This window comes from Nicotiana tomentosiformis, chromosome 4 (genome assembly GCF_000390325.3).
Source record: "Nicotiana tomentosiformis chromosome 4, ASM39032v3, whole genome shotgun sequence".
In the NCBI taxonomy this organism is placed as follows: domain Eukaryota; kingdom Viridiplantae; phylum Streptophyta; class Magnoliopsida; order Solanales; family Solanaceae; genus Nicotiana; species Nicotiana tomentosiformis.
The window spans coordinates 69,427,582-69,499,670 of NC_090815.1; positions in this window are offsets into that span (position 1 = coordinate 69,427,582).

Genomic DNA, 72,089 nt, shown 5'->3' on the forward strand with positions numbered 1-72,089 from the left:
GTAATAAACTAATAAGTAACGAAATCTAAATACAGATCTCGGATCTGGTGTCACGAGTACATGAGCGTCTAGAAAACTAAAAATAATGGTCTGAAATAAACATAACTGTCTGAATCAAAATAACAGCTAAAATGAAGTAGAAGGAGTCTTCAAGGTTGCGGACGTCGTGCAGCTATACTTCAAGTCTCCACTGATAGCTAGATCCGAGCAAGTCTACTGAACGCCGTTGGTACCCACTCCGAAATCTGCACAAGAAGTGCAGAGTGTAGTATGAGTACAACCGACCCCATGTAATCTGTAAGTGCCGAGCCTAACCTCGACGAAATAGTGACGAGGCTAAGGCGGGCCACTTACAATAATCTGTACACAGAATAATAATAATAATAATAATAATAATAATAATAATAATAATAATAATAATAATAATAATAATAATAATAATAATAATAATAATAATAATAATAATAATAATAATAATAATAATAATAATAATAATAATAATAATAATAATAATAATAATAATAATAATAATAATAATAATAATAATAATAATAATAATAATAATAATAATAATAATAATAATAATAATAATAATAATAATAATAATAATAATAATAATAATAATAATAATAATAATAATAATAATAATAATAATAATAATAATAATAATAATAATAATAATAATAATAATAATAATAATAATAATAATAATAATAATAATAATAATAATAATAATAATAATAATAATAATAATAATAATAATAATAATAATAATAATAATAATAATAATAATAATAATAATAATAATAATAATAATAATAATAATAATAATAATAATAATAATAATAATAATAATAATAATAATAATAATAATAATAATAATAATAATAATAATAATAATAATAATAATAATAATAATAATAATAATAATAATAATAATAATAACAAGGGAGGGGAAACATGAAATGAAAGTAAGGCAGTTAATTTATGGAAAAAAACTCAATCCTTGCAATCAGAGAACCCAAAATAACCAATCTCATAATTCCATGTAACAATGCTGGAAACCAGCACAATAACAACAACGAAAATAATATACACAATCAGTTGCGGCGCGTAACCCGATCCCACTTGTCACGACCCCAATTTTTCTTCGTAGGATGTCGTCATGGCACCTAGTTTTTAAGACTAGATAATCCTAATAATTATATAATTAATGGAAAAATTCAACTAACGAATATGAAACATAGATTTCTATACAAAGCCAACAATCCCAAAATCGATAGTACAAGTCATAAGCTCTACTGAGTTCACTAAAAAATTTTTAATTACAACTGTTCCGGAATAGAAATAAACTATACAAAAATAACTTCTGAAGGTGACTCTGAGGCCTGCGAACGTGACGTCAGGTATACTTGAAGTCTCCAAGGCAATATCTGATCTGCTATCTAACAATCAACAGACTCTGAAGTACCTGGATCTGTACAAAAATGTACACAAGTGTAGTATGAGTACACCACGGTCGATACCCAGTAAGTATCAAGACTAACCTCGATGGAGTAGTGACGAGATACAAGTCAATACACTCACTAGACAAAATAACATGTGCAGTATAGAAGCATAAAACTAATAATGAAAAGCGAAAATCAGTAAATGGCAACAAGAACCAACAAGTGATATAAACAGTAAAGCAATAAGAACACCGTGAAGTATCATTAAAACAAAATAAGGAACACAAAGGACAATCAATTAATCAAGCCATTCTAACACAAGTTCCAAAACGAAATCACTCCGTGGTACTTCATCTCATAGTCACAAGTTGTGGGTTTCAACCCACCATCATATACTCACGGCACCTCGTGCCAACATCTCGTATCACAACCACACAGACAACTCACATACTAAAATTTCAACCCGCCCGGCATGATCACAAGCTCACATTCACAATTCGCCCGGCATAGTCACCGGCTCACAATCACAATTCGTCCGGCATGATCACATGCTCAGTATCAACATGGAACCAGATAACACAAGAACATATGGGCATGATCAATAAATGTCGAGTTTCATAATCCTGAGCTAGTATAAGTGGCATGCTACGGTGTATGCTCGTGCGAGTGTACTACTGCAACCCAAGTCAACAAGCAATATTAAAGACATCGAATAGCTCATCGAAAAAACAAAGCAAGTCACGCAAGGTGTATGAAAAACACAAGAAAAAGCACATCATCACATGAAAATCACTAACACAATGTGTCCAAACCATCACACATCATTCCTGATATTGCCACCCTTATCTCTCCGATAGCCACCAGCATCACTCCGCTCTGACATTATCATTAGCCACCCTTATCTCTCATATAGCCACCTGTATCACTCCGTATAATAGCCACCCTTATCACTCTGCCCGGACAATAACATAATAGCCACATGTATCACTCCGTACATTCAACAACGGTGAGATGCCACCTTTATGCCCCGTATAACAACAACGGTGAAATGCCACCCTTATACTCTGCATAACAACAACGGTGAAATAGCCACTCTTATATTCAGCATAACAAAAATCAAACCACACAAAAATTCACATGTGCTATCATCACAAAAACTCAACATATCAACTAATTTCACAAGTGCCTGTAGGCCACAACCTTTCCAAAGATTCAACGATATCAATATTTTCACAACAAATAGCCCATGGCTCAACACAACATATAAAGAATCTCAATAACAACAAAATAAACAGAAAAGTAACTCAACAAAGAACAATACCCCCTTTAAACACAACTTCAATTAGCATAGATTAATGACGCTCGATAACATCAATTCCAATTAATTGTTTAAGGATAACCTCGATAGTGAAAGTACTTCCATGAAATGGCAAACTTCAGACCCTAGTGTATTAATTAGGCTAACAATGAAGGAGATGGCACGAACTAGTACTACGTCTAATTGCATGAGAACAACTCGGCAACAAAGGATATCATATGACGATAATTTCAACTAAGAGTAGCTCCACAACAAAAGAAATCACATAATGATAAAAGTGATAACAACTCCAAATAAAGCATATAAGAGCAAACTCGACAAGTAAAGAATGTGACATGTAATGACAACTTCAAATAAAGCATGTGATAGTACACATGACAAATAAAAGATATAACATGTGCTAACAATTCCAAATAAGTACATAAAAGATGCCTAAGAGTCTAGACCGGTCAATTTCCACATATATGCCCGAGTACGTACTCGTCACCTTGCGTATATGACTTTCACATAACACAAATAGGACAAAGTACTCAAGTCCTAAGGGGTAGTCCCCCCTCCCCCCCCCCACTAAGTTAGGTAAGATACTTACCTCAAAGAAGCTAGACCGGTACTCTAAAATGACCTTCTCGTGTGAAACAATCTCTGGGCGGCTCAAATCTAGCAAAAATAACTTAATATCATTAAATTAGTGAATTGAATGAGAGAAAGTGGGAATTTTTGTAAAATCTTTCCAAATGTAAAATGAGGATTTGAAGGCTGATTTAATGTCGGAATTGGATAATTTTGGTATAGTTGGACTCGTATCGGAATGGGTGTTCGGAGTTTGTAAATTTTGTCAGGTTTCGAGATGTGGGCCAAGGGTTGACTCCGGGTAAATAATACTTATCCCAAACCAACATGTGGAAATCCCCTCCAAAATCGCCCAAATCCGAGCTCTCTAACTCAAAAAGTGATAAAATATCAAAATCACTCAAAATAGAGTTCTTATAATCTGCCCTGTCATTCCTCTTACGCGATCGCGGAACAATCCTCGCGATCGCGAAGAACTAAATGCTGCCCAACAAAAATAAAGCTTCGCGTTCGCGGCACATACCTCGCGAATGCGATAAACAATGACAACGGGCTATGTGAATGCACATAGAGACACGCGAACGCAATGAGTAAAAGACCACCAGCTCCCAGCTCCACTACGCGAACGCGGAGAGACAGGTGCAAACACGGACAACTGACTGCATAAGCTTCACGAATGCATGCCCACGATCGCGTTCGCGATGAACAAAATCCCTGAGCTCCAAGAAACCTTTCGCGATCTCGTCTTCATCTTCATGATCGCGAAGAACAATAGGCACACCAGCAATCAACAGTCCAAAAACATGGAGAAATGGCCCGAAGCCCATCCGAAATGCACCCGGGGTCCCTGGGACCCCGTCTGAAACATACCAACAAGTTTCATAACATTTCAACTGAATATTGTTCCTCCCACCCACACTGATAAACCTTAGAACCAAATTTTTCACCAATCGATCATTTCCCAAAGACCGGTTCCCACACTAACACATAGTAACAACCTCAACCAGCTGTAATAGCTTCTGCATACACTCACAAAGTGCAACCACACGACATAACACATCACACACATGCCCATAACAACATCTCTGAACACCATAGTTGCCCATAATCAACTCCAGCACCGACAATTAACGTCATACCAGCTAGAACCCTGTTCCAAACCCTCACAACACTGACAATGATGAAAGAAACATGAAGATCCCATAGCCATTCACTCAAATCAACAAGTCACATCTAATGCCACCTGGGCACACACCTCGCAAGCTAAAACCCAAAAAGCATAATGCGAATATGATTGAATATACAAGGAGAAACACATGAGAGAACTATCAAACAAGCCTGACAGGCACAACTACCTATCAGTACCATACTACGAATCAATTCCACAAGGGAGAATCAAAATATATGAACTAATCACAAGGATCTAATACTAATATAACTCAACTGCGGCACGCAGCCCGGTCCAAACATAACAAACCGCATGAAAGCGCGAGGGTCTTACCCTCAACTCTGGATCACAAGTAGAATACACCTTACACCAACTGAAAACTTCCACTAACTCAATTCCTCAAAACAAAATCACAACACGTAACAAAACTCCCCATACTGATAGAGCATCTAAATCATAAATTGTAACCAAACCATCCAGAAATCACATCAAAACCTACCGTAATGAGTAATAGAAAGTCACTTCTAGTCTCATAGCTCTCAATAATGAACAAAATGAAATGATAGACATGGGCTATCACTATAGAATCTATCAACGGGGGTAAACACATAAGCAGAGTACAAAATCACAAAACTCACCCATATGTGAAGCAAGATAGGAGGAATCACCCCGATAAGCATAGCCGGATCAAAATATGAATGATTCTCCTCTATAACAAATTGAAACCATACATGTAACGACATCATCTGGTGTAGCGGCCTCAACCATACAACGAAAAGCATATCAACGGGCCAGGCCTTCCCTTCTAGGGCGCCCTCTACTCGCCTATCCTCCACCCCTAACTGGCTGTGCAGGTAGAGTAGCAACTGGAATGAAGCCCGTAGCCTGAGTGCTCTGATGAAATCCGCCCCTCCCGAGTCTGGGACAATCTCTCATGATGTGCCTAGTATCACCACACTCATAACAACCCCTCTATGGGCATGTATGCTCGTACTAAGTCTGTGCCGGATAACTGGAATAACCACTTATGAACCTAGGGCTCTGATATTAACTTGTCACTGCCTCAATTTTCCTCCGTAGGATGCCGTGATGGCACCTAGTCTGTAAGACTAGGTAAGCCTAACAATTACACAATTAATGGCAAAATTCAACTATGAACTATTAAATATGAAACAGAAATTTCAATATAAAGCCAACAATCCCAAAACCAGTAGTATACGTCATAAGCTCTACTGAGTTCACTAGAAAATCTCTAAGTACAACTGTTCCGGAATAGAAATAAACCGTACAAAAATAACTTTCGAAGGCGACCGCGAGGCCTGCGAACGAGACGGAAGATATACCTTGAAGTCTCCAAGGCGATATTTGATCCGCTATCTACCAATCAACAGATTCTGAAGTACCTGGATCTGCACAAAAATGTGCAGAAGTGTAGTATGAGTATACCACGGTCGTTACTCAGTGAGTATCAAGACTAACCTCGCTGGAGTGGTGACGAGGTACAAGTCAAGACACTCACTAGACAAAATAACCTGTGCAGTATAGAAGTATAAAACTAATAACGAAAAGCAAAAATCAGTAAATGGCAACAAGAACCAATAAGTGATATAAACAGTAAAGCAATAAGAACACCATGAAGTATCATTGAAACCAAATAAGGAACACAAAGGATAATAAATTAATCAAGCCGTCCTAACACAAGTTTCACAACGAAATCACTCCATGGTACTTCATCTCATAGTCACAAGTCGCGGGTCTAAATCCACCATCATTTACTCATGACACCTCGTGCCCACATCTCGCATCACAACCGCACAGACAACTCACGTGCCAAAATCTCAATCCGCCCAGCATGATCACAGGCTTACATTCACAATCCGCCCGGCATGGTCATAGGCTCACAATCACAATCCGCCCGGCATGATCACATGCTCAATATCAACATGGAAACAAATAATACAGGAACAAATGGGCATGATCAATAAATGTCAAGTTTCATACTCCTGAGCTAGTATAAGTGGCATGCTATGGTGTATGCTTGTGCGAGTGTACTACTGCAACCCAAGTCAACAAGTAATATCAAAGACATCGAATAACTTCTCAAAACAATAAAGCAAGTCAAGCAAGGTGTATGACAAACACAAGGAAAAGCACACCATCACATGAAAATCACCAACACAATGTCTCCAAACCATCAGACATCATCCTGACATTGCCACCCTTATCTCTCCGATAGCCACCCGTATCACTTCGCCCTGACATTATCATTAGCCACCCTTATCTCTCCTATAGACACCCGTATCACTCTGTATAATAGCCACCCTTATCGCTCCGCCCGGACAATAACACAATAGCCACCCGTATCACTCTGTACCTTCAACAACAGTGAGATGCCACCCTTATACCTACATAATAACAACGGTGAAATGCTACCTTATAATATGCATAACAACAACGGTGAAATGCCACCCTTATACTCCATATAACAACAACGATGAAATGCCACTTTTATACTCCGCATAACAACAACGGTGAAATGCCACCCTTATACTCCGCATAACAACAACCAAACCACACAACAATTCACATGTGCTATCATTACAACAACACAACATATCAACTCGTATCACAAGTGCTCGTAGGCCACAACCTTTCCAAAGATTCAACGATATCAATATTTTCACAACAAATAGCCCATGGCTCAACACAACATACAAAGAATCTCAATAACAACAAAATGAACTGAAAAGTAACTCAACAAAGAACAACACCCCTTTAAACACAACTTTTATTAGCATAGATTAATGACTCTCGATAACTTCAATTCCAATTAATTGTTTAAGGATAACCTCGATAGTGAAAGTACTTCTATAAAATGGCAAAATTCAGACCCTAATGTATCAATTAGGCTAACAATGAAGGAGATGGCACGAACTAGTACTACGTCTAATTGCATGAGAACAACCCGGCAACAAAGGATATCATATGACAACAATTTCAACTAAGAGTAGCTCCACAATGAAAGAAATCACATAATGATAAAAGTGATAACAACTCCAAATAAAGCATATAAGATCAAACTCATCAAGTAAAAAATGTGACATGTAATGACAACTTCAAATAAAGCATGTGATAGTAGACATGACAAATAAAAGATATAACATGTGCTAACAATTTCAAATAAGTACATAAAGATGCCAAAGAGTCTAGACCGGTCAATTTCCTAATATAAGCCCGAGTACGTACTCGTCACCTCGCGTATACGGCTTTCACATTACACAAATAGCACAAACGACTCAAGTCCTCAGGGGTAGTTTCCCCCACACCAAGTTAGGCAAGATACTTACCTTAAAGAAGCTAGACCGATACTCTAAAATGACCTTCTCGTGTGAAACAACCTTCGGACGGCTCAAATATAGCCAAAATAACTTAATATCATAAATAAAAGCCAAAGAAAATAATTTCGGATAATAATGTTTCGATCTTTAATTAATACTGAAAAGTCAACCCAAAATGTCAACCCTAGCACCGCACCTTGGAATCCAAAAAAAATACACAAAATTCGAACACCCATTCCGATAAGAGCCCAACCATACCAAAATTATCCAATTCCGACATCAAATCGGCCTTCAAATCCTTATTTTATATTTTTGAAAGAGTTTACAAAAATTCCCATTCTCTCTCATTCAATTCACTAATTTAATGATAAAAATAATTATGAAATTATGAAATATAATCAAATACAGGTAAAGAACACTTACCCCAAACCAACACGTAAAAATTCCCTCCAAAATCGCCCAAATCCAAGCTCTCTAACTAAAAAAGTGAAAAAGTATCAAAAGCCTCCGAAATAAAGTTCTTATAATTTGCCTAGTGATTCCTCTTACGCGATCGCGAAACAATCCTCGCGATCGCAAAGAACTAAATGTTGCCCGGAAAAAATAAAGCTTTGCATTCGCTGCACACACCTCGCTAATACAATGAACAATGACAATAGGCTAAGTGAACGCACATAGAGACACGCGAATGCGATGAGTAAAAGACCACCAGCTCCTAGCTCCACTACGCGAATGCGGAGAGACAGGTGCGAATGCGGGATAAGCTTAGCGAACGCGTTCCCACGATGAAAATAATCTCTGAGCTCCAAGAAAGCTTTCGCGATCGCATCTTTATCTTCATGATTGTGAAGAGCAATCATCAGTCCAAAAACATGGAGAAATGTCCCCAAGTCCATCCGAAACACACCTGGGGTCCCCGAGACCCCGTCCGAAACATACCAACAAGATCCATAACATAACGTGGTGCCTCAATCACATCAAACAACATCAAAATAATGAATCGCACCTCGAATCGAACTTAATGAACTTTCAACTTCTACAACTCGCGCCGAATCATATCAAATCAACCCGGAATGTCGTCAAATTTTGCATGCAAGTTTCAAATGACACAACGGAGCTATACAATCTTTCGGAATAGAAATCCGAACCCAATATCAACAAAGCTAACTCCCGGTCAAACCACTCAACCTTTCAAACCTTCAACTTGTTAATTTTCGCCAAAATGTCTTAAATTAACCCACAGACCTCCAAATCTAAATCCGGACACACACATAAGTCTAAAATCACCATACAAAGCTATTGGAATCATCAAAACACTATTATGGAGTCGTCTAGATAAAAGTCAAACTCCGGTCAACTCTTTTGACTTAAGCTTCTAAAACAAGAATCAGTTTTTCAAATTAATCCCGAATTATCTGAAATCCGAACTCGACCACAAACGCAAGTCATAATACATAATACGAAGTTGCTTGAGAACTTAAGCTACCGAATAGGATGCTAATTCTCAAAATGACCGGTCGGATCATTACATCCTCCCCATCTTAAATAAACGTTCGTCCTCGAACGTGCCAAGAACCATTCTGAAGTCATCAAATCATTGAATGTACTCATCATACATATACTCGCGGGTGACCCCACGTCACCCCAATCCACATAATCTTGACAACACTATCTCAACTGAATATTGTTCCTCCCACCCACACTAATAAATGTTAGAACCAGAATTTTCATCATCCGATCATTTCCCAAAAACCTGGTTCCCACACTAACACATGGTATCAACCTCAACTAGCTGCAACAGCTCCTGCATACACTCACAAGGTGCAACCTATAAGGCCCCGTAAATGTTTGCCAAGAAATTTAAGGTTTTGTGGTGCCGAGGTAGGCTAATGGGTTTGAGGATTGTAGAAAACGAGCCACGGTACAGACTTTTTGGATAGAAGAATGCACTAAAGTGTTGATGGGAATTTTTGGCAGAAGAAGGCGATTCTGCTGTCAATTGCGCGACCGCAGAACGGTTCCGCAGACCGCATAAGCATTGCAAAGTGGAGCAGAGAATGGGAAAAGTTTGAAAAACAGTTCTGCTGGCCGCTTAATCATTTTGCTGTCCACAGACAAATTCTGCTGCCCACAAAATGATTCTGCTGCCCACAAAATGATTCTGCTGCCCACATAACGATTCTGCTGCCACATAATTGACTTCGGAGATCATTTTTGGAAAATTTCTTATCCGACCCTATTTTGATATAAGGCCTTTGGGGGTCATTTTACAAGGTAAATTCTGATTTTTTCAGAGAGAGGGTTGAGCTATTTTAGAGAGAGAAGAAGAAGACCTAGCATACTAATCATCCATTCTTGCCCCAATCTTCAAGAATCAAGGAAAACAATCATAAGATCTTCATCTAAGAGGTAAGGTTTTACTCCCTAACCCAAAATTTCAGGATTTGGATAAAAAATAGGTCATAAGAAGTATGATTCTTAGGTGTGGGAGGTACTCTTTGTGCATGAATATACCCATAAGGGTGGTAGGGAGGTTGTCGAATTAAATTGGGTGAGTGATTTGTTGTGGGATGAAAGGATTCCACCATAGAAACCTTGTTGTGTAATTTGTACACCTAGTGCTTGATGAAATGCCTAAGTGAGCTAAAACCATAAATCTCTCCCTAATTATAGTTCACTTTTGTTATGTTTCTAAATAGATCGAAGTTTCTAGGATTTTTGGAACATTGTAGTAATGTAAGGAAAGCTCAAGAAAGGTATGTTGTCTAAACTTCTCTCTTAGAATTAAATCCCACGATGTTCTTGTAAGTCCCGAGTTATTCATTATAAATTGACTATTCCGAATAAGCTTTGTGCCGGAAGAGATATGGTCAATATGTGTTCCGAATGCTCTTATCATGTTATGTTATCCTTTGGGAATGTGTTCAAAGTATGGGTTGTGTATTAAAATGTTATGGCTTTGAGTCGTGTTTGAAATGAAAGTTATGATACCAAATTGTGTGAGAAAAACTCGATGTTCTTAAGACTCTTAATTATTCATATGTGTACATAAGGTCTTGATTAGAAGTTCCTTATTTTTGATAACACATAAAGATGACGGAAAGTGAAAGAAGTGGGTTGGAGATGTAAAGTGTGGCTACCGTGCCAATAATGAAAATTATATTTGTGGTCAATGGTGCCAATGAAATGAAATGATTCAACTGCTCCAAATTGACTTCGAAAATGGATTTGCCTAAAAGCTTATGTACTCTAGTCATGCCCAAATGTGGATGTTTTAACTAATGATATGCTTTGTAAGTATTTCCAATGTGGTTTGAGCTCTTACATAATCATGAGTTGAAAATGTGTATTGCCCTTTTGAGAAAAAGTATTTTAAGAATAAATGGTGTGTTACTCGTTTATGATTTTAACTTGTACTTCGATTGCCAATCATTTTACTCCACTTCTTGGAAACAAATCTATTGTGTTTAAAGCCTTCATTACTAATGAACCTTAAGTTGTGATTTCCGGAATATTCTATATGTTGATATTTATGATGACGATCCATGAAAGGAAAGATATGAAAGTGTGGAATATGAAATACGACCATTATGCCACGAAATAAGAATCATATGTATGGCCAAGAGAGCCAATGAAATAATGATGTAGTAGGTGGTTGAAAGTACGAATGAAGTGATATATGGTGTAAAAGGTTATGAGATAAACGTATTTGTACTTTTGTTTCCAATGTGTTATAAGCTCCTCATGAGTAAAGGCTATGGTGTTCCTAAATGTTTTAAATGCTCTTAATGTTCTATGATCACCCATGGCAAGTACAAGTAAGTGATAGTATGAATATGAAATGTGGCCGCTTGCCAAGATGAGAATTATGAGTCATTGTATATTTCAATGGTTTCAATCATTGTATATATGCTTCTAAAATAACAAATGCAAATGACTTCGATGTTAAGTCCCCAAGAATCATGGACTTAGCTAATGACCTTAAGATGACAAGCGAGTGAATAATGAGATGAAAGGGAGATGCCCTATGCTAAATGATGATGAATCTTATGGAAAACGAATTTGGGACATGTGCCATTGAAATCGACTTATTGATTCACCATGCATGTGCTAGTGTACTGAGTTGTGTTTCTCCATGATAAGCATGAACATGAAGTATTCTAATGATCCGGGAACTCACGACCTTAAATGTAATGTTAATCATGCCGCTTTGAGTTTATATATGGTTATGTGCATAATGATGTGTTATGAACCCTATGGACGGTATATGAAACACATATGTGTATAATATGAATGAACCCTATGGACGGTCTATGAAACGCATAGGTGTATAATACGAATGAATCCTATGGATGGTCTATGAAATGCATAGGTGTATAATATGAATGAATCCTATGGACGGTCTATGAAACACATAGATATATAATATAATATGAATGAATCCTATGGACGGTCTATGAAACACATAGGTGTATTGTATATGTGATCCTATGGACGGGCTATGAAATACATAGGTGTATTGTATATGTGATCCTATGGACGGGCTATGAAACTCATAGGTGTATTGTATATGTGATCCTATGGACGGGCTATGAAATGCGTAGGTGTATAATATAATATGTGAATCCCATAGACAGGCTATGAAACGCATAGGTGCATAGTAAGAGAGGGCTATGGACGGTCTAGTAAGACGCATAGCAAACACGAACCATAGGTGCCACTTTCATTGCCCTTGTTTGTACATGTTGTTACATTTATATTATATTTTTTATCCCACACATCATTCAAATGTCTCAATTGATCCCAAAAGGAGTTCAGAATGGTGTAAGTAAAATAAGACTTGAAATGTGATTCTATGGGACGTTTCGTAGTTTCTTGATGTACTTTATTTGCCTCTTATTTGAGTTAACATATTTTCATATGTTGTTCTGTCTGCTTTACATACGAGTACTATTCCACATGTACTCACGTCCATTTTGCCGGTGGCGCTACATCTTTTAATAGATGCAGGTATACTTCTATTGGATGATATGGTTCTTTGATGGGGATCTGCTTCATTACTCACCTTATGGTGAGCCCGCTACAGTTCTAGCGGGTGTTTGAGTCTAGTTCGTTTTATTACTTAGGTATCTATTGTCATAGAAGCTCCATGTACACTGTGGATCATGTACTTAAAGTTTTGAATTTTGTCATGTATTTATGTTCACAGTATTTACAGTTATTTATAAAGCTATGTATCCATTATGAAGAGAATTTTGGGCCATTGAGCCAAATGTATTCAATTTGAAAGTCAAGATCTAATTATGTTATGGTAAATCATGCATGAGTAATGAGGAGAGGTTGATGTAAATTAGGCTTGCTCGATTGAATGTACTCGGTTGAGCGTTGGTCGCACTCCTCGAGGTCGGGGCATGACAAACTTTGTATCAGAGCATGGTTTAGGAGTTCTAAGGTGTCATGGAGATGAGTCAGTAGAGTCCCTCTTATCGGTGTGTTGCCGACCACACTTATAATATGGAGCATCTAAATCACAAATTATAACCAAACCATCCAAAAATCACATCAAACCTACCGTAATAAGTAACAGAAAGTCACTTCTAGTCTCATAGCTCTCAATAGTGAACAAAATGAAATGATAGACACGAGCTATTACTATAGAATCTCCCAACACGGGTAAACACATAAGCAGAGTACAAAATCACAAAACTCACCCATATGTGAAGCAAGATAGGAGGACTCACCTCGATAAGAAAAGCCGAATCAAAATAAGAATGATGCTCCTCTATAACAAATCGAAACCATACCTGTAGCGACACCATCTGGTGCAGCGGCCTCAGCCATACCACGAAAAGCATATCAACGAGCCAGGCTTCCTCCTCTAGGGTGCCTCTACCCGCATGTCCTCCACCCCTAACTGGTTGTGCAGGCGGAGTAGCAACTGGAATGGAGCCCGTTGCCTGAGTGCTTTGATGAAATCAGCCCCTCCAAGTCTGGGACAATCTCTCATAATGTGCCTAGTATCACCACACTCATAACAACCCCTTTGCGGGCATGGCCGCTCGCACTGAGTCTATGCTGGATAACTGGAATAACAGCTATAGGAACCCCGTGCCGGTGGTGCACTAAAAGATGACTGCTTCACATGAGTACCCTGACTAACTAGAGCTCTATGAGTAGTCTGAAGTGCGGACTGAACTGGCCGACTTCCCGAGCCTCCGCCAAGATGGGTCATAGCTGAAGAGTAGAATCCACTTAACCCTCCAGAACCTCGAGACCTCTTGGTCTCCTCAGCCTCCATCTCCTTACCCCGAATACGCTCTAATATCCTGGCAATCTCCACCACCTGCTAAAATGGAGTATCAGTCTGTAACTCCCGAGCCATGCAAAATCTAAGACCATACTGAGCCCCTCAATGAATCTGCGGACTCGCTCTCTGACTGTAGGAACCAAAGTAGGTGCATGACGGGATAACTCACTGAACCTGATGGCATACTCTGACACCGTCATGGTGCCTTGATGCAACTTCTCAAACTCTACGCGTCATGCATCCCGAAGGGTCTGGTGAACAAACTCTCTCAAGAATAATAGGTTGTACCGGAACCACACCCAGAACCTGACCAATGTGAGCTCGCTGCTTTGGAGTACGGGAGGTGGGAGTCTAATCTCTACCCCCAATCTGCGAAGTATCTGGTGCAACAGAGATCAATCCTGCTTGAGCCAATGTACCAAACATGCTCAGGAACTGCCCTAAAGACTCCTGAAGTCCGGGGGTAACAATAGGCGCCTACGGTGCCTGTCCCCCAACCGGAGCTACGGGCGGTTCCTCAACTGCTGCTCTGACAGGTGCTCTAGCCGCGACACGTGCCCCTCCTCGGCCTCTACCTTGACCCCGGCCACTCACGGCTCTAGCAGGGGGCGCGTGTGTCTGCTCAGTAGATCCCGTGAAGCGTGTCCTTACCATCTATGAGAGAATACAGATACAAAGGCTCAAACTTCAAAATCAACAAATCCGCATGATAGGAATGAAAGAAGTGGAGATTTCTTTCCTAATAGTTATGTAGCCTCTCGAAGATAAGTATAGACGTCTCCGTACCGATCCGCAAAACTCTACTAAACTCGTTTATGACTCGTAGCACCTATGAACCAAGGGCTCTGATACCAAATTATCACGACCCCAATTTTCCTCCGTAGGATGACGTGATGACACCTAGTCTTTAAGACTGGGTAATCCTAAAAAGTACATAATTAATGAAAAAAAATTCAACTAACGACTATTAAATATGAAACATAAATTTCTATACAAAGCCAACAATCCTAAAATCGATAGTACAAGTCATAAGCTCTACTGAGTTTAGTAGAAAATCTCTAAGTACTACTGTTCCAGAATTGAAAGAAACTGTACAAAAATAACTTTTGAAGGTGACTCTGAGGCCTACGAACGCGACGACAGGTATACCTTGAAGTCTCCACATTAATATCCGATACACTATCTAACAATCAACAGACTCTGAAGTACCTGGATCTACACAAAAATGTGCAAAAGTGTAGCATGAGTACACCACGGTCGGTACCCAGTAAGTATCAAGACTAACCTCGGTGGAGTAGTGACGAGGTACAAGTCAAGACACTCACTAGACAAAATAACTTATGCAGTATAGAAGTATAAAACTATTAACGGAAAGCAGAAATCAGTAAATGGCATCAAGAACCAACAAGTGATATAAACAGTAAAGCAATAATAACACCGTGAAGTATCATTAAAACCAAATAAGGAACACAAAGGACAATCAATTTATCAAGCCGTTCTAACAGAAGTTTCACAACGAAATCACTCCGTGGTACTTCATCTCATAGTCACAAGTCGCGGGTCTCAACCCACCATCATATACTCACGGCACCTCGTCCCCACATCTCGCATCACAACCGTAGGACAACTCACGTGCCAAAATCTCAACCCGCACGGCATGATCACAGGCTCATATTGACAATCCGGCCGGCATGGTCACAGGATCACAATCACAATCCGTCCGATATGATCACAGGCTCAATATCAACATGGAAACAGATAATACAAGAACACTTGAACATGATCAATAAATGTCATGTTTCATACTCCTAAACTAGTATAAGTGGCATGCTGCGGTGTATGCTTTTGCGAGTGTACTACTGCAGCCCAAGTCAACAAGTAATATCAAAGATATCGAATAACTGATCGAAACAACAAAGCAAGTCACGCAAGGTGTATGAAAAACACAAGTAAAAGCACACGATCACACAAAAATCACAACCACAACATCTCCAAACCATCACACATAATCCCTAACATTGCCACCCTTATCTCTCCGATAGCCACCCGTATCACTCCGCCCTGACATTATCATTAGCCATCCTTATCTCTCTTATAGCCACCCGTATCACTACGTATAATAGCCACTCTAATCGCTCCGCCCGGACAATAACACAATAGCCGCCTGTATCACTCCGTACATTCGACAGCAGTGAGATGCCACCCTTATGCCCCGCATAACAACAACGGTGAAATGCCACCCTTATACTCCGCATAACAACAACGGTGAAATGCCACCATTATACTCCGCATAACAACAACGGTGAAATGCTACCCTTATACTCCGCATAACAACAACCAAACCACACAACAATTCACATGTGCTATCATCTCAACACCACAACAAATCAACTTGTATCACAAGTGCCCATAGGCCATAACCTTTCCAAAGATTCAACGATATCAATATATTCACAACAAATAGCCCATGATTCAACAAAACGTATAAAGAATCTCAATAACAACAAAATGAACTGAAAAGTAACTCAACAAAGAACAACACCCCCTTTAAACACAACTTCAATTAGCATAGATTAGTGACTCTCGATAACTTCAATTCCAATTAATTGTTTAAGGATAACCTCGATAGTGAAAGTACTTCTATGAAATGGCAAACTTCAGACCCTAGTGTATGAATTAGGCTAACAATGAAGGAGATGGCATGAACTAGTACTACATCTATTTGCACGAGAACAACCCGACAATAAAGGATATCATGTGACGACAATTTCAACTAAGAGTAGCTCCATAATGAAAGAAATCACATAATGATAAAAGTGATAACAACTCCAAATAAAGCATATAAGAGCAAACTCGACAAGTAAAGAATGTGACATGTAACGACAACTTCAAGTAAAGCATGTGATAGTAGACATGACAAATAAAAGATATAACATGTGCGAACAATTCCAAATAAGTACATAAAAGATGCCTAAGAGTCTAGGCCGGTCAATGTTCACATATAAGCCCGAGTACGTACTCTTCACCTCGCATACACGGCTTTCACATGACACAAATATCACAAATGACTCAAGTCCTAAGGGGTAGTTTCCCCCACACAAAGTTAGGCAAGATACTTACTTCAAAGAAGCTAGACCGATACTCTAAAATGACCTTCTCATGTGAAACAACCTCCAGACGGCTCAAATCTAGCCAAAATAACTTAATATCTTAAATAAAAGCCATATAAAATAATTCCGGATAATAAAGCTTCGGTCTTTAATTAATATTGAAAAGTCAACCCAAAAACTCAACCCTGGACTTGCACCTCGGAAGCCGACAAAATTCACAAAATGCAAACACACATTCCGATACGAGTCTAACCATACAAAAATAATCCAATTCCGACATCAAATCGGCCTTCAAATCCTCATTTTACATTTTTGAAAGATTTTTAAAAAAATTCCATTTTCTCTCATTCATTTCACTAATTTAATGATAAAAATAATTATGAAATCATGAAATATCATCAAATCCGGGTAAAGAACACTTACCCCAAACCAACACGTGGAAATCCCCTCCAAAATTGCCCAAATTCGAGCTCTCTAACTCAAGTGATAAAATATCAAAAGCATTTGAAATAGAGTTCTTATAATCTGCCTAGTGATTCCTCTTACGTGATCGCGAAGAACTAAATGTTGCCCAGCAAAAATAAAGCTTCGCGTTCGCAGCACACACCTCGCGAACGCGATGACCAATGACAACAGGCTACGTGAACGCACATATAGACATGCGAATGCGATGAGTAAAAGACCACCAACTCCTAGCTCCACTACGCGCATGCGGAGAGATAGGTGCGAATGCGGACAATTGACTGCATAAGTTTCGCAAACGCGTGCCCACGATCGCGTTCACGATGAACAAAATCCCTGAGCTCCAAGAAACCTTTCGCGATCACGAAGAACAACTGGCACACCAGCAATCAACAGTCCAAAAATATGGAAAAATGGCCCAAGCCCATCCGAAACACACCCGGGGTCCCCGGGACCCCGTCCGAAACATATCAACAAGTTCCATAACAAAACGCGGACCTGCTCGAGGTCTCAAACCACATCAAACAATATCAAAACTATGAATCACACCTCGAATCGAACTTAATGAACTTTCAACTTCTATAACGTGCGCCGAATCATATCAAATCAACCCGAAATGACGTCATATTTTGCATGCAAGTTCCAAATGACACAACGGAGCTACACCAACTTCTGGAATCGAAATCCGAATCCGATATCAATAAAGTCAAATCCCGGTCAAAACTCTCAACCTTTTAAACCTTCAACTTTCCAATTCTTGCCAAATGCCTCAAATTAACCTACGGACCTCCAAATCACTATATGAAGCTATTGGAATCATCAAAATACCATTCTGGAGTTGTCTACACAAAATTCAAACTCCGGTCAACTCTTTTCACTTAAGCTTCTAAAACAAAAATCATCCTTTCAAATCAATCCCGAATCATCCGAAATCTGAACTATCAATATCAAAATCCTTCCTTATTTCACCATATCACAACCATTGCGGCGTGCAACTCGATCTATAACCATTGTCAATAAAAGTAATCAATTCAATAGATCAATTTACAAAATCTCTACAATTAAGGAATATGAAAGCAAAGCAATAAAGAAATCACGTGCCAATCAAAGAAATGTTACAAATAATACAAAAGCAACAAAATGAGTCAAGTATGTGATATATTATATGTGCAAGTAAGACAAATAAGGGAAGTAGCAGTTAATCACGGAGTCATGGATGGAACGAACAATTCAATACAAGAATAAGTAATGACAAGTAACAAATTACGGAATAGAAAACAATTAAAGCATGTAACAATTAAGGCATAGAGTGAGATAATTCATGAAATACAAGAAAGGCATAGAAAAAATTATTTTTGACGGTGTATATACACTCGTCACCTTGCATATACGATGTTACACATGTAATTCACATAACATATAGTTCAAGGGCTCCTAATTCCCTCAAATTAAGGTTAGACCCAACGCTTACCTTGCTCCGCAACCAAATCAAAGCTCAACCGAGGCTTTTCCTCTAAAATTCGCCTCCAAACTAATCGAATCTAACCAAAATTGACTTAATATCATCAATAATTTCTAGGAAAATCAATTACAATAGATAAAGAAAAGATCTTTACATTTTTCCCTAAAAAGTCAACAAAAGTCAACCCCAAGCCCGCTTGGTCAAAACTCGATATTCGGATCAAAACCCAATTACCCATTCACCCCCGAGCCCGATTATGTAATTAGTTTTGAAATCCGATCTCAATTTGAGGTCTAAATCTCAATTTTACAAAAAATCTCAATTCTACACAAATCCCTAATTGCTACTATGAAAGAGCATTGACTAAAGGTTAGAAATCAACGGGTGTTGATGAAAATGAAAGAAAACGAGTTAAAATATACTAACCTATGAAGTGGGGAAGAAATTCTTCTTCAAAATTGCTTCTAGGCCGAGCTCTAATGTGAAGATGGTGAAAATGAAGAAAATCCCATCTTTGGGATATTTTAAATCACTGGCATCAAGTCTTCATTGCATTCGCGAAGGACCTGACACGATCGCAAAGCACGGGGCCCAAGTGACCTTCACGTTCGCGATGGCTCTTCCCCCCTAGCCATCGCGTTCGCGACCCCTTGATTGCATTCACATAGAACATTGCCAAGCTTCCCAGTCCCCCTCATAACACTATGCGTTCGCGAAGGAAAGGTCGCGTTCGCGAATGGTAGACCCCCTACTACTCCACGTTTGCGACCAACTCCTCGCGTTCGTGATTAGTAAATTCCTCCCCAGTCCCCAGTTACCCTTTGCAATCGTGAGAGTAGCTTCGCGATCGCGAAGAAGGATACACCAGATATCCGTAGTTGTGAAAAACAAGCAATCCTTTAAGTCCAAAATGGTCCGTAGCCTATCCGAAACTCACTCGAGCCCCTTGAGCTCCAAATCAAACATACACACAAGTATAATAATATCATACAAACTCGCTCGCGAGATCAAAAAGCCCAAATAATACCTAGAACTATGAATCGGGCATCAAACGAATGAAATCTTTAAAGAAACTTAAGAACTTTCAATTTTACAACCGGACGTCCGAATCACGTCAAATGAACTCCGTTTTGCACCAAATTTTGCAGATAAGTCATAAATAGTTAAATGAACCTATTCCAAGTTCGGAAATTGAAATCCAAACCTGATAGCAACAAAGTCAACCTACGGTCAAACTTAGAAATTCTTTAAGCGTTCCCATTGCTAGTTTTCAACAAATCACGTTAAATCAAGTTAGGGACTTCTAAATTCGATTCCGGGCAAACTCCCAAGTCCCAAATCACGATACAGATCTACTGGGACCTTCAGGATACTGATCCGGGTCCGTTTACACAAAATGTTGACCGTAGTCAACTCAAATCATTTTAAGGTTAAAATTCTTTCTTAAATTTTTCACATTAAAATTTTCGGAAAAAGACACTAAATGCGTACGCAAATCGAGAAAGGCTAACAGATCTATTCGAGGTCTCGAAATACAGAAATAAAGGCTAAAACTCAAAGTGACCTATCGGGTCATCACACTATAATGCTATGAAATAAAGAAAGCAAATAGAGAATTCCCTTGTCACATAGGTAATTGTTTGGTACATATATGTGACGACCCGTTAGGTCATTTTGAGTTCTAGACCTTATTTCCATGTTTTGTGAACTTAATTAGCTCCATTTTGTATTTTTTTGATCTGCGTGCACAATCCGTATCTTTTTTTCAGAAATATTTTATGTGAAAATTTGAAGAAAACATGATTTTTAGCTTTAAAAATGACTTGATTTGACTACGGTTAACATTTTATGTAAACGGCCCCGGATCGGTAACTTGACGATTATGGTGGGTCCGTATCGTAATTTTGGACTTGGACGTATGTCCGGAATTGAATCCGGAAGTCCCTAACTTGATTTGACTTGATTTGTTGAAAACTAGTAACTTGAAGGTTTAAAGATTTCCTAGGTTTAACCGTAGGTTGACTTTATGGCTACTGAGTTCGGATTTCTGTTTCGCAATTTGGTATAGTCTATTTTACTAATTCAAACTTGTCTGCAAAATTTGGTGCAAAACGGAGTTGATTTGATAGGATTCAGACGCTCGGTTGTGAATTTGGAAGTTCTTGAGTTTTTTTTGAAAATTTCATGCACTTTGATATCTGATTCGTAGTTCTAGGTATTATTTTAGTATTTTGATCGTGCAAGTGAGTTCATATGATATTATTATACTTGTGTGCATATTTAATTTGGAGCCCGAGGGGCTCGCGTGAGTTTCGGATACGATACAACCATTTTAACTTAGAAACAATTTCTGTTTTTTGTTTATTGTTGATGTCTGATGCAATGTGCTTCGCGATCACAAAGGGGAAACTAGGATAGGGGTGGAGTTCTTCTAAGCGAACGCAGAGAACTGGTTGCAAACGTGAAGCAGTGGAGGGCTTATCCTTCGCGAACGCGAAGGTTTAAGGGGATTCTAGGGAGGCAGGTGGCTACCCTACGCGAACGGCAGCTTTGGTTCATGAACTCAAAGGCAAGGGGAGCAAGCCTCTGTGAATGTGAAGTGTTTCTGCGAGCAGGAAGGCCTTCTAGCCGCTAATGCTTCACGATCATGTCAGCTGTCTCGCGAACGCGAACACCTGACGCCCAATGATTTAAAGTTTCAAAAATCGGGATTCTTCTCATTCTTTCACCATTTTCAAGTTTGAGCTCGGCCTAGAGGCAATGTTGAAGAGGTTTTTCATCCCAACTTCATAGATTTAATTGGTTTGGAGGTTAATTCTAAAGAAAAAGTCGCTGTTGAGTATTGATTTAGTTACAGAGTGAGGTAAGTATTGTGGTTAACCTTGACTTGAGGGATTGGGACTTGTTAGTCTATTTTCTACGTGTTTTAAGTGTGGGGACCACGTATATGTGAGGTGACGAGTATCTATCCATTGGCATTGGATTAAACCATGCGGGTGAAAATTATTTCTTTGTATTATATTGTTTCATTATGTTTTCCATTCTTAGGTTAGATTATTACTTCTTTTAATTAATCGTTTCGTATTTATTATTTATTTCAAAGATGTTGAATATTTTAAAAGTTGAGTTTGATATCATGACACCATAATTGAAGTCAAATTATTTCCCGCCTTACTTTTATTATTCGGATTTGTATTGTTGCTTGGTGAGGAAGAAAGAAAAGAATGAAGGGTGTTGTCGTGCCGGTGAGTAAAAATACTAAGGGTGATGCCGTGCCATTTTATTTATGATATTACATGATGAGGACGAGAGTAAAAGTACGATTGGTGATGCCGTGCCATCTTCATTTCATTGCTTTTATTGATTTCCAGATTGGTGATTTACTTGGTTATATTGTTGTTTATTTCAGAAAATGCAATTAGGTGATTTCATACTTATCATTTTTGTGATATCTCCCCTTGCGCATGTCCCCTCCCAGTTAATATTTTATCGTTTTATCTGTCATTTTGTTGCTCTTTATATATATATATATATATATATATATATATATATATATATATATATATATATATTCGGGGATTTTCGTAGGTGTCTTGTCATAGCCTCGTCACTACCTCGTCGAGGTTAGGCTCGACACTTACGGAGTATATTGGGTCGGTTGTACTCATGCTACCCTTCTGCACTTCTCGTGTAGATACCGGTGCTGATCCTAGCGATGTTTAGTGGTTTTTTTGCTCGGATCCAGTCACAGTTGGAGACTTGAGGTATAGCTGCACGACGTTCGCAGCCCTGAAGTCCTCTTCTTTATCTATTCTACTATTTATCTAGCTTCGAACAATTGTATTTATTTCAGACCATGTATGTAGTATTCTAGTAGTTATGTACTTGTAACTCCGGATTTCTGGGAGTAATTAGTATCACGTAGCTTATATTCACTACTTTATTTTAACTGTAAAAAATTGGTTAATTACTTTATTCACACCGGCTTGCCTAGCAGGTGGATATTAGGCGCTATCACAGCCCCATGATTGAAAATTCCGGGTCGTGACAATACAATTCCCTTGTCACAGAGGTTGCCTACTCTTTTTTGTATTTATGTGATTTGGCATTTCTGAGACATGTGAAACTGTGGCCCCATGAGAAATGTTTAAAAAAAAAAAAAAACTTAGAAGGTTATGAGTCAGCAGGAGGAATCAGCATAAATATGGATAAATTGTATAGTTTTGATTATTATCATCATTATTGTTTGTCATTATCACTACCATTGATTTTGTTATTACAAAATTAGAGACCGCAAGATTATCATAATTTATGACACCTACCTTCCAAATCACAATTTTAAAAAAAACAATTATACTCACTTCCCGGATATTCTCTAGTTCAAATATTTCATTTGGAAGATCTCTTGTTTCGGCTAAAACCTTATCTATATCGAATATTTACATCAAATTATATCAACTCAATAATCGGCACTCAGTTAATTTTTGAATGCTCATGTTTTTCTTTTGAGAATATGTACTTTTACGCAAATAATTTCATTCTCAGTTCTTTATGGGTAGTTGTCAACATAAATAATAGTAGAAAGTAACATGTATGAAATTAAAAGCTAATTGGTTAATTTAAGAATTGGCGCATGTTAGAGTTACAATCAAGTCGGCTGGAGTTCAAGAATTAATTACAGATCCCGCCGAGTCCCGCCAATTAGTCATCCTCGCAAACAAACTTTTAGAGTTCCCATATAAATATTTCAACTTGTACATTTGTGAAATAATAAATACCTCTATCACGACCCAAAATCAAACTAGTCGTGATGACATCTAACCCCAACCCGCTAGGTAATCCAATTAAACAATAATCCAATTTCAAATGAGATTTACTTAGAAAATAAATAATGATAATATATCTGAACTTTTATACAAAGAATCCCCAAGGACTGGTAGTACAAATTATGAGCTTCTAAGATTTAGAATTTACAAAACTGGCATGAAATAAATAAATCATATGATCGAAATATACATAAACAGATTTATAAATCTAAAACTACCGGGAACAAGAGGCAGTTATTACCGGAACGCACGTACATCTTCAATGCCAGCTTCCACCATGTACAGCAACATCAACTCCAAAATCTGCACGCAAGGTGCAGAAGTGTAGTATGAGTACAATCGACCCCATGTACTCAATAAGTAACAAACCTTACCTTAGATTGAAAGTAGTGACGAGCTTAGACAACGCTCAGAGTCTGACACCAACAGCCAAGAACAACTCGTAACAGTATAATAAAAACAATACAAGTAATACTCATCTCGTTCATAGTTACGAAAAATAGGCATGCTTTTCATGTATAACAGTAAAACCCAAATATTTCGCCGAAAACACCAAAATGTGAGTATATCAGAAAAACATAGATTTTTTCCTAAACTTTCAACAACAAATAAGATGTTTCATTATCAGATGGCATTAGGAAAGTACATCTCTATGCCTACATGTCAATGTGCATGTGAAGTCATGAATGTCACAATACCGTACCATGAGGAAATGCATCTCTATGCCTACATGCCAAGTATGCATGTCAAGTGTAATGCACCACAGTGATAAACTCATGTGCTCATGCTCTCTGAGCAGTCAACCTCACTCTGTCATCCTAGTCACTCAGTCCGCTCAACCATTCGGCACTCGCGCTCGGCACTCGCGTTCAGTAGGTACCTGCATTCACTGCTGGTATGTCAGACTCCAAAGGGGTGGATCCTGCCCAAGCGCTAATATATGCCAATCATGGAATGAATCAATAAAGCTTGATGCGACGTGCAACCCGATCCCATAAATATCACTCACAATCAGGCCCTCGGCCTCACTCAGTCATCATCCTCTCCAGTCTCTCGGCCTCACAAATCTCATGCCAATCAGTCCAATAATGATAACATTATGTGACAACGAATGATAACAGAGACTAAGATATGATGTGCAAATGAATGAATATGACTGAGTATGTAATTGCAATTTAAGCAAATAACTCAACAGCAGAAATGACCTCAATGGGTCCCAACAGGATAAACATATAGACTAACATGGTTTCTAGCATGGCTCGCAACTCAATTACTCTAGCACGTAGAAATTTCATGGATAGAAATAAGATTAGGTCACTACATAGTACCACAGAATCAACCGAGTCATAATTTACACAGTGCACGCCCACACGCCCGTCACCTAGCATGTGCATCACCTCAACACCAAACACATAACACGTATATTCAGGAGTTCATACCCTCAGTACCAAATTTAGAAGTGTTACTTACCTTCAACAAGCCGAATCCAATACCGAGCAAGCCAAACAATACTCTAGAAATGCCACCACGCACGTATCGACCTCCGAACAGCTCAAAACTAGCGAAAAGCAAGTCAAGAACATCAAATAATGCCAAAGAAACAAACCCAATCGATAAAGGTTGAATCTTTAATCAAAAGCCCAAAGTCAACCAAAAAGTCAAACCTGGCCTCGCACCTCGGAACCCGATAAAATTTATAAAATCTGACAACCCATTCAATTACAAGTCCAACCATACTAGTTTCACTCAAATCCGACTCCGAATCGATGTTCAAAACTCAAAAATTCACTTTATGAAAATTTAGACAAAAACCCCAATTTCTCTTTCAAAATCATCAATCAAATGCCAAAATCGAAGATAGATTCATGAAATATATTTAAAATCGAGTATAAAACACTTACCCCAATCCATGTAGTGAAAATCGCCTAAACGATCGCCTCAATCCGAACTCCATAGCTCAAAATATGCTAAAATATCTGAAACCTTCAAAATAAAGTACTTTATACACTGTACCAGGGGTACCTTTCATGATCGCGATCACAAACCTCACGATCGGGATTTTCCAGGATAATGTTTACCCTATGCGATCGCGGTCATTTCCCGCGATCGCGTTGAACAAACTTCCATTAACCCTTCCCAAACTCTTTTCAAATAGCCTGTAGTATATCAGTCATAAAATTTTATACAAAACTCCAAATGCCAAATGGTTTAATTTTTCAAAAACTAGACACAAAGGGCTACAACTTTCATTTTTAGATTATCTCCAAATTTCTTATCGATTGCAAGATATAGGTTTCCGAAGTCGGGTGTGTGACGGCATAATTTTCTTCTATGCGATCGCGAAAAGGCTTCCGCGATCGCGAATAACAGGTCCATTTTTCCTATTTTACTCTTCGCGATCGCGACCAATTCAACACAATCGCAATGTACACCCCTATAGCCAAAAATCAGTAACTAAAAATGACCTAGAAATGGTCCGAAACCACCCCGAAACTCACCCGAGCCCCTCGAATCTCTGTCCGAACATACCAACAAGTGCCAAAACATAACACAAACCTATTTGAGGCCTCAAATCACACATAACAACATCAAAACCATGAATCGTCGATCAAAATCAATATCTTAAGTTCATAAACTTCAAACTTCGAACCAAGTATCCGATTCAAGCCTAACCAATCCAGGATGAACCAAAATTTTGCATACAAGTTCCAAATGACATATCGAACCTATTCCAACTCCCAGAACTACAATCCGAACCCGATAACATCGAAGTCAACTCTCTGTCAAACTTTTGAACATTCCAAACCTTCAAATTTCCAACTTTCGCCAATAAGTGCCGAAACCTTCTAGAAATATCCAAATGCAAATTCGGGCATACACCTAAGTATAAAATCACCATCCGGACCTAACGGAACCATCAAAACTCCGATCCGAGGTCAAATACTCAAAAGTCAAACTTGGTCAACTCTTCCAACTTAAAATTTCCTAGTTGAGAAAAATTCTTCCAAACTAATTCTTAATCACCCGAAAACCGAAACCGACGATAAACACAAGTCATACTACATCATACGGAGCTACGCATGCCCTCAAACCACCGAGCAAAGTACAAATGCTCAAAATGATCGATCGGGTCATTACATCCTCCCTTACTTAAACATACGTTCGTCCTCGCACGTGCCAAGAGTCATTTCAAAGCTATCAAATCGCCACGTAATCTTACCATACACGTACCCGAGGGTGATCCCACGTCACCCCTATTTATAATAGCCTGACAACACAAAATAACTAAAGATCCTTAATTCAACCTTAGTCCGTAAGCCTTAGAGCCCAATTTCCAACATCCGTAATCCTTACAAGTCCCGAATCTCGTACATACACACTGTATAAGTATAAACAAGCTATATCAAGCCATAACCATGATACGGAGCTACGCATTCCCTCAAACCACCGAGCGAAGTGCAAATGCTCAAAACGATCAGTCGGGTCGTTACATCCTCCCTTACTTAAACATACGTTCGTCCTCGAACGTGCCAAGAGTCATTTCAAAGCTATCAAATCGCCAATTAATCTTACCATACACATACCCGGGGGTGACCCACGTCACCCCTATTTATAATAGCCTGACAACCCAAAATAACTAAAGATCCTTAATTCAACCTTAGTCCGTAAGCCTTAGAACCCAATTTCCAACATCCGCAATCCTTACAAGTCCCGAATCTCGTACATATACACTGTATAAGTATGAACAAGCTATATCAAGCCATAACCATGACCTAAGATGAAATCACATGATATACCATACATCTCGCATACTCGTAGCAATAATTTCCGATCACAGTAACTGCTCGAAACAAACCTGGTACCGATAATAAACCTCATATCAAATAAAACCTCATTCCAAAACCTTCGTTCACTGCCGATGATGAAAGAAACACACAAAAACTCATAAACACTTATCATATCAACAAGTCTTGGAGCCCTCTCTCGTCCGACAAGAACCAAGGTCAAATCTGACTTTCGATATTATTCTTCCATACATACTGTAATCTAGTCCGATAGTACCCATTCTAGGTCCAATGACCTCATCTCATCAAAAACAATTATTTTATCGACATGCCACACCAATACAACCTAAAGCCACAAACCATGCAATCCGTGCACCAATAAGCAACAATTGAGATGCACCGAAAAATGAAAATTGACTCAAATGAGAGAACCGTCCCGCAAGCTCAACAAGTACCACCACAACTGCAGTGCTATGAACCCATCAAACATAGTAGAGCCAAGACACATGAATCTAACACAAAGGATCATATCCCAATATAACTCCGCTGCAATGCGTGACCCCATCCAAACACCAATCATATGAAATACCTCAAGCCACAATGCTCAAAATCAACAACCACACGCAATTGACATCAAGTACATGAAGTGCATGACCATAACCATGGAGAAGCAAATAACACAATATACCACATCCCAAAAAGACCATAACCAAGGTGCAATCAACTATTCCATACCCCAATCACCATCTCGCTCGAATTCCGCCACAAGGCCCAAATAGAACCACACCATGTGTGCATATAATCAACGAGTCACAACCCCTCGTAGCATAGAAATTTAACACATAGAGCATATCAGAACACGAACAAGCTCAAATCCAACTGAATGACATACCCCTCAACACTAACAGTTCTGTGCCAACAAATCCGACCCGGTGTAGGATACACATCCTTATTTGGCCTACCATTGGGCCCCCAAATCCACTCCGGTCATCCTCAAATGGATAAATAGCCCTCCAAAAGTCCACAATGATCTAACCATAACACATACCACCATTTAGCTAACTTTGGCCACGTCTTCACAGTCCGCAATACACGAAACAATCTGCTTCTGAGAACTCCGAGTTTCCAAATCCATAAAATACATGAATCACTATAGCCGTTCCCAACTCCCCCACTCGAATGACTAACACATCTCTCATAAATAATCATCCCCACAAGAAATACTTCTATAATTCTTCCATGACACATAGCAAAATCTGAATATCAACAGTCGATCAATCAGGCGAGTACCGCAATACCAATGAAGCATCCGTAAGCGCCTTTTGAAATGTGCACCCTTCTCAGGCAATACCTAGTAGTACTAGCATTTATCTAGTCATCTGAAACCGTCCATGTTGTCTAAGAATTCATGACCTTCCCTTCAAAATTGAACCGTGACCTTGCAAATGCAAATCTCAATGCCACACAACACACCACATCTATCATGCCAACATATGAAAAGTACAAGAATCTCATAATTAACTCTGAATCACCAACATAATATATACCCGATCAGTCAAAAACCCTCCATTTGATCTCATCCAAGAGAAAATCACAATATGCAACATGCTCCTCGCACCGGTAGGAAAATATCCATCTCTAACCGTGGTAGAAACTATCGAGAACTCTTCGAAACCCAATTGCACATAGCTGATCCATCAGAACGGAATCTGTCTAACTCAACCAAGCCACCAGGTTGCCAAACCCAAGAGTATTGACACAAAACACCTATAGAGACTCACCACATCATAAGTACCCAAAGAACCGATCATATCCATTACCATGCTGATCCAACCTACTATCAAGCTGTCCTATTTCTCCGAGTTCCTTCTGAATTACCCTCAAGTTGACACTTCTCCTTGCCAAAACACCACGATCCTTATTCAAAGCTCACCACAAGAGATCCTAGCATAAACACCACACCACCCTAAGGCCCATAAGCCGTTGTATTCTCTGAAGAGACCTCCTGCAAAGCTAATGTTGTTCTTTTTACCTTTCTGATACCGAAATGTAGAATCCGTAGTGATATAGAAATACCCCAAGTCTCGACACCATCCAATGTAAATCTCAGGTTTTAGTCATATACATATACGAAAAATTTGCAATTGCTACATATAAATTTTGAATCCATTATAACCTTCTCGAGAGTCATCCACTCTGCTCAAATCTTAATTGCACCGCCCAAATGGGTTAGACGTCCTGTGCCCCATTAGCACGACAACACCCAAAGAAGTAATCCACACATCTAAGCAACCGAGTGAATCCCTAGTCCATGCACACTACATTCATCATGAATAACAAACTCAAATCATCCCATGATTTCCATATACCCATAAAGTGTAATATATCCTGTATCCAGAAATCTCCTCACTTGAGTCATCCTCGATCTCAGCCTTTACAAGTCATAACTAATTCACAAGTATGCTTCACACCAAAACCAATACAACACATAACCATGAAATCAAATTGCCAATGGTAGACTCCCCCACTTGGCTCAAAGCCACATAACAAAATATCCGGTAACTCACAATATGCATACTCTATTACCGCCCTAATCCCGCAGTGAGATTCAACTAAATTCTTTGCAAGTTCATGCAACACAACCATAAAATACTTCAAATCATCCACTAAGCACGCATTCATCCTCGCGACAGTCAGGTCAACTTTCTCAATCGATCCAAACTCAATTCGTAACACCTATACCCACTGGTAGAAAAGAAATCCTCCACACAACATCATAAGAATCACACATCCATAGATTACCCCACAGGTGATAACCCACCTTCTTAGACTCAAACTGACATCTCTCTATACCCTTTCACAACCCCCATTACTACGCAATCACTTAATGTTCCTGAGTCTGAACTCATCCAGAAGACATGCGAATCTACTTCATTCCACAAATAACTCAAGACTGTATGACACATCCACAGAAATCGAGCATTCAATAGTCTTTTTCACATCTCAAGAAAACTCTTCCTGTCATATTCAAACCATTTGAACACATCCCGCAGTCACATCCTACACATCATATATCCATCCAATCACTCATCGAGCTATCAGTCACATTCATAGGGACACCACTGTATATAGAAGTCCAAAAGCATATGCTCACACAACTGAAACTATCGAGCCTAAGCTACAGTCCAAATCGGGCCTCAAGTCCTCCAGACTGGCCCATCACCAAAACAAGAAAATACATCTCGCACCTCATCCATGGAATCCATAAGTCGTTAATGTGCAGCTGATACCGAGCACTCACATACGCATACGAGTAAGTGGAAGGAATTCAAAGAGATACGCTTCAAGATGAATCAATGACGCATGATAATGATAGAAAGATGGGAAGTTTATCCTAAATGCCCTGTAGCCTCTCGAAGATAGGTATGGATGTCATCATACAGATCCGCAAGACTCTACAAGATATTTGCTCATGAATCATAGAACCTAGGAACCTAGAGCTCTGATACCAACTTGTCACAACCCAAAATCCAACTAGTCGTGATGGGACCTAACCCCAACCCGCTAGGTAATCCAATTAAACAATAATCCAATTTCAAATGAGATTTACTTAGAAAATAAATAATGATAATATATCTGAACTTTTATACAAAGAATCCCCAAGGACTGGTAGTACAAATTATGAGCTTCTAAGATTTAGAATTTACAAAACTGGCATGAAATAAATACATCATATGATCGAAATATACATAAACAGATTTATAAATCTAAAACTACCGGGAACAAGAGGCAGTTATTACCGGAACGCACGTACATCTTCAATGCCAGCTTCCACCATGTACAGCAACATCAACTCCAAAATCTGCACGCAAGGTGCAGAAGTGTAGTATGAGTACAATCGACCCCATGTACTCAATAAGTAACAAACCTTACCTTAGATTGAAAGTAGTGACGAGCTTGGACAACGCTCAGAGTCCGACACCAACAGCCAAGAACAACTCGTAACAGTATAATAAAAACAATACAAGTAATACTCATCTCGTTCATAGTTACGAAAAATAGGCATGCTTTTCAGGTATAACAGTAAAACCCAAATATTTTGCCGAAAACACCAAAATGTGAGTATATCAGAAAAACGTAGATTTTTTCCAAAACTTTCAACAACAAATAAGATGTTTCATTATCAGATGGCATGAGTAAAGTACATCTCTATGCCTACATGTCAATGTGCATGTGAAGTCATGAATGTCACAATACCGTACAATATGAGGAAATACATCTCTATTGCTACATGCCAAGTATGCATGTCAAGTGTAATGTACCACAGTGATAAACTCATGTGCTCATGCTCTTAGAGAAGTCAACCTCACTCAGCCCTCCCAGTCACTCAGTCCTCCCAATCACTCGGTCCTCCCAATCACTCGACAATCGCGCTCGGCACTCGCACTCAGTAGGTACCTGCGTTCACTGCTAGTATGTCAGACTCCAGAAGGGCGGATCCTACCCATAAATATAACTCACAATCAGGCCCTCGACCTCACTCAGTCTCTCTACCTCACAAATCTCATGCGAATCAGCCCAGCAATGATAACATGATGTGACAAAGAATGATAACAGATACTAAGATATGATGTGTAAATGAATGAATATGACTGAGTATGTAATTGCAATTTAAGTAAATAACTCAACAAGAGAAATGACCTCAATGGGTCCCAACAGGATAAGCATATAGCATGACATGATTTCTAGCATGGCTCACAGCTCAATTACTCTAGCACGTAGAAATTTCATGGATAGAAACAAGATTAGGTCACTACATAGTACCACACAATCAACCGAGTCATAATTCACACAGTGCATGCCCATACGCCCATCACCTAGCATGTGCGTCACCTCAATACCAAACACATAACACGTATATTCAGGGGTTCATACCCTCAACACCAAGTTTAGAAGTGTTACTTACCTCGAATAAGCCGTATCCAATACCGAGCAAGCCAAATAATACTCTAGAAATGCCATCACGCACGTATCAACCTCTAAACGTCTGAAAACTAGCGAAAAGCAAGTCAAGAACATCAAATAATGCCAAAGGAACAAACTCAATCGATAAAGGTTGAATCTTTAATCAAAATTCCAAAGTCAACCAAAAAGTCAAACTCGGGTTGAATCTTTAATCAAAATTCCAAAATCGAAGATGGATTCATGAAATATATTCAAAACCGAGTAGGAAACACTTACCCCAATCCGTGCAGTGAAAATCGCCTCAATCCGAACTCCATGGCTCAAAATATGCTAAAATGTCTGAAACCTTCGAAATAGAGTACTTTATACCCTTCGCGATCGTGGTCACATACCTCGCAATCGTGATTACAAAATTTTCCAGGATAATGCTTACCCTATGGGATCGCGGCCATTTCCCCGCGCTCGCGTTGAACAAACTTCCATTAACCTTTCCCAAACTCTTCTCAAATAACATGTAGTTTATCAGTCATAACCTTTTCTACTAAACTCCAAATGACAAGTAGTTTGATTTTCTGAAAACTAGACACAAAGAGCTATAACTCTCATTTTTAGATTATCTCCAAATTCCTTATATATATATATATATATATATATATATATATATATATATATATATAAGATTCCAAAAAGTCGGGTCAGTGACAATAGAAGTTTCTTTTATGTGATCACAAAAAGGCTTCGGTGATCGCGATTCACAGGTCTATTTTTCCTATTTTACTCTTCGCGATCGCGAGCAATTGAATGCGGTCGCAATGTACACTCGAGCCCCTCGGAACCAACATCTAAAAATGGCCTAGAAATGGTCCGAAACCACCCCGAAACTCACCCGAGCCCCTCAGAACCCTGTCCGAACATACCAGCAGGTCTCAAAACATAACACGAACCTATTCGAGGCCTCAAATCACACTTAACAATATCAAAACCATGAATCATCGATCAAGATCAATATGTTAAGTTCAAACACTTCAAACTTCGAATTAAGCGTCCGATTCAAGCCTAACCAATCCAGAATGAACTCAAATTTTGCATACAAGTTCCAAATGACATATCGAACCTATTCCAACTGCCGAAACAACAATCCGAACCCGATAACATCAAAGTCAACTCTCAGTCAAACTTATGGATATTCCAAACTTTTAAATTTCTCATTTTCGCCAATGAGTGCCGAAACCTTCTAGAAATATCAAAATGTAAATCCGGGCATACGGCTAAGTCCAAAATCACCATTCGGACCTAACAAAACTATCAAAACTCCAATCCGAGGTTAAATACTCAAATGTCAAACGTGGTCAACTCTTCCAACATAAATCTTCGTAATTAAGAATCATTCTTCCAAACTAATTCCGAATCACTCGAAAACCAAAACCGACGATACACACAAGTCATACTACATCACATGGAGCTACACATGCCCTCAAAGTACCGAGCAAAGTACAAATGCTCAAAATAATTGGTCGGATCGTTACAACCTTTGATCGTTGACCATACATATGTGGCATAAGTTATTCTTAGTCAGCTGTTGTGCGTGTATGTCACACCTGCTTGGGATGTGAAGCTCCTTTTTCCAATGCCCAACAGTAATAAACCCATCTATTTAAAGGGCTTCTTCCTTATTTACCATAAAAGACGCAGGTCTCTATTATTGAGGCACTGAAGCTCTGTAGCAGCTTTTTTCTTCATATCTTTCACAGATTCAAGTCAATTTTTTTCTTCACTAGATTGAAATTTTATTCTTCAGGTCAAGAATTCAATGGGAAGTCGTGTATTTTGTCGTTGTGGAGTTGATGTTGTTCTGTGTATTACCTAGAAGCCCACCAATCCGGGTAGAAATTTCTTAGGGTACTCAAATTATGGTACAAGCAATTTTTGTGAATTTTTCAGGTAGATTGACCTACCTCTTCCAGATCATTACAAACAAGTAATATCGGGACTGCTATCTAGAATTCGTGTAAATGAGCAGTGAAGGAATAGAGTAAGGAACATTGTAATTGAGTTTGTTGTTGTGCATTGCTCTTTGTAGTGTTATTCTTAGCTCAGGTAGTATCATAAGTTCTAGACGGTTGTACGTTGTATATTTATTCTTAACAATAAATATAATGACAATGTCAAGTGTATGATATATTTTGTTACAATGAAAAGTAATGCTTGACATAAACATCTGAACATATATTAGACAAGTTCAAACAACCATCTTGATTGTCAAAAGTAGGCACTTAAATCTGCATACAAGGGAAAACTAGTTTATTATTGTGCCAAAACCAAAACAACATTCAGTAATTAAGCTCTTGATATTTCATACTAAATATTCCAATAGACAACCTACAATATAACTTCTGATACTAACATCCTTAAACATTCACAAAACACATATTGTTTCAAGTCATTATGGTTGAGACTGATTGAAGTTGGAATGAGATTGGCTCAGGTTTGGTTGAGTGGGAAAAAAAGCTTCAGATTGGCTTAGGGTTGCCTAAGTTTAAAGTTGCCTTTGTGTTACTGCATTTCTTCCTTGCTATCTTAGTCTAGGTGCATTGTGTTCAAGATCAATATTAGCCTATCTAGCATCAATGAATTGCCTAGGAATATGGGTGACTCTGTCCCTTATCCACACTATATTCAAATAGAAATAATCACACAACTTAGTAAAGTATTTAGACACAATAGTTGGACATAATTTCACACACTTACACTCTCTATCATTGTCCCTGAATCACCAAACAGTATTCTAAATTCAGCAGTCTTGACCCTTCCACTAAAACTTCTAAGAATTTCATGAGGAGTCCTTGATCTTTCTTCTGTAGTTTCGGATTGTTGTGTTGTAGATCCACCAGTAGCAGCAGCAAATTGTTGATTTCTACCTCCTTCTGCATCTGCAGTAGCCTGGGCATTAGGAGTACTACTCCTAGTACTAGCAGTTGAACTTTGCACTTTCTAAAATACCCAAATATAAAAATTTCAGCAATAAACTAAAAATATTTAAAACATAAAGAAGTATTTGTTCCTTACTAGGATTGCACAACCTTTCTTGTTAGGGCCTATTGTCTTGCAATGAGAACATGTCATTGGTGTCCCCTTCCTTGATCTCTTACCAAATTGATTTGTAGGTTAATCTTAAGCCTTTCTTCTATTATTCTTAGGTCTACCAGGCATCTTAATAATTACAGGAGGCTCAACTGTGGCATTTTGAGTTGGAGGCCACATCTCCATGTTAGTCATAGACTGAATGTAACAATTGAATGTCTTGATGTATGTTTCCTTCTTGTACCAATGCTCAACGTAGTCATGTGTCATACCTTTTAAAAAGAGTTGCACAAAATGTATGGGTGCAGAGTATACCTTTCAGCTGCCACATTCTATATGTGCACTCTTTCTTTATAAAATCAACAATGTGTTTGTAAATCTTATATTGGATCTCAAATTCAATGTCCCCATTCCATTTATATTCATTCTTGGTGGCTCTTACAGATTGCTCTTCAATATACCTCATTCCCATAAGAGATATATTAGAATTTTTACTTTTTAGCAAATTCTATCATATTAGTCATCTTCTCCATTATGTTCACTCTAATATCTTCCAACATTGTTATGATTGAATTGTTCCTAGAAGTAGTATGGACGAGTGCCTATGAGCGAGCCTGCTATGGCCGAGCAGTTATACGTACCAAGTATTATAGGGTCGGACAACTATTTTACTTACTATATTGAAAGAGTTGAGTCAGTATCAGCAGGTAAGTATATCTTCATATCATCTTTGACTCCCAGTTACTTTCAGGTTTTATATTATCAGTTTAGTTTCAGCTTTTAGTTATTCTATTATCTTACATACTCGGTACGTTATTTCGTATTGACGTCCCATTTGTCGGGGATGCTGCATTTCATGCCTGCAGGTCCGGATAGATAATTGAATAGACCTTCCCAGTAGAGAGAGCCAAACATCAGCTTGAATGATAAGGTCCAGTTTCCCGGAATTACAAGGTCTAGACCTTGGACTCCATTTTATATATACAGGTTTGATGGGTAGGTCGAGGCCCTGTCCAAACCATGATACAATTTAGTTATCTCTAGAAGCTTGTAGACGAGTCCTATATATTTTGTGTATCAGTATTGTGGCCTTGACAGACCTCTGTAGATGTTCAGTTTGGTATTGCTGGTTGTAGAAGTTCACGGCGGCCTCGTCGGCCTGTACAGTAATATATATGAGCTTTTGGGTATGTTTACCCTCAGATGAGAGAGACATTATATTCAGATGATTCAGAATATGTTCTCGTCGGCCTTGATTGGTATTGTCATCTTGTAGGTAGGCCAATGAGGCCTAAGTTGAGGGCTACCCCTCCCGAGTTCACAATTACATAGTGGTATGCTCGGGTCGAGTATGTCACCGGGTTCGGCCATGCCTCCCCAGGTTTGGGGCGTGACAAACTTGGTATCATAGTAGTTTTGTCCTAGGGAGTCTACAAGCCCTGTCTAGTAGAATCTTGTTTATAGATGTGTTGTGTACCACATTATATAAAAAGGAAGCTATAAGGCATTTTGGAGTCTGTTACCCTTCTTTCAAATCCAAATAGTGCTATAGAGCTGAGTCATAAGATTTTGAGCCAGGACTTATGTTTGCTAATGTTACAGAGATACTTGCAATTAGAAAGATTACAGCTAGCCAGAGGGCTAATATAACAGCAGGTAAGTGCACTAGTAGAGGGAGAGTTTTTGACGACGTGACCCAATTTGAGGCCCTATCATATCGTGCATACCAGATGTACAAATTTACTGCTTAAGACCCTAGGATGGGAATATCTAACACACTCTGCGAATAGCAACCATGGGTGTATCAGAAGGTAAAAGTATAAGCTTCAATAGGTAACAGAAGTAAGGTGAAGAAGGGTACGAGGTTCTCAGTTTGTGAAGATCATCAATATTTACAATTTAGGCAAAGAAATATAAGCATTCTCAGTTACCTTCAATAGTAACAAAGGTATGTACAATTGGCCACACCCATCTCAGTTATACCCTATGGGAGCTAACATATATAGTTTAAGAGAAGGATGTGATATCAGGATCCAGCTAGGGTTAGAGTAACCCAATATGGTGGAATAATTGTTAGCGTTAGCTGATATTTCTGAAGGATATTGCAAACGTGGTAATAGTTCTCATTGTGAGACACCCAGGTGGTGCACTATAGAATAGTACAGTCATATATGAATACTAAGATGTTCAAAAATTTCTGAAGATAGGCACCAGAATCCTAGAAGGGATAAATATTTACCTTAGTATGACTCCCGCCTCTAGTAAAAAGAGAATGTTAGGCGACCCATAGAGTAAGTGAGATGGAGAAAGGGGATCTAAAAGCGAAAGAATATTTTGTTGAAGTTTATAGAATAAAGTGATAGACATAAATATTAGCAGGAGAATAAGAAGAGATTAAATGAAGCATTCTGAGTAAGATGTGATAAATGGGTGATAATGGTAAATCAAAATATGGCAGGATGACAGAGTCTATAGTCAAGTGAAGGAAAAGACAAGAGGAGACATGCGTTGAGACAATAAAAGAGTATAAGCTATAAAGTCATATCCTCATTTCTAGAAATGAGTTGGTGAATCCAACGTGATTACCAGAAGGCTAAGTTAGCCCCTCCAGAGTAATATAAATTAGTATGGGCTAGTAAACAAGATAAAAATTGAACATGAGTTAGGGATCAAAGGATTTGATAATAGTCGACATCGTGAGAATTTCAGAGATCGCGATCCAGCAATAATAGAATGGACAATGGAAGAATAACCTTTTAAGGTCATTCAGGAAGACGCTTCCCTAAAGCAAGCACTGTGAGCAGAGTTAAGCTTAAGGGACTAAGTGTGCCAGTTACACTAGGTGTCACTCTCGTTCGTAATAAATTCAGTTATCCCTGGCGAGTAAGAGTCAGTGAAGATTTTAAAAGACATCGAAGATGAAGAGGTAAAACATTTCTAAGTAAATCTTCATCACATTAAATGTTAGCACTCCCCTAAAGGGGGATGATAGAGTGATGTGGTATTATGTCGGAGTTAAGTGGTTCAGGTAACTATGGAATAGTAAAGGAAGAATGTGGTAAAAAGGTGAAAGGAATGAGATAGCATTTATTCAAATCCTACAGATATGTTACGACTCCAGAAGCTTATGCAAGCACGACGCGGGGGAGAGGAAGTAAGGATTCCCCTACAGGATGTTATTGATAAATAAGTGTGAATGGACACTTGATACATAAGGAGCCAGTGCGAGAGGTAAGTTAAGACAAAGGACATAACCCAAGAGAGATTACGCGGAATATAGATTTGAGAATGGACCAATGAATAGTTAGTAGTTGATTCAGGAAGAACCTAGTTATGGATAAACAAGAGGTCACATATAAATCAGCAGATTGTGCAAGATAAATGTAGTGAACCCAACATAGGGAATTCAGTCTCATAGATACGACATCGTAATCCTTGAGAAATATTCAGATATAAGTTGGGATAATTAAAGGTACCGTATAAGTTTTACAAAAATAAAAGAGAGTGCCACTGAGGAGAAAGTCAAAATTTCAATTCAGAAGTAACCCTACGAGCACAAGGGCGCGGAGGTAAGTAACTAAGGATAATTATAGGCGAGTAAGAATATAAAAAATTCCTTCGGGCATACGATGAAATAAGCTCGCATCCTTACAAGAGTCAGAGTGTCCCCCATAAGTACTACAATGAAAGACTAGTTGAGAAAATAAGGAATAAGGCTTCAACCTAAGCATAGTGACTTGAAGAATAAATGATCCTGTAACAATAGTCTCACTACAACATTGTATCTACTTCATAAGAAAGTGGCACCTGCCGTGACTAATGAACGGGAAGAAAAATCAAAAATAATATTCGAGATCATATGGATTACATGAGATTCCAATATGTGCGGGCACTAAGATAAGCCAAGTATTCATGCAACAAGTAGCATAATGACCAGAAAAAGTAATTGCTTACATTTAAAGACAACCGAGAAGGCACGAAATGAATTATTCGATCTATGACCCAGAGTTAGTTAATTTATAACGACACTTAAGATTTCAGAGTATTATCCATGCAGCATATATATGACATTCTTACAGTTATATGAGACTCCAGTATAAGTTAAAAGAAAGAATTGAGTCCACATTACAAACAAAGGCTTGAATTGGTTAAAGATTATAACATGGATGTTCCATAGCGTCCACGAAAGAATAAAGTAATAACTAATAGCCTGAACCGCAGATTGGAAGACATCTTAAGCTTACATAAAGGCTGAGAGAGAAGAGGAAGCTCGAGAGTTACAATAGCTAAGTAAATCAGGAGTCCGATTATTAGACCCAGATAATTATAGAAATGGTGAATCACAACATAGCAGAATCACTCTTAATATCAAAGGTACAAGAAAGATGGTATAATGGTTGTATTCTATTACAACTCTATAAACAAATCCAGTTAAAAGAGTACCAGCGTCATAAAAAGCCTAGTAAAGGGCTCCCACCGGATTATGTATGCACCAGAGGGGCAAGTATTATAGTAGAGCTTTAAGGTGTGGATGTGAATTCCACCTTTGTGGAAGGGAGGTTATGAAAGTGATAGAAGATACAATGCGAGATTTAAAGATAAGTAAGGTAAAGGCAAAGAAGGTACGAGATACTCAGGTGCAAAAGATTGTGAATAGTCCAGATTTCAAATGGAGGGCTAGAAGCGCCGCGATTCAGTATCCAGAAATGATTGTGGTGTCGTCAGTAGCATAACTTCCAGCCTATGGTTTCTAGGTATCGAGAGGTCTAGTTAAGAGAGTAGAGAAAAGTTAGAGACGACGTAATATCTCGTATAAGGTTCCAAAATAACATAATGAAATCTATGGTGCTAGTAAGTTAAAGGAAGATTGCGAGTAGTATAAATAGATATATGTAGGTCGCGAGCTAAAGTATGGTAGGGTGACAAGGTTTTAGGTAGAATGCAGTAAGGATAAGTAAAGGTGAGTGAGAAGGTGACGAGAATAGTTAAGGCCTCGGGATTAAGCCCATCAAAATAAGAGAGTTGATGGTTTTCATAAGTTATAGAAAGCCCGGTATAGCCTGAATGAACTCGGAGTAGTTTAAGACTAGGAGCATTTAGAAGAGATGGAATACTGTCCTTGTAGTAGAATAAGAGTGTAATTGTGATAAATTATAAGAGGATGACATTTAGGCTTTCGATTGAGTAACGATTCAAGGAGAAGTGATTTCATGAATTGCAAGGGATTAGAATACCCCCCATAAGATGATTCATGTTGAGATTCTATGAAATGCGGTTATTAAAGTATAATATCGTCCCTAGGTGGATCGGGAAAATAACTTCAAATGTTCCCCGATGAGATGTGAGCCCTAGTGACAATGTGTTACGTAAGAGGTTTCAAGTCATCAGTGGTTGATTATAGATCAACATTAAGGTGAATCAACAATAGATGGATAAAAGTTACAAAGTATGAGATGAGATTAGGCTATCATTCTTAAGATGAATAGTAAAGAGGAAGCATTAAAGGACTTGGATTTATACATATAGGATAAGCAGTGAGAGAGTAACCTAGATTTGGATAGTAGAACTGGTAATAATAAATTGAAGTAAGTGTTATGGTATAGTATGACCTACCTAGATGCAGTAAGGCCATAAGGATAGATAACCGAGGCTATGAAACAAAATATAGCAATAGTTGTAAGTTTGAAAAAGTACCAAGTGAAGAACTTCAGTACACCTATAGATGCCCAGAGGGACAACATGTCATAGTTATGTATATGTTCACAAAGTGAGGCCTAGAGATTGGCTAAAAATGGAGGAAATAGGAGAGAACAGCAGCATAGGCGTGCGTACAAGGACAAAGTCATTCAGGCTGCATGACAGAAGGTAGCACCAGTTACGAGATTTGAAGAATTCCGACCACAAGCCATGGTGTAAGAAAAAGGCCTAAAGGGGGGAATGCCCTGGCCTTCGGATTTATTCATGGAATAGTTTCCTAGATGGCAAGGACAATATTAAAGTATTCGTAAGAGTTGTAGGTTATGAGTCTGATAAGTGCATCAGTCAACATTCGAGGACGAATGTTCCAAAGGGGGGAATAATGTTACACCCCATGTTTTCGTACGTAAAAGTACACCGTAAGTCCATTGATGAAAGCTCGAAAATGAGATCATCTTTGAAAGTACATACATTAAGTTAATTATTTTATATTGGAGGTTACAAATATTTAAGATCATGAACTACAAGTACCAAGAGGGTTTGAAGGTTTAGAAGTTAAACGAATTGAAGAAAATAAGTTTCGTCGAAAGTCGACAAGTTGGGAATGTTATAACACGTACTTTTGGGGTGAGACTACGATGCTTATCATGATAATAAAAGTTATGTTATGAAATTTGGGTCTAATTTTACTGAGATTTTCTCCCAATATACTTTGAGTTACGGGATGATCAACCTACAAAATTGAAGACATACGAGTCTATATTCTAACATATTAAACCATTCGTCGATACGATATTAGAGTAGAGAGATGTTCATATTTTTGCAAGACTACGCAAGCAGCTCCCAATGGGACCCACTTAGGCGGTGGTCGACCTACTTCACTTTAAAAACAATTTGGACGACCTTTCTTTCTCAATTTTCGGCCCAACTTCGTCCCTACACTCCTCCTAACCATCCTAAATAGATTCCAAAGGTTCAAGGGTGATTTCAAAGTTATTACACCATATTTCATCATCAAATGTTAGTTCTAGTGGAGAACAACACCTCTTTGAGGTTGTGTTGTCATTGAGGATAGTTGTGGGCTGTGTTTGGCAGAAATTTCAAGTTGTTGCTACTGGTTAACGTGATTATAACATACTAAGAATTGTTCTTAAGCTTCTTGTATGTTGGTTAAGTTATTAGGATGATAAAGTACAACATAATACTTGGATTAGCTTGAGATGTTATTGTTCTTGATGGATTGTTTTAAAAGTTGCTCTTATGAACTTTAAATGGCTGGAAATTATGGGAAATAAATTTGCTATGATATTGTTAGTATGATTATGTTGGTTTACATGTCAATCTTGTTGAGGAAATTGGTAACTAGAATATGAAATGGCTATAAAGCACTTGGAAGTTATCCATAGTGATATTATCTTGTGTTGGGCTATTTCAGGTAACTTTGAAATTGAGTAGAAGGTTGGAAATCCTTTAAAAGGTATTTGTTATTATACTGGATATATTACTAAGTTCAAGAATGAATGATAATGAGGTTGAAGGGTGCTAAAGGGATTCAATCCGAGCTTGCCGCTCGTCGTGATATGTTGATGACTTGTTAATGAAATATTTTGTACCCTATTATTGATGTTGTTGTTATTGTATTGCTCTGGTTGTTGTTTATTGTATATGGTATTGGAGGATGCCCATGTTATATCGGAGATGCTGCCTGAATTTATGTAAACGAGCTGCTAGCTTAAGTTACGAACTTTGCCTTTACTTAGCACTGATTTTGAATCTCCTTATGCTATGGTATAGTGAGTTGATTTGTTCGAAGAGTTGCTTGGAAGGTATTAACTTCTCAATGGGGTTAAGGTATGTTAAGGCTAAACCTTTCCTTAATTTGGGCATGATCCCGTAACAACATATATTTGATAACGAGATATAAAGAGAAGTTCATATTCCTGAATTTATGTTCATTATCCTAGTCTCATAAGTTACAGTATTCTCCCTTATCGAGACTTTATATTTAGTTAAGTATTGTCGCCTTTTAGTCAAGAGAGCAGAGGGTCTCTCTCTCTCTCTCTCTCTCTATATATATATATATATATATATATATATATATATATATATATATATATATTCACCACCACCGAGCTATAATCGTTGTCAGGCCCCTATTGGGCAATCTCAGATCAGATGGTAAGTTTATACCGAGCCTACTATGGTCGAGCGCTTATGAGCGAGCTCAAAATAGCCAAGATACCAAGCCTAGTATGACTGAGCGTCTATGAGAGAGCCTACTATGGCCGGCCTATTACCCGTACCGAGCCTTATAGGATCGGACAACTATTTTACTTACTATATTGACAGAGTTAAGTCAATATTAGCAGGTAAGCATTTCTTCAGATCATCTTTGACTCCCAGTTACTTTCAGTTATTATATTATCAATTCAGTTTTAGCTTTCAATTATTCTAATCCCTTGCATACTTGGTACATTATTTCGTACTGACGTCCCTTTAACCTGTGACACTACATTTCATGCCTGGAGGTCCTAATAGATTACCGGATAGACCTTCCCAGTAGAAAGAGCCGAACATCAACTTGATTGGTAAGCTCCACTTCCCCGGAGTTACCAGGTCTAACATTGGAGTCCATTTTACGTATAAAGGTTTGATGGGTAGGTCGGAGCCTTGTCCCGACCATGATACAGTTCGATTATCTCTAGAGGCTTGTAGACGAGTCTTGTATATTTTGTATATCAGTATTGTGGCCTTACCAGCCTTGTGTACATGTTCAATTTGGTATTGCTGGTTGTAGACGTTCATGGCGGCCTCATCGGACTACACAGTTTTATATATATATATATATATATATATATATATATATATATATATATATATATATATATATATATGTGTGCCGTTGGGTATGATTACTCCTCAGATGAGAGACGTTATTTTCAGATGATTCTCAATATGGCACCGTCGGCCTTGATTGGTATATTCAGCTTGTAGGTAGGCCTTGTCGGCCTAATTGAGGGCTACCCCTCCAGAGTTCACAGTTACAAAGTGGTACGTTCGGGAAGAGTATGGCACCGGGTGGCGGCCACGCCTCCCCAGGTTTGGGGCATGATAGTTCCACTCACTGCCCGACTACCCGCACTTGCGGAGCCTGCCTTGCACCTGTGAAGCTGCAATTGCGGAAAATATATCGCAAATGCGCACTTAGCTCCCAGCAAGTTCGATTCTGCGCCCACACGTTTGCATCTGCAGACACCGCACCTGCGCCTAAAGTTTCACAGGTGCGACCACAGTAGATCCCTGCCAAAAACAAGCATTAACCAACATGTTCCAGAATGATTCGAAACCCGTCCGAAATTCACCCGAGCCCCTCGGGATTCCGTCCAATCATGCCAACAAGTCCCCAAAATGTAACACGGACCTGCTCGAGACCTCTATTATCACAAAATAATATTAAAACCACGAATCCCACCTCAATTCAATCTTAATGAACTATGTCAAATTTCAAAATTCCAAACATACGCCGAACATGTCTAACCAACTCGAAATCACCTCAAAGTTTGCACACAAGTTTCAAATGAGATAACAAACATATTACAACTCCGAAACAACAATCCAAACCCGATAACATTGAAGTCAACTCGCGGTCAAACCTATGATCTTTCCAAACCTTCAAATTACTAACTTTCGCCACTTCAAGCCAAACATTCTAGAAACATTCAAATGCAAATCCGGGCATACTCCCATGTCAAAAACCACCATCCGGACCTAACGGAACCATCAAAATCCCGATCCAAGGTCAAATACACAAAGTAAAACTTGGTCAACTCTTCCAACTTAAAGCTTCCTAGTTGAGAATTATTCTCCGTAATCAATCCCGAACCACTCGAAAATCAAAACCAAAGATACACACTATTCATAATACACCATATGAAGCTACTCATGACCTCAACCACCAAACTGAATGCAAGTACTCAAAATGACCGATCAGGTCGTTACACCATTCCCCACTTAATAAATGGCTAAAGTGCGCTAACCGATTGAAGCAATTCTGTCGGCTGATACATAATATTTGCATACTGTTGACATTTATCGCACCTTCTTATAAGGTTTCTGCATCATCTTCCATTAGGCCAGTAATACCCTACTTTTATTAGTGTTTTCACTAGTGATCTTGCACCAGCATGGTTCCTATAGTGTCCTTCATGTACCTCTCGCATATCATATTCAGATTGTGAGGGCCCAAGGCATCGATCTTAAGGTCCACCAAATATTTTGATACAAATTGCCTTCTATCAAACAATATCGAGCCTCTTGCATCCGCAACCGTTGGGATTACTTTTTATCCTTATATAATATTCCATACTGCAAATAATTCATGAATTAATTACTCCAATCCCATGTCAAATTATTTAAATTTACCTCGTTCTTGCTTTGATCAATTGTTGCCGCGATTGCATATTCTGTATTTGAAACATTGTCTACTGACCCTAGATTTGCTAGTGCATCAGCCTTTGCATTCTCTTCTCTTGGTATCTGTATAGCTTTCCTTACTCAAAATTGATGTAACGATTCTCGTACTTTTTTCCAGGTATTGTTGCATTTGTTTCTCTATGGCCACTTAATTTCCTTACATTTGATTTACCATGAGTTAAGAATCGCTTTTGATTTCAATATGATCAATTCCCATCTCTTTTGCAAGCTCCAAACATCCAATCACTGCCTCATACTCGGCTTCATTATTAGTTATCGGATAACATTTTATTGCTTGCCTAATAATTTCCCCTGAAGATGAAATTAAGACAATACCCAAACCTGCTCCCTTTACATTTGAGGATCCATCGGTGTATAATGTCCAAGTCTCTAGATTAGATCATGTGAACACCCGTACCTCATTTTCAGCTTCAAGAAGTAAGCTTGAACTTAAATCTGCTACGAAATCTGCTAGTACCTGTGACTTTATGACAGTTCGTAGCTGATAAACGATATTATATTCACTTAGTTCTATTGCCCATTTAGCTAATATTCCTGATAATTCATGTTTATATAAAATATTCCATAATAGAAAAGTAGTTACAACATAAATAGGATGACATTGAAAATAGGGTCATAACTTTCTTGATGCCATTATTAATGCTAATGCTAGTTTTCTAAATGAGGATATCTTGTCTCAGCTTCCAATAAATATTTTCTAACATAATAAATGGGAGATTGTGCACCTTTTTCTTCTCGTACCAATACTGCGCGTACTGCCACTTCAGATACATATAAGTAAATAATGAGTAATCTGTCTCCATCCTTTGGCTTCACTAGTCCATTCGAACTGATTTTGCTTTTTCAATAGTGAGAAAATTTTGAAACACTTCTCTGAGGATATAGATATTAATCTCCCCAGAGCAGCTACTCTCCCAGTTAGCCTTTGTACTTCCTTTTTACTTGTAAGTACATTCGTTATTTCTTCAATTGCTTTGATATGAGCTGGATCTACTTCAATCCTACTGTTAAAAATAAGAAAACCCAAAAACTTACCTGATGCCATACCAAAAGCGTACTTTTGTGGGTTCGGCTTCATATTATACTTGCAAAGTATGTCCAAGGTTTCATTCAAATATTTGGGATGATCTTCTGCTTGCGTTGATTTCACTAGCATGTCATCAATGTAGACTTCCATTATTTTTCACAACTGGTCTTGAAATATTTTGGTCACCAACCTCTGGTACGCTACATTCTTCAAGCTAAAAGGCATGACTTTGTAAAAATAAGTCCCCATGTCTGCAAAAAAAGAAATTTTTTCTTCATCTAGGGGATCTGTTTTTATCTGATTATATCCAAAATAAGCATCTAAAAAGCTAAAAAGTTCATGACCAGCAGTAGAATCTATTAATTTATCTATATGCGGTAAAGAAAATAAATCTTTAGGACACACCTTATTTAGATCAGTATAATCTTTACATACTCACCATCTACCATTTTTCTTAGGTACTACAACAGTATTGACTAACCAATCAGGATATTTTACCTCACGAATTAAACCAATTTTCAAGAGTTTACTTAACTCCTCTTGAATTACCTGATTTTTGAATGCTCTCTATTTTCTCTTCTTTTGCTTCGCCGGCGGGTGTAATGGATCTTCATTTAACTTATGAGTCATCACCTCCAGTTGTATAACTGTGTCTAAATACGACCAGGCAAAACATCAGTATTAGCACGTAAAAATTCAATTAACTTACTTTTCAACTCCGAGCTTAAGTTTGTCCCAACATAGACTTTTCTATTGGGACGAACAATATAATAGCTTCGAGCTCTTCCATAGTTATTTTAATAGTTTCATTATCTTCTGGGTCTTGGATCGTCAGGTCTCGCATCTATATCTACTTCATTCCTTGCACCTTCAGTTGAGGTATAAAACATGTAAGCTGAACACTGTAATTGCTATTTTTCATCCTTCTCTTTGGACGTTCCACTCGCCATAGCAACTGTGTTGGTTTATCATGCTGCTCGTTGATCTTCCATAATCTGACGAATTCCCCAATGTGATGGGAATTTGATAACCTGATGTAAAGTTGACGGTACATCATCTGTATCATGAATCCACGGCCTTCCAATAATTATGTTGTAGGCTATGTCTGCATCCACTACTTGGAATTTTGTGTCTTTCACTACACCCTTGGCAAATGTAGATAACGTAATTTCTTCCTTTATTATGACACTTGAATTGTCAAACCCAGACAAAGATCGAGCCTTGGGTATCATACGGTCAATTGATTGCATCTGGTTGACCACTCTTAGTAATATAATATTTATAGAGCTATCTGGATCAATCAAAACTTGTTTGATGTTAGTATCATGAACACGTAGAGATATTACAAGTGCATTATTATGAGGGATGAACAAGTCATCTGCATCCTCAACATCAAATGGTATGCTCTCTCCCTCCAAAACTTGTCGAATTTGCTTCTCGTGGGTCACTGAGATTTTGGTTGTTCTTTTTATTATCGTGTATGTTACTCCATTAACCTCCTCACACCCAATTATTACATTCACCGTCCTCTTTGGTGTTGGGGGTTTTGGTGGTTCTTCCCCATTTTTCATATAAGACTGTTTACCTTTCTCACTAAATAGGTCAGTGAGATATCTCTTTTTTAATAAATAATCAACCTCTGCTTGTAGGAGCCTGCAATCTGCTGTTCTGAGACCATGATCATTAAGGAATTCACACAAGAATTCCTGGCTTCTTTTGCTAGGATCTGATCTCATCTCTTTGGGCCACCGTACCTTATAGCACATGCCTCTTAACACAGCTACTAACTCAGAAGTACTGATGTTGAAATTGTAATTAGCTTTTTTGATCGGGAATTTTGATCGTTGTTTCTTATCATATCCCATTCTTTTCCAAATCGAGAAAATGATCCTACCTCATTTTGTCGTGATCTTTGATCAAACCGTGCATGTTCTTGTTTTGGCCTAAGATCTCGCCTCGCAGGTCCTATATAAGGTTCATACATGTTTTTCCAGACCTCCATTCTGGTTCTAACCATCTAGATCCGAACCTTTCCTCCACCTTTTGTTGGGATACCGTATCTTCTTCTATTCATAGCTTTGTGTTATACCTATTATATACATCATTCCAAGTAGTTACAGGAAATTCACGTAAACTCTCCTTTAATCTTCTCGTGGCTTCCGAGCTTCTCTCATTCAGGTTGCTGGCAAATGCCATTGCTGCCCAATTATGAGGTACACGAGGTAACATCATCCTTTCTCGCTGGAAACGATCCACGAACCCTTTGAGCAACTCCATACTTTCTTATTTTACCTTGAAAATATCTTCCATTCATTTTCAACTTTTTGAGCTCCTAAATGTGCTTTTGTAAATTAATCTGCAAACTCAGCAAACGAGTCAATCAATTTTTCAGGTAAAAGAGAATACCATGTTAGTGCTCCCTTCATAAGGGTTGCACCAAAAGTTTTCACCAACAGTGATTCAATTTCCTACTTGGTTAAGTCGTTTCCTTTGACTCCTGCAGTAAATGCAATAACATGATCTTGTGGGTCGGTAGTCCCATCATACTTAGGAATATCAAGCATTTTAAACTTTTTTTATATTGGTAATGGTGTCGCACTTGGCTTCCATGGCTGTTATGAATATTTGTCTATATTCACTCCTTTAATTACAGGTGGTACTCCTGGTATATGTTCTATCCGCTCATAATTTTCCTTGAGTTGTCTCTATAATGTTAGAACTAGATTTTGTGAATTAAAATTATTTAGTGTACCTGACCCTGCGACTCAAGAGTTATTTTGAATCTATCTGCTTCCAGAGTTTTCAAGCCCTGAATAAGGATTTCCATAGTTGTATTGACTGGTGGTGGAGCCTGAAAAACACTTCGCAATCCACTCGCAAAATCACGTAAAGCTTCATCGATCAGCTGCACAATAAATTGTTTCAAATCATCTTGAACATTTGACTATTTTTCATTTTGTTGTCCAGCATTACAATTAGAAGATCTGATAGGTGAATTTTCTCGTGAACATTATGGAGAATGCATGAATGTGTTGTGTGGAGGAGTCCCTCCTTGTTGTCCATACTCTAGCTGAATAATTTGAGCAATTCCAGACATAACTTGTTGCTAAAAACAAAATTTGTAAATAGAAAGTGAAAAGATTACTAGATTTCCTAGTAACGGAACCAATTTGTTTAATCAAAAAATAGTTTTTGTTGTCAAAGCAAATAAAAGAATAATTCAGGTTTCTAATAACCAATTTTACTTCACTGTTTCTAATATCGGGTTTCTAATAACTAATTTTACTTCATTGTTCCTAATATAGATGAGTAGTAAGAATATCGACAATTGATAGTATTACTTTGTGAATTTCTTGATGATGGTACAAGATATGGTTAGGGGATTTATATAAGGGTACAATTTGTAACTATTTCGCTCTATTTAATTCCTATCCATTACAAACATTTATTATATTGATTACCCATTTCATGGGTGATTCGTAACGGTTAAGGTAATAACAACCAATCTCGTATAATCAGGAATTATGTTGATTTTTTTCCATATTCATGGCTATTAATAAACCTTCCATCTTCGTGGCTTTTATTATCCTTAGTTATTCATTGCATACCTATTTCTTCTTTTCCAGCTATCAGACACGGTATCTTCATCGATGATCCCATGAGTGTTTACTCATGCCTTTTCTGATCTTCATTCTTTTTTATTACTTCGATTATCATGCCACTTATCAGCTTATTATTGGTCCACATGATGACTCTATTATTCTACCAATACAGTTATAGCCGAAAATATTAGTGAAGTTGACAAATGTAAGTTTTAACAGTGAATTCTATAAATAATTTGGTGTGAGTCCATCTATTTCTTTTCGGGAAAGGTGAAGATATATAGATATTTAAGTATTAGAATCCAAAGGAGATTCTAATAACCAGACTTGGATGTCAAAACTTTCGAGCATTTTTCAACAACTTCCTTTCATCCTTCTTCAGCTTGAGGTATGGATCCATTGGTATGGACGTTTCTAACACTGATAAGGTGTTGGGTTGCACTTCTCCATCTCACCCTTTAATTATTTATAAATTGGGAGGTTTAGCCTCATTTTTATGTATTGAAGCACTAAAAATTCTGAAATTTCACCCCTCTTCTCTACATTATTTTGTTTCAAAATAAACATAAGTATCAAGTGTGATTTGCTATCATTTATTTAATTCGCTGAAAGTTTTCAATTTTTATTGTCAATATTATAGAATACTATTCCATTCTATCCTAGGAGGAATTAATTCAAACTTTGGACAATAGTAAGGGGATTAAATTCTTTAAGGAAATATAGTTTTCTGTTAGGCTCGAAACTTTCTTACTGTTTTGTGTTTTCAAATTTTTATTTCGAACAAATGAATATCAAGCATGAGGAATTTAAAACTTGCTTTGATAGATTGTTAATCTAAATTACTGAGCAAGAACAACAAATTATGTGTACCTTGTTATGCGCAACGTAAATCGTTGTAATTTTTACCAAGACAATTGCCCCAAATCTACTTTGAATCACTAGGAAACAAAGTTAATCTTTCACCAATTAAATGCCCTAATTTGTGTATGTTTTTTGTATGGAGAGGATCATAAAGAAAAATTCATGCCTTAGAGAAGTCTTGTGTTTTCTGTTTAATATATAAACATGAAGAGTAATAGCAGTCAAAGAAGAAACTAACCACCCCCTTTTCTGCACGTTTATATCAGAGGGAGTTTTTGATTGTGTGGTAACTTCTCTTAACCTCTTTTACTTATCTCTCCTAACGTGGTCGTGTCAGCCCACATGGAGCGACCCACATGCCACGATCCATAATCCACATCTGTGACTTTTCTCATAGTGGGCTAGATCGATGTCTATGACACACAATTCATACGGGCTAATAGTAGGAGCGACTTGCGAGCACCAAGCGTTGTAACATTCCAAAACCAATTATAATGACCCGACCGGTCATTTTGTATATTGTAGTCTCGTTCCCCTATTTATTGCCTTTCTATATTCATTTGTGGTTATGTGACTTACTGGTGTGGTTGGATTAGTTTCGGAAAGGTTACAGAGTGAATTGGAACACTTTATCCCAAGGTTGGAAGCTTACGTTGAAAGAATTGACCGGAGTTTGACTTTTGTCTAGACGACTTTGGAATGGTGTTTTGATGATTCCAATAGCTTCATATGATGAATTTTTATATAGATGTATGTCCGGATGTTTATTTGGAAGCACGTAGGTTGATTTGATGCTTTTTGGCGAAAGTTGATATCAGGTTCGAATTTTAGTTTCGGAAGTTGAAATAGGTCAGTTGTATTATTTGTGACTTGCATGAAAATTTGAGTTCATTTCGGAGTTGATTTGATGTGGTTCGGCATGAGTTTTGGAAGTTTAAAGTTCATTAGTTTCGTTAGGCTTGAGTTGAGGTGCGATTCATGGTTTTGGTGTTATTGATGTGATTTGAGACTTCGTATGGTACACGGATCACATTTGGACTTAGAGAAATTTGTTGAAGGTTTCAGGTTCTGGTGCGATCACACCTACAAAGGATTTGGCCGCAAGTGCGAGGCCGCAGAAGCGACCCGGTGATCGCAGATGGGAGAAATTTCTGCGAGAAATTTCTGCATCTACGAGCCCGCATATGCGGATGATTGAACACATAAGCGAAGCATGTGAGGAGGCCTAAGAGTCCGGAAGTGCGAAAGGTCGGATCGCAGAAGCAGCCCCACAAGTGCGGATGGGGGACCACCGGTGCATATGGTCGAGACTTTAGTGGTTTCCGTAAATGCACTAAAGGCCATGCGAAAGCGGCGTCGCAGGTGTGACTGATTGAGCCGCAGATGCGAGAATCGCTCGGCAGGAGGTTAAAAATGAGGGTTTGGCCATTTTTCTCCTAGTTGGAATTTTGGAACTCGGTTGAAGGCCATGCGAGAATCGCTTTTGATGTTATATATTGATTACTCATTGATTATTGCACCTAGTTTGTGTGAATTTAGGGTGAAATTTGGGGATATAGACTATGTTATTGGAGTGTGAGATTTGATAGTTTGAGGGTCGATTTTTGGATGGAATTGGATGGATTAGTATGGTTGGACTCGTAATTGAATGGGTGTTCAAAATTTTTGAATTTTGTCGAGTTCCGAGGTGCGGGCCCAAGGTTGACTTTCTAATTTTGATTAAAGACCTTAGCTTTATTGTGTGAGATTGTTTATTATGGCTATTATTGATGATATTAAGTTTCTTTGGCTAGATTGGAGTCGCTCGAAGGCCGATTGTTATATTTGTGTTTTCTAAACCTGTATGATTATTTGAGTTCCGATTCATGTTAGAAATTATGCCTAGGCTATGTGCTACTTGTTTGAGACATGATAGAGCTATTCTTGTTGTTTCTGAGCTAATTTCCTTAATTGAACATGTACTCTTAGTCATGATGTTATATCCGTGTATGATATCTCTGTCTAAGTACTTTCTTTTCTGATTGTTTGATGCCTCATATGTGTCACACTGTTGAATTGAGTATTGTGAGATGTGATTATCTGAGACTTGAGCGGTTATGACTGAGTTTGGGCCATATGGCCGATTTGATATTGATTTTGAGGTGACGCGTACGCCAGGTTCATATTGGGCTAAGTGTTAATAATTTGGGGCGACGCATGCACCAGGCCCCACCATTTGGGCTATGTAATTATGGTTTGTGCTTGGGCAGGATCCGCCCCTCCGAAGTATTACATGCCAGCAGTGGCCGCAAGTACAGTATTTTATATACGTGCTTGATTATGACAGTTATGCCAGGCACCCGCACGGTACTAAGTGTGATAATATTTTATGAATCCACTGTGATATTGTTGATTTGACATGTATATTTAAACATGTAGGCATAGAGACGTACTTTCCTTGTACTAGCTGATAAATAGAATATTTTAATATGCTTTGGGCTTTAACTGTTATATAGGGAAAGCATGCCTCAATTCCTGATATGTGAACAAGTTGAACACGACATCATTAAGCTACTTCCTTAGACTATTTTCCTTTATATCCTGAGCTGTTATTAATTATTAATATTTGTCTATGACTGTTTCTTCTGAGCTTGTCACTACTTTCAGGCCAAGGTTAGGTTTGTTACTTATTGAGTACATTGGGTCGGTTGTACTCATACTACACTCTGCACTTCGTGTGCATATCCAAGTACTTTTGATCAAAGCGATTTCCAGAGTTGAGTTGCTACAAGCTTTTGGGAGACTACGAGCTACCTGCTATATCGTCCGCGGTCCTTGAAGTTCTCTTTTAGTCATTTCTATTATTACTGTTCTATTATTCAGACTTTTGTATCAGATGATTTGACTTGTACTTTGATACTCAGTAGTGCTCATTTACTCGTTGACACCATATCATTTGGATGGTTGTAGCAGTATTTTAGTAGTTTTCATCAGATATTTCATGATATTTTCCATTGTTGAGTTACTAAACCATGTTTTACCAAATTCATAGTTAATATGTGATAGTTGTCTTGCCTAGCAAGTAGTGTTAGGCGTCGTCGCGGCTCCGGTGGGAGTTGGGTCGTGACACCAATTAAGCTTGTACTAAAGCTCTATGCAGAAATACAATCACATATGCAAAGGATTCACTACTAGCATGAGGATATTATTACTCGCAATACTCCAAACATCATTCACTACTTCTATAGCTTGTTATCCTATCCCTCATCCTCGAAAGGAGGTCAACTTGAGTTCATATATAACTTTATCCCCAATTACACTTGTTAACCCTATGGTAAGTGTAATGGTCAACCTGTGAATACCAGTTATATTACTTATTTTAGTTGTCTTCCCTTTCTACTTGAAACTATCCATTCCATATCACTTGCTTTCCTAGACATGCATTGAATTGCCGAATTACTCGTAGCTATTAGTGACGTGCTAAAGTAGCATCATTAATTGGTACTTCAAGATATAGTAAAAGGTCAAAGGGTACTGTAACGATCCGGCCTGTCGTTTTGTGTATTGTAGCCTTGTTCCCCGATTTATCACTTTCTCTATGTTCATTTATGGTTATGTAACTTGTCGGTTTGGTTGGATTGGTTCCGGGGAAGGTTTGGAGTGAATTGGGACACTTAGTCCCAAGGTTGAAAGCTTAAGTTGAAAGAGTTGACTGGAATTTGATTTTTGTGTAGACGGCTCCGGAATGGAGTTTGATGGTTCCAATAGCTTTGTATGGTAATTTTGGACTTAGACGTATGTTCGGATATTGATTTGGAGGTCCGTAGATTGGTTTGCGGCTTTTTGGTGAAAGTTTGAAAATTAAAGGTTCGGAAGGTTGAGAGGTTTGACCGAGAGTTGACTTTATTGATATCGGGTATCGATTTTGGTTCAGGGAGTTGAAATCGGTCCATTGTTTCATTTATCCCATTGTGCGCAAAATTTGAGGTCAATCGAAGTTGGGTTGATAGTTTCGACATTTGGTTTTAGAAGTTGAAAATTTATTAGTTTTGTTAGGCTTGAATTGGGGTGCGATTTGTGATTTTGATGTTGTTTGATGTGATTTGAGGCTTCGACTAAGTTCGTATTGTATTTTAGGATGTGTCGGTATGTTTGGATGGGGTCCCGGGGGCCTCGGGGGTGATTCAGATTGAAATCGGGTTGAGAATTGGACTTAAGGAAATGCTGAAGTTTCAGTTCTGGCGCAATCACACCTGCGAGGGATATTTCGCTGGTGCGACACCGCAAAAGCAGCCCTGGGATCGCAAGTGCATGTTTGGCTGGGCTGCTCATGGGTCGCAGGTGTGAGGAATATGCCGCATCTGCGACCCCGCAAATGTGTTTTGTTTTTCCTAAAAGCGAAGTTGGGCTAGGGAAGGTCGTGGTCGCAGATGCGCACGGGGCGCCGCATTTGCGGAAGCGCAGGTGAGATGTTCGTCCGCATAAGCGGACTCGCAGATGCGAAAGGTCGGGGGCCATTGATGTATAGCAGATGCAGGATTTGGCCTCACTATGGAATCGCAGATGCGGTTAAGTATGCCGCATGTGCGGATTGACTGGCAGTGATATATTTCGAAGGGTTTCGAGTTTTTCTCTCATTTTGGACTTTTAGAGCTCGGCTATGGACGACGTTTGAGAGTGTTTTCACTATAATTGAAGAGGTAAGTGAAGATTCATCTCTTTTATTGATAAATATTCCTTACCCATTGATATTTATACCTAAATTATGTGTGTTTGAGGTGAAATTTGGGAATTTTTGGTCTATGTATTGGAGAGTGAGGATTGGGGCTTTGAGGGTATATTTGTGGTTGGAATTGGATGATTTTGATATGGTTGGAATCGTTATTGAATGCATGTTCGGATTTTTGTGAATTTTGTCGGATTCTGATGTGTGGACCTGCTGTTGACTTTTTGATTTTGGTTAAAATTTTTAGCTCTATCGTATGGAATTGATTCCTATAGCTTGTATTGATTATATTTAGTTGTTTATGACTAGATTCGAGTCATTCGGAGGCCTATTCGCAAAACAAAGGCTTGTTGGTATAGTGAGTTGCGCGTTTTGAGGTAAGTAACACATCTAAATTTGGATTTGAGGGTATTTAACCATGAGAACTATGTTATATGAAAGATATTAAGGTGACGTACGCGTTAGGTGACGGGTGTGTGTGCGTGCACTGGTGTGTTTAGGGTTTGGGGAGGCCTTTAAGCTATTACCGGGCTTGTTTTGCTATCATATCATGTTATCCCTGCGTTCCCTCTTCTTGTTTGATTGTTTGAAGTGTAAATCATGTTAGACATCATGTCTAGGCTATGTTCTAACTATTTGAGACTTGATAGGGCTATTCTTGGTTTTGTTGAGTTATATATCTTAGTTGCACACATGTTCTCAGTCATGATACTATATTCAAGTAAGTTATTTCTGTCTCAGTACTTCTTATTTGATTCCTCACATATTGTTGATACTGTTTAAAGGTAATATTGTTAAACTGAGTATTTGAGAGGTGTTAATTGGAAGCATTTTGAATTAATTAAATTATTTAAACTTTTCTCTTTCCCTCCGCTATGCCCTTCGATCCCTTAAATTATTTTGCATCGCCCTCGAATTTTTTTGATGACTTCAGGCTCCGAGTTTGAATCATTGCAGAAATAAATCCTGTGACGATGCATCCTTCTACGTAGTCCCCTTCCTCGATTTCGAGAAGTCCTGTTCGGAGTACTTCGAGCTTGTCCCCGTCCAGCCATATCTGAATAGGAACAAGAAAATACTTAAAATGGCTACAACTATTCAATGTGATAACATATGTCACAATTAACTTATAGAAGAATAGGGATAATTGGAACTAAGACTAGTATTCTTAGTATTAAAATATTCAAAGAAGCACGTAGAGAATATGTGTGTAAGTCTACATAGCCAGTGGTATATTTATTTCCTACAGATTCACATTGAAGTCGTGGAGACAAAAAAAATACACAACGGAAATAATGACTTTAAAAGTCGTAGCCACTGTTCTGCTCTTTAATTTCTTATATTTGAACCAAAAGAAATAAGACTTCAAATAATTTCAAAATTGAAGTCTTCAATACCTTTCAACCACAGAAGTTACTGCATTTTCATAGAGTAATATATTCACTTTAATTTCTAGTGCCCTTGCTATGAAGACATTTTTAAAGTCATTCAAATAAAAATAATATGGAACAAATTTTGTTCTAACCAAAGAGATGAAATCCTCTAAACCATGTAATTTGCCTAGGATAAACATTTTACAGAGAGTTAAACATTTTGTTTGCTTTCTCTGTTATTAGAATTAAAAAAGATCCACTTTATTTTGAATAAAACGTGGAAAACAAAATTATCCCCCACTTCCTGAGGCATCTATTCCATTTTCAAATTGAAAGCAATTTCAACTCCAGTACTAGTTCTCTCGATTTCAATGTAAAGACCCCATCAAATCAGAAAAGAAAATTCATCATTTCGAACACTTCAAAAAGAATTCACACAAATAGCATACACAGTTTCTTTGTTAGACAGTATTTTGTCTTCGTTACACAGTTCCTATCAATTTATGGCAACAACGCCAAAACACCGCAAGTAATATTGACGAACGGTAAAAAAGAATACATCACGCACTGTGTATTTCGTGAAAGAAAGACGAGACTGGGAAACAAATATCGTAGGCTCAGATATCATTATTAATCTAAATTACAAAGCAAGAATAACAAATTGTGTATAACTGCAACGACTCGGCCGGTCGTTTTGTGTATTGTAGTTTCGTTCCCTTATTTAGCATTTTCTCTATGTTTATTTGTGGTTATGTGACTTGCCGGGGTGGTTGGATTGGTTTCAAGGAAGTTTTGGAGTGAATTTGGACACTTAGTCCTAAGGTTGGAAACTTAAGTTGAAAGAGTTGACCGGAGTTTGACTTTCATGTAGACAACTTCGGAATGGAAATTTGATGGTTCCAATAGCTTCGTAGGGTGACTCTTGATTTAGGCGCATGTCCGGATATTTATTTGGAGGTCCGTAGGTTGGTTTGAGGCTTATTGGCGAAAGTTTCAAAGTTAAAGGTCGGAAGGTTGAGAGGTTTGACCGAGAGTTGACTTTGTTGATATTTGGTCCGAATTTTAGTTCCGGGAGTTGGAATAGGTTAGTTGTGTCATTTGGACTAGTGTGCAAAATATGAGATCATTATGTAATGATTGATATAGTTCGGCATTGGTTTTAGAAGTTTGAAGTTCATTAGTTTCATTAGGCTTGAATTGGAGTGCGATTCGTGATTTTAATGTTATTTGGGGCTTTGTCTAAGTTCGTATCGTATTTTAGGACGTGCTGGTGTATTTGGATGGGGTCCTGGGTGCCTCGGGTGTGATACGGATTGAAATCGGATTCAAATTTAGACTTAAGGAAAATGCTGAAGCTTCAGGTCTGGTGTAACCGCACCTGCGTGGTTTTGGCCGTAGGCGCGGAGCCGCAAGAGAGGCCGTTTATGAGCAGGTGCAAGATTTGGGAAGGACGTATGGGGGCGTAGATGTAAAGGTGATTCTACAAAAGTTGATGTGCTTCTGCGTATGAAGGTCCGCAAGAGCGGGGTTTGGCTGGAAGCAGGAAGGGCGCAGGTGCGAGGTAGATTCCGGAGCTGCGAGACTGCAGATGCAGTCATTTGGGCGCAGAAGCGAGAATGGGCATATTTGTGGGGATCACCAGGTATGGAACATGTACCGCTTCTGCGGTCCCGTAGGGATTTAAGTGAAGCTCGCATGCACGAGATTTTGATCACAGAAGCGGTTCTGCAGAATCAGTGATTTGATCGCATATGCGATTTCATTGACGAAACTTATATGTTGAAGGGTTTGGCTTTTTTTCATTTTTGGAGTTGTAGAATTCGGCTAAGGGCAATTTTTGAAGTACTTTTCACCATAATTGGAGAGGTAAGTAAAGATTCATCACTTTAATTGATAAATATTGATTATCCATTGATTATTACACCTAGTTTATGTGATTTTGAAGTAAAATTTGGGGATTGTAGACTATGTTGTTGGAGGATGAAAATTGAGAATTTGGAGGTCGATTTGGAGTCGGAATTGAATGATTTTGGTATGGTTGGACTCGTAATTGAATGAGTGTTCAGAATTTGTGAATTTTGTGGGGTTTTGAAGTGCAAGCTCGGGGTTGACTTTTTGATTTTGATTAAAGAACTTAGCTTTATCATATGGAATCAATTCCTACAATATGTATTGATTATATTATATTGATTAGGCTAGATTAGGGTCGTTTGAAGGACGATTCACGAGGCAAGGGTTTGTTGGAGTATTGAGTTGCGTATTTTGATATAAGTAACATTTCTAAACTTAGAATTGAGGGTATTTATCCCTGGAAAATGTGTAATTTGTGCTGTGTTAGGCTGACGCGCATGCTAGGTGACGGGCGTGTGAGCATGCACTGTGGTAATCATGATCCAAGTTGATTTTTGTACTGTGCTTCTATCAAGTCTTGTTTATCCGTTTAATCTCTACTTGTTAGAGTAATTGAGCTGTGATTCATATTAGAAATCATGTTAGGCTATGTGTTTATTCGGTTGGGACCTAATGAGGTTATTTCTGTTGTTTTGAGTTATTTGCTTTAACTATATTTATATATTCAGTCATGGTTCTTCATTTTCATATCATATTTCAGTCTCTATTCATCATTCACTGTTACATCACATGTTAACATTGTTTGGTCTGAGTGGTACGAGATTGTGAGCCCTTGAGACTTGACTGATTGATGACTGAGGTGTGCCTGAGAACCGTGTTGTGAGTGTTATAGTGGATCGGGATGCACACCGCAACAGGCCATATTGGTTTTGCTATTACTATTATGTGGATCGGGCTGCATGCCGCATTAGCCTTATTGGTTTTGATTAGCGCTTGGGCGGGATCTGCCCCTCCAAAATCTGACATACCAACAGTGAGCGCAGGCATAGTGATATATACATGTGCTTGGTGAGGGGCATTGATACCAGGTACCCGTACAGTACTGAGTAATTATGTGTGTGATAAGTGGGCATTTGAGACAGACAGATTGAGTATTCTGAGAGTGTGAGTACTTGGGAATATCACCGTAAAATCATACATTTGACATGCATATTCAACATGTTGGCATAAAGATGTATCATTCCTCATGCTAGCTATACTTGACATGTTCCTATTAGTGTTGGGCTTTAATTGTTCAACTTGAAAGCATGTCTAAATTTCTGTACCATGAACGAGCTGATTATGAAAATTCCTCTGAGTTATTTATTGTTATTGTCATTATTATACATGTGTTGTCATTATATTAGATTCTGACTGTCTTTTTCTGAGCTCGTCACTGCTTTCAGCCCAAGATTAGTTTGGTTACTTATTGAGTACATGACTTGGGTACTCATACTACACTCTGCACTTCGTATATAAATCCAAGTTCATCTGGACGTGGTGATTGCTAGATCCGTGCTAGTACCTGCTTGTAGACTTCAAGGTAGTTTCTATGGATAGGGACGGATTGGTTGTCGCTATGTCATACTACTCTAGATTATCACACGAATTCTATGACGTTGGCGATGCCGGGGATGCCGAGGTTAGAGTGGAGAGGCTCTCTGGATTATGTTCCTAGTAGAGTGATTTCATACTTGAAGGCTCATCGGATGGTTGAGAATGGATGTTTGGCATATATGGTCTTTGTGAGGGATGTTAGTGCTGATACTCCTACCGCTGAGTCAGTTTTGGTAGTGAGAGACTTTTCAGATGTGTTTCCTGGAGACCTGCTGGGCATGCCACCCGACAAAGACATTGATTTTGGTATTGACCTAGTGTGGGGCACTCAACCCATCTCTATTCCTATGTATCGTATGGAACTAGCAGAGTTGAAGGAATCGAAGGAACAACTTCAGGAGCTACTTGATAAGGGATTCATTAGGCCTAGTATGTTGTCGTGTGGTGCACTGGTTCTATTTGTGAAGAAGAAAGATGGTACTATGTGGATATTTATTGATTACAGACAGTTGAACAAAGTTAAAATTAAGAACAAGTACCCACTACCGCGCATTGATGACTTATTTGACCACATTCAGGGTGCTAGAGTGTTTTCGAAGATTGATTTTGTGGTTAGAGTATCATCAGTTGAATATTCGGGATTCTGATATTCTGAAGACGGCATTCAGGACCCGCTATGGTCACTACGAGTTTCTTGTGATGTCTTTTGGGCTGAACCAACGCCCCAGCAGTCTTTATGCATCTGATGAATAGTGTATTCTAGTCGTATCTTGATTCAATTGTCATTGTGTTCATTGACGACACCTTGGTGTAGTCACGCAGCCAGTGTAAGGCCCTGTATAACTTCACCTAAAATCTGGGGTTTCATGGTGCTGAGGTAGACTAATGTATTTGAGGGTTGTAGAAAATCTTCATGGCGAGCTTGCTCGCCGCAGTACGGACTTTTTGGGTTGAGCAGAGCGTTGGGGAGTTGAACAAAAATTGTTGCAGAACAGAGCATTTCTGCGGTCTATTATGCGACCGCATAACTAATCTGTAGACCGCAGATCCATTGCAGAGTGAAATAGAGAAATGGGCCAATTTTGGAGGTTGTTTTGCGTCCAACTATGCGACCGCATAATCGTTTTGCGGGCCGCACATCCATCACAGAACCAACATGAAGATTTTCGGAAGGAGATTCTGCGGTCCATTTTGCGGCCGCACAATTGATATGCGGCCCGCAGACCTAGCCGCAGACTAGACCAGACCAGCCCAGTTTTTGGGACTGTTTCTACGGTCCATTTTGTGGGCCGCAGACCTTATCTGCGGTGCACTCTGCGACCGCAAAGTTGAGTTCGGAGGGACCATTTTCTGGTTTTAAAACCCAACCCCATTTTTATAAAACAAACTTAGGGGTCATTTTAGAAGGTTCAAACTGATATTTAGAGAGAGGAAAATGGTCTAGAGTGAGAAGTAGAATTCCTAAGCTATTTGTTCATCATTATTTGCTCAAGTTTGAAAGAATTCACAAGGATAACTCACAAGGCCTTTATCCAAGAGGTAAGATTCTAGCCCTAGCCTTCAATTTCAAAATTTGGGTTGGGAATAGGTAATGGGGAAGAAGGTTTTAAGAATAAGAGTTGTTATTTATGCATACATGTACTAATAAAGGTGGTAGGAAGGTTGTGGAGTATTTGTGGGTGGCCTATTGAAGTGGGGATTGATTGTGGGATAAAGGAATCCACCATAGGAGGACTTTGAAACCTTAATGCACACCTAGTGCTTGATAAAATGCTCAAATGAGCTGAAACCCTGAGTATCTTCCTAATTATAGTTCAAATTTGTCATGTTTCTAATAAATTAAAGTCGCTAGGATTTTCGGAACATTGTAGTAATTTAAGGAAGCTCAAGTGAGGTATGTTGGCTAAACTCCTCTTGTAGAATCGATTTCCATGATGTACTTGTATGTAGGTACGACAGTATCTTGACATTCTTGGTGGACCATTCTTCTTGGACTTAGTGTATCAGCAAATAGAAATATCCTATGACCAAAAGTTCTTTGATGTTCATGTCGACTGCCATCTTGATTCCAAGGATGCACGCCTCGTATTCGGCCATATTATTGGTACAAGGGAATCTTATATTTGCCGATGATGGATAGTGTTGTCCAGATTCCGAAACCAGGACTGCCCAAATCCTGACTCCTTTGAAGTTTGCTGCTCTATCGAAAAACATCCTCTATCCAGGGTATGATTCTGCAATATTCTCCCCGGGAAAATAGTACTTCTTCATCGGGGAAATACGTGGTAAGCGGTTCATAATCTCCATCCACTAGATTCTCGGCGAGGTGGTCGGCTAAAGCTTGCCATTTGATAGCCTTATGAGTTATGTACACAATGTCAAATTCGCTGAGGAGAATTTTCCATTTAGCTAGCTTTCCGTTAGGCATTGGCTTCTGAAAGATGTACTTGAGCGGGTCAAGCCGAGATATCATATGCATAGTGTATGCCGACATGTAATGCCTTAGCTTCTGCACAATCCAGTTCAGAGCACAACAAGTGCGTTCTATCAGGGTATACTTGGCCTCGCATGATGTGAATTTCTTGCTTAAGTAGTAGATGGCATGCTCCTTTCTTCCAGTTTCGTCATGCTTTTCCAACACACAGCTAAAGGCATTGTCCAAGACTAACAAATAGAGCAACAATGGTTTCCCTGCTTCTGGGGGAACCAGCACTGGCGAGTTTGAAAGATACTCTTTAATTCTATCGAAGGCTTTCTGGCAGTCCTCCGTCCATTTTGTGGTAGCATCCTTCTTTAGCAGCTTGAAAATGGGTTCACAGATTACCGTGGACTGGGCTATGAAACGGCTGATGTAATTCAATCTTCCTAGGAAACTCATGACATCTTTCTTGCTCTTTGGTGGTAGTAATTCCTGGATGGCCTTGATTTTTGACGGATCCAACTCTATCCCCTTCCTGCTTACAATGAAACCCAATAGTTTTCCAGCGGGGACTCCGAACGCGCACTTTGCTGGTTTCAGCTTCAAACTGTACCTTCGTAGGTGTTCGAAAAATTTCCTTAAGTCATCCAAGTGCTCTGAACTCTTTCGAGATTTTATGATGACATCATCCACATACACTTCAATCTCCTTATGAATCATGTCATGAAAGAGCGTCGTCATGGCCCTCATGTAGGTGGTGCCGGCGTTCTTTATACCAAATGGCATAATTCTATAATAGTAGACTCCCCAAGCAATGGTGAAAGTTGTCTTCTCTGCGTCTTCCTCGCACATTAAGATTTGGTGGTATCAAGCGAAACAGTCCATAAATGACTGCAGTTCATGCTTCGCACAGTTGTCAATGAGGATGTGGATATTTGGTAGGGGAAATCGTCCTTTGGACTGGCTTTGTTGAGATCATGGTAGTCCACACATATTCTGACCTTCCTATCATTCTTGGGCACTGGGATGATGTTTGCCAACCAGCTTGGATAGTTGGTGACCCTTACTACATTTGATATCATCTGTTTGGTCACTTCTTCCTTTATCCTCAGACTTAAATCAGGTTTGAACTTCCTGGGCTTCTGCTTGACCGGTGGTCTGGTAGAGTCAGTGGGTAGTTGATGCGAGACAATGTTGGTGCTTAATCTTGGCATGTCATCATAGGACCATGCGAACACGTTGACGTATTGTCGGAGGAGCTCAATCATCTTTTTCCTCTGCTCGGCTCCAAGGTGAATGTTGATTCTGGTTTTTTTTCATTTTCTTCGTTTCCAAGATTTACCACTTCAGTTTCTTCGAGATTGGGCTTCTTCTGACTCTCCAATTGTTCGATCTCTTGCGGGAGATGGCATCATAATCTCAATTCATAATCCCTCTCTCTCTATTGCAACATGAAGGAGATCCAAAATATCAACCCAAGATCTCTCTCAAAGTTATCCTAGGGTTCAAGACCAAATCCACAAGTTGGTAAGGTGATTTATCTCTTAGAAGATCAAGATCACCTAGTTATCTCTCTACTTTGTTGTTTGGAGTAAAAAGCTTATTTGAGCTTGAAGTAAAGCTTAGTTGGATTAGTATTCTTGTTGTCAAGGTAAGGTTTAACTTCTCCTATATGTATTTAAGATCATCTATGTATATCTAGTTGATTTGATAAAGGAAACTTGTGAAGTAAGTTGAACTTCATGTTGAAGTGTTGTAGTTGCTGGACTATTTTGGAGTTGAATTCTTGATGTTTTATGGCTGGAAATCAGTAGAAATAACTTAAGAATACTATTGCTATTGTGGTTGATGTGTTTGGAAGAGGAGAAGGCTTGGAAAGTGCAAGTTAGAACTTGGTTGTTGGGTGAGATGGTGTGGACTATTTTGGAGTTGAATTCTTGATGTTTTATGGCTGGAAATCAGTAGAAATAACTTAAGAATACTATTGCTATTGTGGTTGATGTGTTTGGAAGAAGAGAAGGCTTGGAAAGTGCAAGTTAGAACTTGGTTGTTGGGTTTTAAATATATATATATATATATATATATATATATATATATATATATATATATATATATATATATATATATATATATATATATTTGTTGACAATCTGGACATGTTAGTCTTGTTTGTGGATTTGAGGAAAATGAAAAGAATAAGGGGAGGTGTTGTCCAAAATTTCGTAGATGAGCTAGTCGCTCACTTGTGTTGAGTTCTAGATTCCGTAAGCTTAACAATGATTCCTTATTGTTTGTTGTATATTGAAGTACTAACGAGGTTGTAGATTGAAGTACTAACGGGCTGAACCGACGTCGTGTGGTTAGGTAAATGACAAAGGTATGTTAAGGCTATCCCTTATTTTCTTTTGGTATGATCTATACGATACAAACGAAACGACAAAAAACACAACTTTCATAAATGCCTCTATTCGTAGAAGCACTAGGAGTGCCTATGTTGTTGATTCTCCATGTGTATTATTATTATATCTTCTATTCATGGGTCTCAGAAAAATACATAGTTGATAAAGTTTATCCGAAGGCATATTGATCTTATGACAGCCCGAGAGATCTTATTGACTTACTTCATTATGCATTGCATTCATTTATACATGTAAATTGACCCATGACCATATGGAGTTATATACGCATATATATATATATATATATATATATATATATATATATATATATGTATATGGGGTATGAGGAAAGGTTACGGCATTATATACGTACCACCACCTAATCAGCTGGTATGCGTTGATGATTTTGCCCACAGAGGCCGAGATGATATGATAGAATGTCCTTAGAGGCTTGATCATGTTATGTACTCATATACCTATGTATGCTATGACATTTCTACGCATATGCATGACATTATAAATGTTTCACGATTCACATAGATATTCAGACTTACATGTTGAGTTCTTTACACCATGTTTCTTTCATGCCTTACATACTCGGTACTTTATTTGTACTGACGTCCCTTTTGCCTGGGGACACTGCGTTTCATGCCCGCAGGTCCCGATAGACAGGTTGACAGTCCTCTTAGTAGGTTATCAGCTCAGTGGAAGGTGTTGGTGCACTCTACTTGCTCCGGAGTTGCCTATTTGGTCAGTATGATTTGGACATGTATTGATTGGTATGGCGGGGCCCTGTCCCGACCTTTATAATATTTATGTATTATTAGAGGCTTGTAGATAGATGTCATGTATATGGATACTTTTATGCCTTTATCGGCCTATGTTTTGAGTGTACAAATGATCATGTCGGCCTTATAGGCTCGTATGTCACGTGTATAAGTTTCTATATCATGTTGGGTCATCCTATGTCTAGTATTCCCTTATGTTTTATTGCAGTAATGTCATGATGGACCTTCTAGCCCATTTACCTATGATGGTGTGATAAGAAAGATATGTTACGTTGGTACTCGGTTGAGTAAGGCACGGGTGCCCGTCGCGGCCCTCCGATTTGGCTCGTGACAATTTGGCCCTCAGAAAGTTGCTCTAGAGTGACTTCTTGGTTCTAAATAACCACCATCTTTTGTACTCCATGGATTGACAAACATCTTCCATTGTTTTGAAACCAACTCCTCCTTCACTCACTGGAAAAGTTAACTTTTTCCATAAGGACCGGTGATATTTGGCTTTGTCATTCTCCATTCCCTAAAAAAATGTTGCAGCCAATTTTTGGATTCATTTCAAGACATTTTTAGGAGAAAGGGCTGACAGAAGGTGTATGGGTATTGACTGTAACACATTCTTGATCAAAGTAGCCTTGGCTCCAAAGGAAAGAATCTTACTATGCTAGCCTTTGATTCTGTTAACTATTTTAGCCACAATGAACTTAAAGTGAACAATCTGTTTTCTACCTGTGTAAAGTGGGCATCCCAAGTATGTGAGAAGAGATTCTTTCTTGTTTAAACCAGTTGCTTGGTGTACTCTTCTCACTATAGTGTTGAAAGTAGAAGGGGCAGTCATGAAATGACTCTTTCGTTTGTTTATTTGTTGGCCAGCAGTGTCTTTATAGCTACTGAGAATCTCCATGATCTTCTATAAGGAAGTTTTGGCCCCAGAGGTTAAAATTATAATGTCATCAGCCAAACTTAGGTGATTGATCTGTGGGCTTCTTCTTTTCATGTAGAAACCATTGAAGAACTGATCATGGGTTAAGTTGTTGAGCATTCTGGACAATAGTTCATCACCAATGATAAACAAGGATGGGGCCAGGGGGTCTCCTTATTTCAGACTCCTTGTTGATTGAAAAAAACACCCCATCTGGTACCATTGATAATGACTAAGTACCAATTATTGGACATGATTCTCCAAATCATGTCAATGATCATCTCATTGAAGCTTATTCTTCTCAGCATTATGCAGGTGAATCCCCAAGAAACTCTGTCATAAGCTTTAGCCATGCCAAGCTTGATGATCACATTTGATCCAATATTGGGTTTCTTTATATCATGGACAATATCATGTGCCAGCATTATATTTTCTGAAATATTTCTACCTTTGACAAAGCCAGTCTAGTTAGCAGAAATGATGTTAGGAAGGATAGGAGCCAGCCTAGAGCTTATAACTTTAAAGATGATTTTGTTGATGAAGTTGCTGAGGCTAATTGGCCTAAACTCTGTTAAGGAGTTTGGAAAATCCACCTTGGGTAGTAGGACTAAGCAGGCACTAGTCATATATTTTGGCATATTAGCACCCCCAAAGAAAGCCAAGACAACATTCGGTAGATCAGATTTAATGATGTTCCAACATGATTGGAAGAATTTTCCATTCATACTATCTGGACTAGCAGCACTGTTTGGATTAATGGAAAAGAAAACTTCTTTAAGTTCTGCCATAGTAGGATCCTTAGATATTAGCTCATTATCTTCCTCTGTTATCATGGATAGAATACAGAACAGTAGGTTTTCTCTGATGGAACCACCTGTTTGGGTGAAGAGATTTTGAAAGTAGTTGCAGGCTGCTACACCTATAGCTTCAACACCCTGAATTCATTCCCTATCATCATCCTTGATTTTGTAAATGAACAATTTTCTTCTTCTGCCTCTGATCAGACTATGAAAATATTTAGAATTAGCATCCCCATCTCTAAACCATTGTAGCTGAGTTTTCTGGTTCAGGATGGATTCTTCTAGCTTCACGTATCTCACATATTGAGCCTGAAGCTCATGATATGCTACTCTGTCAGTTTCATCATTTGTATGAGCCCAATTCATCTCAGCCTACTTCAAGTTTTGTTCATATTCTTTAGCCTTTTGGAATATGTCCCCATACTGTTGTCTGGACCAAATACTTAAAGCATTGGACAATGCTTTAAGTTTCTGATGGAAGATCCACATAGCATTTCCATTGACCTCTTTATCCCAAACTTCCTTCACACGTGGGATAAAGCTCTCATTTTCAACCCAGCAATTGAGGAACTTGAAGTAACTTCTGCTAGAAATCTTATCTCACATTCATCTCCATAAGCAAAAGGATTATGATCTGATCCTGCTAAAGATAGATGAGTGATAGGTGTAGCAGTGTGGGAAATCAACCAATTATAATTAACCAGACCTCTCTCTAATCTCTTCCACACTATAGAGCATTGACGCCTTCCATTCGATCAGGTGAACCTACTGCCATAGAAACCTAAATCCACTAAACTGCAGTCTTCAATCATGCTTATGAATACATGCTTTTGTTCATCTGGTAAGGAAGGCCTCCAACTTTCTCTTCTATGGATGGTATCACATTGAAGTCACCAATGACACACCATGAAATTGTGCATGTCATGGACTTCCATCTTAATACCTCCCAAAGAGGTCTTCTCAGTGCTATTTTACATTTGGCATAGACTACAGTGATCTGAAATAGTTCCCCCGCTTCAGTGTGTTGTAGTTCCATGGTCAACTGTTGTTCATCCTGATCAATAACATTGGCAGTAAAGTCTTGATCCCTGAATACCTAGATTTTATTGTTGACATTGGAGGATGAGTTTTGCATGGATAACTAGTGGTTGATATGAAAGTCATCAAGAAATGATTCCAAAACTGCAATAAAGGATGATTTGTGAAGTTGCTTCAAGGTTTTGAGTCTTTGAATGGCCCATTTAGTTCTGATACCTCTTGCATTCCATATGTTTGTACTAATCATAAAAACTTCTTAGAAGTTGGTGTTTTTGGTATTACTTTAGAACTGCTTGCTTTACTTCTAGTGAGGTAACGAGAGGTATTACCTCTAGGTGACAGGCCATGAGATTCAACCACATTTTCCAATTCAGTAGCCCTATTGATAGCATTAAGTAGTTGTTTTCATGTGTCATCTACCTCCATATCATCACTATAATCATCTTCTGCCTCATCACCAAAAGTTCTTTCATACTCAGGTTGTTTGTGATTGTATTAATCTTCCTCCATTCTAACTTGTTGATCAGTCTGTAGGTTAGATAGTGCAGGTGGGAGAGTAGTTGTTGTCTGAGTATTAGTTTTTGTTGAAGAAGATAAGTGTGCAGCCTGTGAAACTTCCTCAACATGAGGTGTGGGGGATGACTCCTTCATCCTGATATCAGGTGGGATCTTCATTTGAGTACTATGAGGCTCAAAATCAGTAAAAACCTAATGAGCCAAGGATTCCATTTGATTCACACTGCTTACTTAGGGTGCAACTTGTATGCTAGCACCCCTCTATTTTCTCATTTGTCTTCTTTTTTCTAACTGGGATTGCTCTCTGATTTTGTTGTCACTTCTTCAGGAGTTTGAGTAGCAACTCATTTAATTGTCTTGTCATTGTGGTTAACTTCCTTGTAACTGAGGATCACATAAATTTCTGCCTCTTCTTGGATTGCACCCTGAGTGTTGGTCGATTGATCAATGGTTGCAGATGAAATCTATTTATCAAGGTTCTCAACCTGAGCAGTTACCTGACCATTCTTCCTTCCCTTAGTATTTTCCATAGCAGGACTGTTAGTAGTGGACTAAATCTGAATCACAGAATCATCCCCTAAAGTGCTTGTTGATTGAACAATGGCTGCAGAAGATGTTTGATCCTTCAAATTTTCAACCTAAACATTCTCCTAGTCATCCTTTCTTCCTTCCATATTTTCAATAGGTGGACTGTGAAGGATGGACTGGCTCTAACTCACATGAACACCACTCCTCTCTTGTGTAGTTGCATGATTGTTGGAGACTGTATCTGAAGCTTGTTGCATACTGGAATCTTTTACAAGTGTTTCTCATTGTTGATTGTTCTGTTATTTTCGAATGTATACAGTTTGTGATTTCTTGGTGTGATTTTTTATTCCTTTGAAATGCTTCTTCTTTTCTATTTTCCAGTATTTGTTTGCAGGGTTAACCCCTGTATTTTGGTGAGCTTCTCCTGCCTGCTCATTGTTGATCTGATTTTTACTCTTGTGATTGTTCTACTCAGGCCTTTGATATTGCTTGGCTGGTTTTAGTTGCTTTGGTACTGTTTGACCACTTGATGGTCCTGCTTCTTCTACTAAACTCTTTTCCTCGGAGGCCATGAAGGCTCAAGTTCTCTTCTTTATTTCCTCATCATTCAGCTTTTTTGGGCAAGTGTGTGACAAGTGACAAATGTGTTTATAGTATAAATAATAATCTGGTACACTTTCATATTGAACTTCTAACCACTTTCCATCCCCATTTACATCTCGGTCTTCATCGAATCCTAACCAAACATGTGAGGGTCTTTCCTTGGTGAGATCAATCTGTATCTTCACCTTAGATACACTACCTCTTATTTTTTGAAAGGAAGCCAAGTCCAAAAATAAAGGTTTGCCAACAGATGATAAGAGGGGAGTAAGGATATCCATTAAGTAGACATGGCATGAAAGTTCTGGAATGACTACCCATAAACGAACTATTGGTGAGTCTTCATTAGGATTAAATAATGGAGACCAAGCCTCAATTTTCATCATTTTCCCTTAAATATACATATACTGCTTGTTTCATATAGTTGCATGGTCGTATTCATTGTCCAGATCTATGTAAACAGTCTTGGAGTTGAAGTGTGCAATCTTCACACCTCCCACTAACTCTATTTGAGTTATGAAACTTCTCCTTATGATCTCCATTTTGGAAATTGTGTTAGAAAACTTTCCAACCACAGTGTATTGGCATCTGTTAGCCAATTTGATCATGTAATCCTCTTTTTTGAAAACAACAGCTGGCAGACCTTGTTTGGTGGTGATCTTTGGTGTAGTGAACTCAATAAGAATTCTTTCTTCAGCAAGTTTGGCTCTCATTTTGGTAGCATATGAATGAGTGACAGCGGGGAGTGGTGGTTGTATGGGATTTTGTGGCTTTTTCATTTGATCTGTTGTTGGTGCAACTTATATGAGAGTGTTATCAGAGACTTCATCTAGTTTGTAGGCAGATAGTTTGGGATTTATGGTTTTAGTAGGTTTATCAATGTTTGATGATACTTTTGGTTGTGTGTGAACATAGGCAGGCTTGATGTTATTCCTTATCTGGTTGTTTTGCTCATTTGCAACTCTAACAGGGCCCTGATTAAACTTGGCTGAGGACTAATTAACAACATTATGAATATTTGATTCAACACACTCCTTGGTCA